The following is a 72,089-nucleotide window of genomic DNA, read 5'->3' as shown; positions in this document are numbered from 1 at the left end:
TAGAATCAAAATTTTGTTAAGTGTTAGCCGTTAGGTATTAAGTTATTTGTGAAGTCTAATACCGTTAGTTTTCAAATTATTTATTAGATTTTTACATTTGAATTAAATGAAATAAATAAATCTTGCATAATAAGTTGCACGAAATCAAACCCGACTTTAAGGGATAACTCAGTCTAGATATTCTTGTGTTTGTCGCAAGGATATTTTTCTTTTAAATAAAAAATATAGATGCATATTTGAATATTTGAAAATTGTTATAATTATAAAAATTGATAACTGTAAAGTTGTATTCAACGACCACCAAATTTCAAACCTTACTTCTATCAAAGAAAAGTAAACTATCTAATTGCAATTATCACATTCAATCAAAAGAAACTTGTGGAATGTTGTATTCTTTAACTTTTTATTTATTTACTAGAATTTAGTATTCTCCAAAATCATAATAATCCAAGAAAATATATGATTAGTTTCTATATGTGTTTAAGTGTAGTTTAATGAAGTAGCCATAAAATCAATCTTCATTAGTTATCTATGCACATTATGCACAAATGCTTGTGATTTAATACAAATGTATACATAGTGAAGGTGATTAGTCATATATATTTTATGCTTTCTTCGTACATTATCGGAGCCACATATAACAAAAAATATATAGGTATTGACTTTAAAATTTGAATTTAAATAAGGGAAAGAATATTTAAGAAAAAATTGATATTTAATTATTTATTCAAGTTTTGAATACTTATTTTTCCTAAACAAAACATGACTGCTATCCTTATTATCTAGTTGTTATAATTCACAATATTGTTCCTTATTGTTCGGCGATTATAATTCGCAATATTGTTGCTCGAATCACAGTTAAAGCGTCCAAATTTTCTTTCGACATATCAAGTTGCAAAGACCTTAAAAAAAGGCCTTCGTGGTTTCATAGTACAACCGAATCAGATCACTTGTTTAATTCATATATAAAACGAGAATGAGGATAACATTTTCTTCTAGTTGTCAGTGTTTTCACTAGGAGCGAGCAAAAAAACCGGAAAATCAAAACCAGACTGAAAAATCAAAAAATCAAATCGAAACAAACCGAAATTGATGAAAATCGACAAAAATTGTAATCGAACTGAACCCATGGAACGATTTGGTAACGATTATATTATATGCTTATAACCAAATCGAAAAAACCGAACCAATTATAAAATATAATATTTTATATAATACTATATTAAAATAATAGTATGATATAATTATGTAGCATAAATAAGTAACCGTGTAAATTACCTTATGCAACTCGATAAGTCAGTAATTTTATTAAACATAACTAGCTCTATAGCCCGTGCATTGCACGGACATGCACTAAATTGTTCGAATTGATGTTATTTTAGGTAATGTACATTGTTGAACTGTATATTTATATACGTTGTTAAATTGTTCAAATTTTTTTATACTTGACCTAAATAACTTTCCCCCTCCTTCTTTCAATATTAACAAATTCATATCTCTGGACATGTTAGGCCATTGCACTTAAAATATATAACTTTACCAAGATTATTTATGTTTGTCGATAACATTCTTCGATGTTGTGGCATGTAATGACGCAGCTTAACACCAATGTAAATCAACATGATTATATATTTTATCAAATACTATAAGCCAAAATATATATTATTTTTTAAACATCTAATTTGTAAATTTTTAATATTAAGAAAATGTAAGCACTAGCATTTGAGAAAAAAATATTGGTACATTTATCGGTCGAGGATTTTGAGTAAAATAAATATATATTGGAGGTCCATTAATTAGACAGAATGCAATATTTAGCTAGTGCAATGCATGTGCATACTCTAAATAGGTATAAATTATTAATTTGTTTGTGTATTTATATGTCAGAAATATGATCAAAACTATTTTTTGTGTTAAAAATATTATTGATGAGTTTTATAACATTTGATGTTACTACAAGTTTGTATTGTACCTAAATACCTGAGAGTTCCTTATTTTATAATCTTTACTTGAATTTAAATTTTTTATTCATTCTAATAAATTCTCGGAGTGAGCGAGTATCGAACCAAGGATCTGGGATGATAAAAGATAAACTCTTAATCACTTGGGTTATCCAACCATGCTCTTGAATTTGAGCTTATTTTAACCATATAACTGTTATAATACTTAAAGTATGACATGGTTCCATACAATTAATTTAATAAGAGGTATGGATATTTATAATGCGCATGCATTTTTAATACATGTTTTTTATCTATATCTTTTTAAATATCTAATTCATAAATTGTTATAATAGATCTGAATATTAGTATTATTGTGATATATGGTATAAGTTTACAAATTATGTGATAAAATATTGTTGATAACGTGTGACGAAAATCAATGAAACTTGTGACAAACAAAAATATTTTTATAATAATAAACTAAAATAATTTAAATGGATTGACATTTATTTATAAAATAAGAGAAAACAACCAATATACCAAATTCTGGGTATACCTTGACCCAATATACATGTCGTCAGTTTGTTGGCTCTGAATACCCACTTGATGCGCTAACAACGATATCATATTTATTTTATGTTAATATACATAGAAATATGTGTTGGGTACAATTCTAACTACACAGCAACAATGGGCAGTTATATATATAATAATAAGAACATGGCAAATAATCAACTAACGAAATAAAACACGAAGGCAATAACAAACTATAAATACTGTAATTGACAAAGACAGAAAAGAAAACTTATCTCTTATCGCTTTCCAAATTCTGATAAGAAGAAGAACACAACAGCTGAGTCGCCAAACCCTTCAAGAGGACTTGACTGTTCTTGAAGAGATTATTGCCCCCCACTTAAGCTGTGATGGAATGCAGCAATATCGCTTCTAGGATAAAACAACAATAGATCAATTTGGCCACATAACCAACAATGATCAACGGCGACTCGCACCACAGTTTGCCCAAAAAACCTATGCAACTCATATATGTTTGCGAGGTAGGCACCGAGACTTGTCATTTTAATCTCATGTATACCTCTCAATATATAGGCATCTCAAGTTGCTCTTCTTCTATTTTACTCGATGTGGTACACCAAGTAACAAAACATAAAAAGTAAACAAAATGGGTTTTCCTTATTATTTATATTATATCCTGATTAATTAATATTAATATTACAAAATATATTCAGAGTATGATTAAAATAATCCTTACTCAATATATTTTATATTAATAATTAAATAATCAATATAAATAATTAAACTTGTAATAGAAAAGAAAAATATAAGAGTTCCCACTAGCACTAGGCCACACAAGCATTCCACTTATGCTAGTAGTTGTAAACAACACTAACACAAGATGCTATATAAACTCAATATCTTTCTTTTACAATACCAATGTGGGACAAAAACCCCATAACCCATTGCAAACAAGCAACTTTGTCTCAATATATTCATGGATTCCACTAAGAAAATATCTTAGATCCAAATATGAAAGTTTAAGTCATCATGTCAAGAAACAACCTCCAAGTGTTAGTTTCCGGAAATTATATCAAGAACATATATAAAATATGCCTCAAACTTTCCATTTTCTAACAATATGTACTCATCTCTTACCTCAACATCATCACATTCTTCTTTTATCGTCATATCCACCTCTAACGACCTCTCTCCGGACAGTTTCTCCTCTCTTCTCTTTCTTTTCCATTTTTACACTTAGACATCATAATTTTCCATTACAAGTTATTTGATGAACCAAGTCAATTCAAATCTCAATTAGCATCATTAGTTCTCCACCATCTTCAGTTGGTGTTATTTTTTTACCCTACTCTCGTACTCGTAGCTTTGTTTGACTTGGAAATTCAAATGGTAAATATACATAAATTATTGGAATGGATGTAAGATTCGCTGTCATATTTTGTGTACATGGTTTACCCCTCGTGCTCTTGAAGTAAACACTCTACGTTTCACGTGTACGTTGTTAAGTCTAATGTATCAAAATTATAGGAAATCCTATTTAGCATATGAATGTGATAAGTTGTTGATATTCACATATGAGAATTGATTCGATATCTGGACTTGCGTGAAACAAATATACGCTGATATGTGCGACGTATTTAGTTGAGACAATATTTGTTTACCGTATTTGCTCGGGACTTTGGTCAGCTCCATCCGGGATTTTGGTCATCTTCATCTGGGATTCAGCAATTTCTACAATTATTTTGTATACATACTATTTAAACATAAATCTAATTCAAGTTAACTCTTTTTGAATGTTTTGGTGAAATTTAAATCAAGAATATTAAATTTATTTTTACTTATCATATATAATTGTCACAGCCCGCACTTCCGGACTATTAATTCTAAATCCAAAACTATTACAAAATACAATTTACTAATTCCATATCTCTATTACAAATGTGACTTACAAAAGCGCAGTTAACAGATTTCCAAAAGTCAATCCAATTCAATCTTAAGTCCTCTAAACTCCAATGTTATCCAACTCGAAATCTTAAACGAAACCTGAAATATTAAAAGAATGGCTACGAAGCCCAGCAAGTACAAATTGACTAACTAGTTAACTGGAAAATAATGCGTGTTTTAATAAAACGATTTTTCTCAAAACAATAATAATTTTGTAAAATAATTTCTAAAGTAGGATCCAACCCAAAGTTTTATATTTTAAAATTCAGAATTTAATACAAAACAGAGCATATTTTATAACAGATCAGAACAGAATAAAACAGAACGAAACGATATTCTTATTAAATACCACAGTCTTGATCTACGACCACACTTTGCCAGTAGCCGACATCTTATTCTTATTCTTATAATTATTTACCACACTTTTCCAGTGGTCGGCATCTAAATTTCAATAATTACGCGCCCTTAATAGGTATTTAAAGTTGGACACTAGTGCGCCTACTAAGGGTATCTAAGGCTAGTTCCGGAACTATAGTGTAAATTATGAACGGGTTCGAAAAGACTGAGTTTCAAAAGATTCTTGTATCTTATGTCTTATACAGTTTGAAACAAAATTCTTATATCTTATACGCAAAACTTTTCCGAAAATAAAAGTAAGTCAAAAAGTAGTTACCTCAAAGCGTGATCAGATCTGAATTTAGCCTTTTTGACCCTCTAAACGACGTTTTCTTGAAAAACACGAAACACGAAAGTTGTAAAAGACGAAAAGAGAGTTCCAAAAAGTCCAGAATCAATATATTCCATCTTGCGATGAATTTTTTATAAATTTTACAAGACTGTTGATTTATGCTGAGAAGAGCCCTACGAATTTTATGAATAAAAATGAAGAGTATTTATAACGAAACAAAACCTTATATTTTAAACTATAAGTTATCTATATTAGAATCTGCTAGTATTTTAACCTACAAGTTACCCATATTAAAAGCCATACGGGCTGCTAGTATTTATTTAGGAAAATTTAGATTAAGAGGGAGATTGTTGGGATTTTAATTTAAATTATATGTTGAAGTTATTATTTTATTTATTTGAATAAGTCAACATGCTTTATTTATTAGTAGCAGTAGGATTAGTACATGGATTAGTACGTGGAAGTAGTAGATATTTAGGTTTATTAGTGGAGAAATAGTAGGAAGTGGTTGATGGTTTAATGTTATCACCTATTATTTTAGTTTTATTTAAACCACTACTTGTAATCTTTTAATTGATGAGAAGTATATACAAGTTTATTTTCTCCAGTTAACACCAAATATGTGCATATAAATTCTAGTTTTGACTCTACAAATATGTGCATATAAATTAAGATTAAAAAATTAAAAAGAAATTGACAACAACAAAACTTATATTGAAACCATGTTACATGTTATATTATCTTACTCGGCCATGTTTAAGTGGTGATGATTATCAGAGGCTTAAAACAATAACACAAGCTTAATTTTGAAATTTAATTCATGTAAAGTTGTGAGTCTTCGATGTTTCTCTTATTATCATCGTTTTATTATGTTTATTTTTTTAAAACCTTCCCTAAGTTTGCACGCAGCATGTGCCTATTTTTTAACAAAAACAACATTTTAACAATATATTCTCAAAATACTAATATATCTCTCTCATTTGTTTATGTTAAGGAAAAATGATTCACTACAACAAAAATAACTAAATTCCACTAACTAAAAGCCACCGACATTAAATTTCACCAATTTCGGTGGAATTTAAAATCAACTAGAATTTTCGTTGATGAATGAATAAAATCCACCGCGTGCGGTGGAATTTAAGTTCGGTCGCTTTTAATCAGTGGAATTTATAGTCGGTCGCTTTTAATCGGTGGAATTTAATCTTAACTGTGCTTTTATTTTTATTAAACAATAATTTACAAATATTTGAAACAACAAAAACAACCGAATTCGGTGACTTTCATGTTAACAATAATTTAATTTACCTATGTTTACCTTTATACATACATATAATATTCTTGTAAGTATTCATATTCATATATACATGCTTTTATCCTTATAATTGTTCATCTTTATTCATTTAATCCTAGATTTATATATACTGTATCGCTATCTTATTATTGTATGCATATGTATAATGTATGTATTGTACATTCGCAAGGGTTGATTAGATGCAAATGGTGTGGCAGCCTATTTACAGGTTTTAGAGAACAAAGAAGCATTTTAATTTTCATGCTAACTTGAAGATATTTAAAGATGCTGGATAGAAAAATGAAGAAGCATGTAATTAGACTAAGACACTTTTGTCTTATTAGTTTGTCTTTTTATAATGTAACTTGGTGATATATAAAACAAGAGTAGTAAGTAGAAAAACAATCAAGCAAGTAAGCAATCAACAAGAGAAATAGATAAATCTGTTTCTGTGAAGAACTTTTCTGTTCTTTGTAGTTCTACTTGTAAGCAGCTATGTACAACATTTGTATCACACAGTTCTCGATCTTATATATATATCTCTGGTGGAAAAGTTCAATCCACTCGAAAGTTTTAAATACTTGTGTTTAATTTTTTTGTGTTTGATTATGTCAATATTTTTATTTCACACTTTTGCTTAATCAAACATTGTTATATATTTGAGGTAGAATAGTTCTTGAAATCCAAAAGAAATCAGAATTACATTCAACCCCCTGCCCTTCTGTAATTCGTTGTTAGATTGTTTGGGAATAACAAATAGGACTGCTCACGAACCGAGCTATACGCGAATAAGATCGAGCTCGGCTCGTTAAGAGCTCGTTTGGCTCGGCTCGTTAATGAACTTGACCTCGAACAGACAAATGTGTTCGTTAAGCAAAATGATTTCGATCCGAGTTTTGGGTTGCTCGGCTCGAGTTCGGCTCGAACTCGCTCGTTAAAACTCGAAAAAATTATAAGATGTTCTAAAAAAAATTCCTATAGGTATGATTTTTTAAGTCATGTATTGGTGTCTCGGCTTATTTAAAAATATTTCTCATTGATCCAACCGTATGGATGTCATAAAACATATAGTTTATTGCTATAAACAAAGTTTCATGTTAGAATAATTTTATCCGGTTTGCTATTTTAATAGTCAAGCATTAGTTTGGCTAGTGTTAGTAACTAGTGTTTAGTCCTGTATTGGTGTTTCAAAATTTTTAAAATATTTTCTATCGATCCAACCCTTTGGATGTCATAAAATATATATTTTATTCATATAACCAAAGTTTCAGATCAAAATAATTTTATAGCTATTGTAACACTCAAGTATTAGTTTGACTAGTACTACTAACTAGTATTCACTACTATATTGGTGTCTCAACTTATTTTAAAATGTTTATCATCGATCCAACCATATGGATATCAAAATAAATATATTTTAGTAATATAACCAAAGTTTCAGATCAAGATAACTTTATTCGGTTTGTTATTTTAACAATCAAGCATTAGTTTGACTACCACCGCTAACTAGTTTTTAGTCATGAATTGGTGTTTCGATTTTTTTAAAAATATCTTTAATCTATCCAACCATATGGATGTCAAGATATATATATTTTAGTTATATAACCAAAGTTTCAAAAAAAATTATTTGATAAGTTATTTTTACAGTCAAATAGCGGTTGACCTGAATTTTTTCTGTTCGACTCGGCCCGTTTATGTTCGCGAACAAGCTCGTATTCGGCTCGTTATTTAACGAGTTCGAGTTCGAACACGATTTTTATTAGATAAGAAAGCTCGGCTCAGCTCGTTTCGTGAAACAAAAATAAAATAAAATTCAGTTATGTTTAATAAAACCTCGACTATATTCGATTCGTGAACAGGAGTAATTAAAAGTGCTAATATTTGAAATTCGGAAAGCACACTTGTCATTATCACAGTAGTTTAATGAAGAATTGGACGGTAAACAGAAATCATATCCTTGATTCTCTATGTCATAACAAAATAACTCTCAAACATAATAAATAACAATTGATAAAAAGACAAGCATATTCTTTGATTGTTAACAAAATCTAGCATACTCCAAAATTTTACATGTTAAAAAACAAAAAATATGTGATAATTCTTATCTCCACTTAAATGTAACATCGTTTACAATATTAAACTAAATACTCATTAATAATTTATGCCCAAATGCATGTGATTTATGTCGGATGTATATATTATGAGTTTTGATTTACTTATGCAAGCAATGGGATTAATACAGAGCAGCTCTTTAAAGGAAATAAAAAATTTCTTACAAGGAAAACACTCTAACTAGATATAACCATTCCTCTTAATATTGAAATTTTAATGTTTTATTTTTCCAAAAAACCCAAAAAATGAAAACTCATCTCTCAAAGTTTTATATGATACCCTAGAAAAAAAAGTGAGACGGTTTTTTTTAATTATGTATCATGCCAAATTCACTAATAATTAAACTTTTTAATTATCAATAAATATAAAATTATATAATACCATAAGTTATTTTGTGATCATTATTATAAAAATCATGTTTTTGTGATATTTCCCCAAGTCTGCTTATCTTTTTTCTAGTTTGGATATTTTGTTGTGTATACGTTTTTGAAGTAAATAAAAATTTGACTGTCTTTATTAATAATACTCAAAAAAAATCAAATACAAAATTCAAGACGAGATAAGAAAAAAAGGACTTTAGAACTAATTACTAAATGTTTATGTGCTAAACCTATAAATAAATTTTGATATTTCCCCTAAACACTTAGCATCCCTGCCAGCACAACATTTTTATCTTCTTTTGCCAAAAATCTGAAAATGTTTCAACACCGAGTTTTCTCTCCTAGATACGAAAATTTGACAATCTAATTTTTTCTTAGTAATAAGATATTAGTAAACATGTGTATTTCTCGTTGGCGCCACGATCAAAAGATTACACAAGCCTCGATATCTTTGTCATTCGAGACTATAAACTTACATAATTTTCGCTTTCTTTCATATCAGCTCTACCACATCTCCAATGGTACCATTTTCGGACAACTTTTGACCTTTTGTCACTTATAGTGGCACTGTAGGAAGGTCTTTACACAGTGAGACTAAAATTTAAAGGTACGAGAGGAAGAATTGACAAAAAATATCAATATCAACATTAAATATATTAAATATTAAATAAATGAGGAACATAACCGGTTACTAATATCAATATCAACAACAAATATTAAATCAAATAAATGGGAGTGAGAGTACTGGAACCAAGTCTCTGCCTAAACCAAACTCCAATATCATATTAAATAATCAGCTCATCTAAAATTTTAAAATAATAAATAAAGGCCGCGGACCTTATACTCTTCAAATAATAACAATATCTTTAATGATCCATATAAAAAATGTCAATTGTTACCATTATTGTGACCCTTGTAATACAAAATATTCCTTAATCTCTTCTATATATAATAGAAGAACAAAGATATAATTTCATGAGATTAAAAAATCTCATTAAAAAGACTAAATTACCCCTGTTTTTAATATTTATATAAAAGATATGGTTTATGGGAATCAAACTCAAGTTATTTAATTTAACTATACAACCTCTTACCACTACACCATATTGTCACATGTGTTTTTTATCATACAGAATTGTGCTAAATGAATATTTTATTTAACTTTAAAGATACTTACTTGAATTTCGCAAAAAAAAAGATAGTTAGTTAAATATTTGTACAGTTAATTTTAAAGAATTGAATTCCAAATATAAAATTAGGCGTAGTACATAAATGGATTATTATCTTATTTATTAGTCATTTTTTAGTTTGAAAATATATCTCATATATTTTTAACATATCTTTTATTATAAAAATATTGAAAATAAAATCGCTTATTTATAAATAATCTATATTGGTATTACATATTTAGATAAGTTCGAATTATAATGAATCAATGCATTTTAGAAACTAGCTCATTGTTCAAAAAATACTCGAAATTTGACTACATGACCCGGCCGAAACATCGTCACATTCTACGTTTAGTAAATTTAAATTAAAAGTTCGGCGAGAATATCTTATCAATAATGTGAAATTTTTTAATAACTTATGTTAATATAAATTAATGTGTTTGAGATCTTTATAGGATCAAGTCAAGTAATTATTTATATTAAAATTACTAATTTCACTGGTAACGCATTATTATTTTTGGGATTTGTCCCAATTTTAAGAATATTTGAAATTTGAAATGAGATCTTACTAGATTTGTTAAAACTACGATGATATATTAAATCGATTTATTTTTCATTTTTCACTTTAAAAAAAACTAACTTTTTAAAAAGAATTCTTTTAGATCAGCAATATTCATTGATCAAGATAATATTGTACAAATATTTTGAATTATTGAAATAAAAGTTATATCAATACTATATTGTAGCATTTGATTCAATGCATTTTATATTATTTAAGGAAAAAACATATATTGTTCAATAATTTGAAAGAGTTAATCAGTTCAACTGATATTTATAAAACTTTATCGAACTGAAAATTTTTAATTTTAGAAGAATAGTATAAAATGTTATCAAATTATTATATGAAGAAATATTAGAGTTGTAATGAAAGAAACTTAAAAACGGTTTAAATAACGATATAAATATAATTTTTCTTTCAAATTCTTGAAAAAAAACATGAATATCAATAATAAGTTTTAAAAATATATAATTCATTTGTATGTTACAATAATGATTGATACCCGGTTGCGTAAAAAATTGATATGGATTGTTTGTCAATAATAATGTGAATACCATATATAAATTATAGCAATTTATTTATTACATAATTTTAATTTCTGAATAATTATAAATGCATGTTATTTAAGTAATCAATTATCTCACTAGATGTTAATAATGATTATACATGTACATAAATCAGATATTTAGCATATAAATAATTGAAACCATCATAATTTACTAAGAGATGTAACATACAATAATTTACATGCTAACACACACATACATATAACTTAATCTTACTTTGTTAACATTAGTGTAAATAAAAAACTAACATTTTCCCATACATACATACGTTGAATTTCAAAAACTAATATTTTTCATTAAAATCAACTTTAATATTAGCAATAATATAAATTTTATATTATTGTATATTATAATCGCAAGTCATTCTGACTTCTGTTATGTATTTTTTATCTTTTTAAATTGAGTAAATTAATTGTAAGTTAATAGTGAACTTAGTAACAATATAGAGCATTACATATAGTTTAATTAAATAAATTCAAGATTTTGGTCAACTATGTATTCAACATATATGTTAATCTGTAGTTTTTTATTTGAATATATACTAACGGCATTCTACAGGTTAAGTTTAATCGTTTCGTTTTAAACGTACACTTACTGCTCTGTTTATATTTATTCATTAAATATAAAATAACGGGTAAGAAAAATATAATATAATAATAGTTGAGGGAATATTCACTCCTAAAAATGAGGAAGCATTCAAAGCTCCTAATGTTATAGAGGGGGACATGGAGTTTGTTGAAAAGAAATTTTATCTCAATTTCTTCAAAATTTGACTCAAGAGTTTGTATAAGGATATTGTTGGAGTTGCTCTACAAACATTATAATTGCATGATGCATAAAAAACTCTAGAAAATGACCTGTGTCTCGCATAAGTTATTATGCTAGTTTATTATATATTGCCCAAATTTCCTTAAAATTTTATATGTTCGTAAATCACTTGGTTTCACCCCATAACGAAGACGAGAATGAATACCATTTTCGAATCGTCAATCATTTCTCGCATATCCTCTTGAGTGATTATCCCAACAATTCAATATATTCACATGGGACTAAACCAGTTACATAATTTTTAGATATTTCCCAAATATCCTTAAAATTTTATATGTTCGTAGATCACTTGGTTTCACTCCCGTAACGAAGACGAGAATGAATACCATTTTCGAATCGTCAATCATTTCTCGCATATCCTCTTGAGTGATTAACCCAATAATTTAATATATTCATGTGGGACTGAACCACGTTACATAATTTTTAAATTTAAAAATAATTTACCGAGCATATCCTGTTTATTGATTTTACTTTCTAAATTTTAGAAACATGTAATGATCAAACTAAATATATGGATAAAAGTTGTTTTTTAATTTGAAAATAACTTTGAATTGATCTCATTATAATTTATAATGATCGAAATAAATATATGGTCAAAAATATATTACTATATACTGAACATCTATTACAAAGAGCGACTCATATCCTTCCATAATCATCCAATAATAGAAGAATATTAATTACTTTGGAAGGAGGCCCACAAAAAACATTTGATTAATTTAATTTAAATATAGCATTCTCCAAAATCTTATAATATGTTTTACAAACAAAATTTGATCAGTCATCATATCCAACTTAAATGTAATTTTACAATTTCAAACTTATACTCACAACTTATTTATGGACAAATACATGTGATTTTAACACAAATGTATATATTGTGAGTTGTAATTTACTTCAACGCATCAACAGGGTTAATACATGAACATAATTACTACAGAATTCCAACATTTTTCATAAACAAACCTCATGTTAATACAAAACAGCTGTCATAAAGGCACCATAATAAAGAAACTAAGGGCATCCAAATTATTCAACGAAGTGTTGATGCAGTGATTGAGTTTTTAGAGACTTCGTTACCGGAGATTAGAAATTTGACTGATGCATGGTCGTGTGTAATTAATTAGTAAAAAAAATCAGTCTAACAGGAGTACATATAAATATTTGCACTTACTATGGAAAATGTGTTATTATTTACTTTTTTGTTTTTGCTAAAGTATTATTACTTGAACCTTGCTTGTTTGCATAAATATAGAAGAAAATGAATATTCAAGCAAGAAACCGGAGGATTAAATAGTAGAGACTGTAGAACAACTTATAAATCCTGTACTTGAGTATAGAACTGAAACATAGTACAGGGGAGTTAAAGAAAATTATTATGTACCAACAAGTCACAGCTCACTTGAGTATATAAGTACAGACTACTGGGCACTACAGAGTCAGGCCCAACCCATCAAAAACCATCTACCCGTTTTAAAAGCAGTGTGTATATTTTATTAAGTCAAATTAATTACTTTATATTATAAAAATTTAGTAAATATTCAGGTGCATTTCCTTCTATGTTACAATGATCTCAAACAAGATTTGCTAATCTTTTATATCATATGTTCAATTGGACAAATGATTGAACAGACGATTGTTGCAGCATATCTTACTGCGCTTATTATCAGCAATATAAAGTAACACTTATTTTTCTTATATACATAAACTTGAGGCAAAAGTTTTAGAATTATCATCTCACCGCCAAGGAGGTTCTAACAACCTACAGAAATCAGCCATCTTTATAATGCACGCCATGTACATTCATATCAGTAACTGTGTGGTCTGCTATCTTGATGTAGTAACATTGCTCAAACATAATATTTCAGAGAAGTGTTCAAATGAAAAAGTCTAATCTTGTATTTGTTCAATAGCTTGATCTTTAAATTCGGAACTATACTGTAGTAGAAGTACATATTTAAAACGTAGCCGTTTCTGAAATAACTAGAAATAACACTTGCCTCTCGAAGATTTCTAGCAAACAACTTTTCACATTCTATATGATGTGCACAACAATGTCATCGGAACTTCAAGAACTGTATAGCGAGTTCCTCTTAGGCCGTGCACACTGCAGAAGGCGTTCACATAGGGGAGAAGTCCCAATGCACCAGCCTTGCCTTATTCAAACATATATATAATAAATTAGGAGATTTCCGGGGGTTGAACTCATGACAGCTGATACAGATAGACACTTAAGCATCCCGTCAAGCACAACCTTCTATCCTCTTTTGTCCAAGAAGTGAAGATGGTTCAACAACGAGTTTCTCTCTCGCAGATGTGAAGATTAAGACAGTTAATTTCTCATGTACTGTAATGCAGTGAGATATTGTTCTAGAAAGCTGAAACATGGGTATTTTCTTCATTGGCGCCTGAACCTGAAGATTTTAGACAGGCCTCAATATCTTTGCCATTTGAGTCTGTAAACTTGAGGTAGTTTTCGGTTTCTTTCATATCTGTGCTACCATTTCTTCGATGGTACCATTTTCGGACAGAGTTTGGCCTTTTGTCACTTATGGCAATGGCAATGTCATTCGGGAAAAGGTCTTTACGCACAAAAGCATGGAAAATTGTTGTCACGAGGAGGGCTGTCAGTGTGAATGTTGCAACGACACAAAGTATGATCGACAGTGACTTGGTTATAACATTTGACACTTCAAGTGAGTACCTAAGGGTTGCAATGGCAGCACCAGTCATTGGGAAAGTGTAGGCCCACCAAGCCAGTGAAAACCTATAAATAACGATGGAAATAAAGCTCAAAACCTCAGACAGCTATATTTTGAAGGAATCATAAATACCAAATACAGAATCCATATTGTGGAAAATACCTGAATCCTCGGCAGAAATTAACTCGAACAGCCTGCAGAAACAAAAAGAGGGATGGACTTTTAGCCAATAAATATTTGAACTGAACAAGTGAAACAGGACCGCAATCAACTTGATGAGTTTCCATATTTTTTTGAGCATCATTCTAGGATTAGTATCACAACTTTTTGTGCAAACAACACTAAAAGTAAATTTATTCATTACTAAACTGAATGTCATTCATACTAAACCTAAATATGATAGGAAACGTTTAGAAGCAACAGTCTGTGTTACTGAGAATTGAATTAATGAAATGTAGGTATATAAATAAAGATTTGTGGCTTATTTATGCAAAAGAACTAACCAGTGAGAAATAAAGGAACAGAGCGATAAAATAAGCAATCATTGACCCAAAATCGAATGATCCTTGTATTCTTGCCCATGCCATTGAAGCAACGCTAGGTGCAGCAACAAAAAGAAAGAACACGGGATGGAGTTCCTTTGGGAAGCCTCTGGTACAGTGTAACAAACAGGACTGTGTAGTGAGCCAGTCCAACCGCAAAAAAGAAAATCGGTCCTTCTTTTAACCCCAGTGTTGCACCCAATAGTGCCCCCACAAAATTCCCAACAACAGAAAGATGGTTTGATGGATTTGCTACCTTTGAAAGTCTTCTCTGTCCTCCTGACATCCACTGTCCGTATATCTTCAGCTCAAGGATTAAGATAGGCGTCATGAGGACATACCATAAAGCCTGATGCAGGTCTTTTGTCAAAGAAGGTGGAACTCCTAGAGCTAAGAACAACAAGGCTATCCACGGAGCAAAGAAGAAGTTGACACGTATTGGATGATAGTACTCACGACGAACAGCCTCAAAGTAGAATACAATCTTCAGAATGTAGGTGAAAGCCACCACGCTAAAGAACAACGGATAAGAACCATAGAATAATGTTTACTTTCGTGCTGATATGGAGAAATCCCATTGTGGTACTTGTGGCTAAATTTTTCCACATTATGGCTTGGCTGCTGACACCAAGGCATAAACCGAATGAAGAGATAGGGTAACGAAGAAGAAATGGCCACAGTTTATCGTCTGGAAGCAGTATTTCCTCTGAAGGCTGTAAGTTTGATGACAGTACATATAATATGAACATATTAGTATTTCAACAAAAAACCAGAACTAGATGAATATAATTTTTCCGGTGTGCAAAGGCACACTATTTGACAAATATATCTATAATTGTGTAAGTGACGCTTGAATGCACACAAATTAGTAAAAGGTAACAATTCCATACAAATGAAACTTTACTTTTTGATCCGTGTATAAAGGTTTTTAGTTTGACAAGTAGAAGCTAAATCTTGACATGCAAATTGTCACAAATACATTGAGAACATGAAGAACTTGTAAAAAAAAAGGTCATCAGAACATACCCTAAGAGTATCCAACTCCGGTCCTTCCAAGGCATCAAAATATCGGTGCACAGGTACATTCTCCATTTCAGTAGTTTTTTTAAGTGGTGTTCCTGTCTCATTTACCTTTCCACGCAAATTTGATAATTGTCTATCTAACTTTCCAGAAAAAGTTTTAAAAGAATTGTATCTTTTATCTGTAAGAGTCTTTCTCGTGGGGTTTCTGAGGGGGAGGTCAGGAGCTTTTCCACTTATAACTGCATCATTTAACTCAGAGCCTTTTGGTATCGGCTGTGAACGAAAGATTGGCTGTTTGATCTTTGGAATATCAGTAGAAAGTGGAGAATGTGAAACACCGCTGCTGGAAATTAATTCACAATCATCCCTAAAGAGAACTCTTTTCTTCCCCTCCAAGTGGTCTTCTATAGGAGAAGGCGGCATGCTGATGGAAATGGATCGTGTTCTCTGGTGGGACTCAAAATCACAGTTTTGGATCTCCGCTGCATCTATCTTGGTTTCCTAGTGCATTAAACATAAATAAATTATTTAAAATACAACGATCCTTTACTGGTTAAAAGTTAATAATAACTGTATTACATTATCCACATCCTTGCTATAGCCAATCTAAAAGATAGAAGAGTAATAATCTAACAGCTACAACGACATTACTAAGTAGTGAGATTGCTGGTAAATGACATGTACACTACAAGAAGTAACAAATAAACATAGGTTTAGTGAAATATTTACTGGGAAAGACTTTCCAAAGCAATATAGTTTTGGACTATAAACTCCAGAGTTAATTAAATGTTCAATAGCACATACGTCCGTGGTACTGCAGAGCTTAAATAACAGCTATCTTGGTATACATGTTTACATAGATAGTATATGACTAAAAACATAACAAAAAGTTGAATTTTAAAGACATTAACGAAGTTTCTTCCAAAGAGTCCAACATTATGAATTCATAATATCAGTTTTATACTTTTATCACTTCAAATCCTTTAAATTTGACAAAAAAGCCCTGTCCTCTTACCTACTTAATTTTGATCAACTTAAACTCACTAGTGTTCAAAGATCACATGCAAGACCCCAATCAAACAAGTTTGTTGTCGAAGCAGTTAAGGATTTAAGATAAGATTGATATAGAGATCAGGACACATACAGAAAACTGAAAGAAAAAAGACTGCAACACCAAAATATTCTTTTCCCAGGTCTATTTATGTTTTAGCAATGTGATGTTTGCTATTGCAGAAGCCTAATATGACAGACCTTAGAGAGCACAAAATTACGAAACATTAAAGTAATTAAGTTCCAATAAAATTTGAACTACCATTACAAAAGAAACAGAACAGGATCAGCAGCTAAACAGGAGCAAAGTGATTGTTGCTTGTCGGTCTTCTCGTTGGTTATAACTTGTAACTATGAAATGCATCATTCTATTGAATCATGAAGATTGAGAGATTTATAACCATCTTGCATCACTATCAGTGCAGAATAGAAAGTTTTATAAAACATGTAGAGACTAAAAGCTGATATATCTATGAAAAAAAATATGTAGCAAGCAAACATTTTTGGGAGTAAAAATGTTTTATTTGGAACAGCAACACAAATATGACAATCCAGATTAATATCTAAATCTAAGTATGCCAATAAATCAAAAAGCATGTGATTCACAGTATCAATTAAGAACAACAAAAATCTCGAAGAATTACATATTGACTTACCACGAGAGAAGGAAAGACTGTGTCCAAGTCAGTGTCTTTGTCCAAACTATCAAAGCATTCCAATTCATGAGTAGACAAATATTCAATGAGTGGTGGAAGTGGATCAGGGGAATCCTTCGTTTCCAAACTCAGGTTCCTGTTCTCTTCCATGCTGAAACGTATATACCTGCAGTTCAACATGTTCTCATACTTAATACTTGCAAATTACAGCAACTAGTAAAAACTTGTTGATACTTAGATTGAATGGAAATGAGAATTCCAATACGCGCATCAAGTCTTCTGTTCTTGTTCAGCTAGGATGTACTGCACAAAGTGTCCAAAATCGCAGAATGTGAGGCAATGATCTGTAGTCCCGACGGATGATCAAATATAGTCCCGACGGATGCCGACTTGACATCCACCGGGTGAGTAGCTTATGTAAAAATAAAATCTGTAGCACATTTATGCAAACAACTTTGTGTAGATTTTGTAGGAGCATATAAGTCATGTTGGCTACTAGTGGATATGCATAATAGGTTGATTAATTGTAAATATAAGATGTCTTGTAATTCTGTATAAGTGAAATGGAGTCAAGTGACAAATAGCTACCCGACGGATGATCAACAAAGCTACCCGACGGATGATCAACAAAGCTACCCGACGGATGAAGAGCATGTACCCGACGCATGATCAAATTCATATATCTGTTGACAGTGACAACACAGTCATATACGTTGGGTGTTTGCAAAAGAAATGTGGTAGCCTGTTAAGCAGGAATTTGAGAACAAAGAAGCGTTACCATTTCCATGCAATTGTGAAGATATTCAAAGAAGGCGGAATAGAGTAGTGAAGTAGCATGGAGTTAGACTAGATATGTTTTTTTTTATTATCTTGTCTTATTATCATGTAAACTTGGTGATATATAAACCAAGTGTAGCTAGTAGAACATTCAACTAAGCAAACACATTTCAAAAGAGAGATAAATAAAGTTGTACTTATCAAGAATTTCTCTGTAGTTTGTTTGTTCTACTTGTAAGCAGCTGTGAGCTATTTAAGCTTCACAGGGTTCTCATTCGATATATATATATATATATATATATCTGGTGGATATTTTCAAATCCACCAAAAAGTTTTAAAAGCCTTTGTTTTTATTACTTTGTGTTTTGATTTATATAACTACTTCATTCCGTAATCTGCAAATCAAACACTTATATATTTATCGAGTTATAACTGATTTTAAAATCTTGAAAAAGTAGCCAAAATTACATTCAACCCCCCTTCTGTAATTCTTATTGTATTGTTAGGGAATAACAGACTTTCAATTTAGTGACCATTTTGATATTTAACTCAAATGGAAAGGCATACGGACAATTCTCAATGGATCCAGCCTTATCTTCTTTATATAACAAGAAATCAGGAGATTGTGATTCCCAGGGATTGAGTCCATGGCATAGCTGATATAAAGTTACACTGACGATCCAATCAAGCACAACCTTTTAAGTTCCTCTTTCGTCCAAAATGTGAAAATTGTTGTCACGAGCAGGGCTGTCACTGCTGCGATGACACAGAGTATGATAGACACTGTCACACTAATTAGGGGTGAGCAACGGGTCAGAATCGAACCGAACCAAACCCGAATCGAAAGAACCGAGAACCGAAATAGGAATATTTTAAGAACCGAACTGGACCCGTTTATATGTAAGAACCGAACCGAAACCGAACCGTAAAATTCGGTTCGGTTCGGTTCTTAACCGAAAGAACCGAATTTATATTTTCATTTCATATTTATGTATTTTGCATATTATTTTGTATTCTAACTTTTTAAATTTTGACTAGTTTTGATTACGTATTAACGGTAACTTAGTAAAAGAAGATTTTTATTAGTGGCAGATCATTTTGAATTCAATTACTTTCTAATATTTAAGAAGAAAAATATTTATAAAAATATTCAAAACTCCATAAATATTTAAAGAAACGAGTAATACAATAAAAATCATATTTTTCTTAAAATTTATTAAAATATTATAAATAAGAAAACATAATATGTAATATATATACATATATTTATATATATTTTTGTATTTATTCATTTATATACGATTCGGTTCGGTTCTTACGGCTCTAGAATGTTAAGAACCGAACCGAACCAAGAACCAAAATTTCTAGAAAAATAAGAACCGAACCGGACCCCAATTAGGTAAGAACCGAACCGGAACCGCAATTTTTGATCGGTTCGATTCGGTTCTCGGTTCCGAACCAGGAAGTGCTCACTCTTAACAATAACTTAGTTATAACATTTGAGACTTCAAAGTGAATACAGCAATTAAATTTTAAGAAATAAACTAGCATAATAGCTCGTGGACGCACACGTCATTCTCTAGTAGTCATTAAAATATATATCGATTATCATTTTGAATGTGAGATGTTAAATAAAAAAATTATTTTGTAATGAAATTCCTGCGTTCTTAATCATGCAAGCTAAATGTGAAAGAAGTAGGATGACACCGGAAACTTAAAGTTGCAATTATCCATAACAACATACAATTACATTTATATATCTTTTACGAAAAGAAAAATAAATTTTAAAATGCAAAGTTCTAAAGTATGGATGTAGATAACATTATATCTTTTTATATTAAAAGGAAAACCATCTTTGTGGGCAATTCAGGATCCTTATAGTTTTTCAACTTCGTACCATAATCATTATTGTCGTCAATTTTCGTAAGTGGTAAACACTACAAGACACATGTGACATTGTATTTATCAAAGTGTTGGATAACAAAATATATTTATGATTTTAACTTGGAATGCACAGAGTTTCAGAATGATATTCTTGATATAATATTAAGTATTTTAATGATTTTTTCAGTGTGTTAAATATTAAACTAGTCACTGAAATGGAGCACATATATCATTTTGTTCACCGATTTCAATAAGTTATCATTTACAGTCACTTAAGGTGGTCTAATTATTAGTTTTTTCACCTTTTAAATTTTAAATTAAGTGTAAATATATTTAAAAATTAAAAAAATAAGAAAAAAATATGGCCATTAATATTATATACAAAGTTTTGTTCTTAGATTTTATCATGAAAAAAGACAAAAAAAGTTACTTTTATTTTTTAATAAAATTTATTACGAGTTTTATTAAAAAATAAAATGTATACTACTTAATAATTTATTTGAAGTGTAGTAAAATATCATTCGAAACATCTTATACCCAATGTTTTGACTTTTTATTGATGAAATATTTTTTAGTGTTTCGGCTTTTTTCTTTGCAGTCTTTGATGATTCTGATTATGATAGATATTTTGAGTAGATGCAATCTTTGAGTTAAAAATTTATCGATACTAATTGTAGTTTGTGTAGGTACAATATTTATAGGTGTACAGTAATTGAAACTTGTTGTATGTGGAATCGACAATGTCTTAGTCCAATTTTATTCCTATGGTATTAAAGTGTATGTACAATATTGTAATATTCATGGCGACGACGTGTAGTTAACTATATATATATATATGTCGCATGTGATATGTATTTGAGAATATCCTTATAATTTAACAACTTATAATATTCTCGTATGTTGGATGGTAAAAAGCGATCATATCCTTAATTTTCTATTCCATAACAAAACAACTCTCAAACATAATAAATAACAATTGATCAATTGTTTCAGGTACAAATTTACCAAACCTATATATTAATAGACTATGATATTCTTTGATCGTTAACAAAATTTAGCATCCTCCAAAATTTTATAGGTTAAAAAACAAAAAATATGTGATCCCTTTTTATCTCCACTTAAATATAACGAAAATATGTGATGAATTCTTATCTCCACTTAAATGTAACATCATTTACAATATTAAACTAAATACTCATTATTAATTTATGCACGAATGCATGTAATTTACGCCAAATGTATATGTTATGAGTTTTATTTACTTATGCAAGCAATGGGGTTAATACAGAGCGGCTATTTAAAGGAAACAAAAAATTACTTGCAAAAAACACTCCGACTTGATATAATCCATTCATCTTAATATTAATATTTTAATGTTTTAATTTTGCCAAAAACCCAAAATAATGAAAACTCGTCTCTCAAAGTTTTCTATGATACCTTAGAAAAAAAGTTGAGACAGTTTTTCAAATTATGTATCATGCCAAATTCATAATTAAACTTTTTAAATTTCAATAAATTTAGAATTATATAAAATCATAAGTAATTTTGTGATCGTTATTAAAAAAATCATGTTTTTGTGATATTTCCCCAGGTCTGCTTATCTTTTTTTCTTGTTTGGATATTTAATTGTTTATACGTTTTTGAAGTAAATAAAAATTTGACATCCATTATTGATAATACTCAAAAAAAAATTAAATACAAAATTCAAGACGAGATAAGAACAAAAGGACCTTAGAACCAATTAGTAAATGTTTACGTTCTAAACTTATAAATAAATTTTGATATTTTCCCGAAACACTTCGCATCCCTTCAAGCACAACATTTTTCTTCTTTTGTCCTTGATCTGAAAATTATTAGACACCGAGTTATCTCTAGTAACTACGAAGATTTGACAACCTAATTTTCTCGTAGTAATAAGATATTGTTCTAGAAGGCGAAAACATGTGTATTTTCTTTGTTGGCGCCACGACCAAAAGATTTTACACAAGCCTCAATATCTTTGTTATTCGGGCCTGTAAACTTAATTTTCGCTTTCTTTTATATCACTGCTACCACATCTTCAATGGTACCATTTTAGAATTTCCCATATCCTAACAATTCAGTATAGTCACATCGGACCGACCCACGTTACATAATTTTTAGATTTAAAAATAGTTTACTGAGCATCATGTTTATTGATTTTACTTTTTTTAATTTTAGAAACCTTTAATGATCAAACTAAATATATGGATAAAAGTTGTTTTTTAATTTAAAAATAACTTTGAATTAATCTCATTATAATTTATAATGATTGAAATAAATTCATCGTCAAAAATATATTACTATATACTGAACATCAATTATGAAAGGTGAGTGATATCGATAAAACAATACTCCTCCCTCCAACGATAGGAGGATATTAATTAATTTGGAAGGGATACGTGGAGGCCCCCCCAATATTAATTTAATTTAAATATCACTTTCTCCAAAATCTTATAATATGTTTTAAAAAAAATATTTGATCAGCAGTCATCTCCAACTTAAATGTAATTTTATAATTTTAAACTTGATACTCACAACTTAGTTATGCGCAAATACACGTGATTTTTACATAAATGTATTTACTGTGAGTAGTAATTAACTTCGGCATATCAACGGGGTTAATATATGAACAAAATAACTACAAAATTCCAACATTTTTCATAAACAAATCTCATGTTAATACAGAACAACTCTGTTATAATAAAGAAACAAGGGGCATCAAAATTAGTGGGACGGTCAACGAAGTGTTGGTGGACCGGTTGACCTCTTATGCCTCCTTACGAGATATCAAGGGTTCGACTAATGTGTGTGCGTGTGTAATCAGGAAAAAAAATTAGTGAAACTAGAGTACATTTAAATATTTGCACTTACTATGGACAATGTGTTATTACTTGAAAGCTTTTTGTTTTTGCTAAAGTATGATTAGTTGAACCTTTCTTGTTCGCATAAATATATAGTAAAATGAATATTCAAGCAAGAAACTGAAGGATCAGAGACTGTAGAACAACTTATAAATCCTGTACTCGAGTATAGAACTGGAACATAGTTCAACCAGTTAGAGAAAATTATGTACCAACAAGTCACAACTCACTCAAGTATATAAGTACAGACTACTGGACACTGCTGTTGGGATCCGAAGGCATAAAACTGCAGCGGATAAACGTAAATAAAACAAAAATTTAGAAACTCAAAAACAGGATCCATGTATAATTATGGGCAGATTATGGAGATAACGAATCATACCTTTCAAGAGATTAACTTTCACGAACTCAACGGAGATCCTAGCTATCACGCTTTGTGTCTACCGCTCGGAGAAACACCTCTATGGTATCCACACGAGCACCTTCAAGAACGTCTCACGAACTTGACTACGGAATGGATGTACTAGCCTCCTTCTTGACGATCTGAATTACCTCTGCCTCTCTTTGCTGCTAGGGTTTTCTTAAAAATGTACAAGCCTCTTTAACCTCTCATTATGTATTTATAATGACTGATTAAAAAGGCCCATAATAGCAAAGCCCAACCCTAGTAGGTATTGGATTAAATAATAAAAATGAATTTCTATTATTTAATTAATAACTAAGTTATACTTAATTATTATGGGCAAAAACATTCCTTTTAATTCGAATTTATATTATCTCAATTAAGTCTTACTTAATTATAATAAAATTCAAATAATCATCAATTAATTTAAATCCATAATTTAAATTAACTATTCCATTAAGTGCTTTATTTGTGCGACCCTATAGGCTATTATTTAATTGGCAATAATTTTATTCTCTAATAAAATTATAAACAATGAGCGGTATCTAGTAATACATCATTGTTACCCAATTAAACAATAATTAAATCGTGATTAGATAAAACCTTTTGTGATTAATGTTTTTCGTGTAATATAATCCTTTTAACCATACATATTATAGATTAAACTCGAGGCATGTATTTAGTCATCCTCTTCAACATTTAATCCGAGTTTACTTGATCCATGAGTAGATTATCGAGATAAATCATTATTTGAGCATGGCCATGCTTTTATAATCTCACTCAATCAAGAGGCCAATAATATCTCTCCTAATTATAGGAGGGTTAAATCCTTTATCTATCATTCATATTTCTCATACGACTCATGATATACCCGATGTCCACTTTTATCATCACTCGATCAAAAGTAACTTTTAATGTAGTCAAAGTATATTAATCCTCGTATAGAAATATAATGATTTCAAGTCAAAGGATCGTTACACCATTATCACTGTGAGTCTTTCTTATGACTTTATTAAACATGAAGAATCTCACTGTGGGTCTGTCCAGTACCATGTACTCTCACATGTACCTATGTATTGACTTTAGTATCCCCATACTTATAACCAATGAGATGTGATTATCTTGTCAAATAACATACTAGTCTATCTATGTATTATTATTGTCCTATATAATACTACTCGACTAGGGACCTTTAAGAATATGATATATTATATAATCTCAAGTTCAAGTCATGTACTTAAACTATACAATTTGTATCATGATTCTAAGAACATTTATTATGCTAACAAAATATCGCAGTAATTAAGGTCATAATAAATACATTTATTGAATGATCAACTGACATAAAGAAAAAAGAATAATGTATTGCCTCTGGGGCACCTACACTAACAATCTCCCACTTGCACTAGAGCCAATCACCCATATATCTAATACCCATGGAACTAGTGTGACCATCGTGCTTCTGCTGCGACAAGCCTTTGGTCAGTGGGTCTGCAATGTTATCATTTGTGTGCACTTTACATATATGTATATCACCCCTTTCATTAATCTCTCGAATAAGGTGAAATCTCCTGAGTATATGTTTAGCCCGGGAGTGTGATCTAGGTTCTTTAGCCTGTGCAATGGCTCCATTATTATCGCAGTATAGATCAATGGGATCTGCGATCGATGGAACCACTCCCAAATCAGAAATGAACTTTCGAATCCAAACGGCCTCCTTAGCTGCTTCACAAGCTATAATGTACTCAGCCTCCATTGTAGAATCAGCTATTGTTTCTTGCTTTGAACTCTTCCAGCTTACAGCACCTCCGTTTAGACAAAACACAAAACCAAACTGTGATACAGTATCATCTCTGTCTGTTTGGAAACTTGTATCGGTGTAACCTTTTACAACGAGTTTCTCTTCTCCTCCATACACCAAGAATGAATCTTTAGTTCTTTTCAAGTACTTAAGAATATTCTTAACTGCCGTCCAGTGACCTTCACCCGGATTAGACTGGTATCTGCTCGTCATGCTCAAAGCATACGAGACATCTGGGCGAGTACATACCACTGCATACATGATAGATTCAATTGCTGAAGCATATGGAACTTTATTCATGTGGTCCTTCTCATCCAATGATTTCGGACACTGGTCCTTAGAGATCGTTATCCCTTGAGACACGGGACATATCCCCTTTTTGCATTTTGCATTTCAAAACGATGCAAAACCTTATCAATGTATGTGTTCAGACTTAGACCGATCATCCTTCTAGATCTTTCTCTATAGATCCTCATTCCTAGAATGTTGGATGCCTCTCCTAAGTCTTTAATGGAGAAATTGCTCCCTAACTAAGTCTTAACAGCCTTTAGAGAAGGTATGTCATTCCCCATTAGTAGTATATCATCAACATATAGTACTATGAATGCCACATAGCTCCCACTAACCTTCTTGTAAACACACGGTTCATCTTCGTTTTGAACAAAGCCATACTCTGTGACTATTTCATCAAAATGGATATTCCATCTCCTAGAGGATTGCTTCAATCCATAAATGGATCGACGCAATTTACATACCTTGCCAGCATTCCTTGGATCGACAAAACTCTCAGGTTGTGTCATGTACACATCCTCTTCAACGCTTCCATTAAGGAAGGCTGTTTTGACATCCATTTGCCAGATTTCATAATCATGGAATGCTGCAATGGCAAGTAAAATCCTTATAGACTTGACCATAGCCACTGGTGAGAAAGTTTCATCATAGTCAATACCATGAATTTATTTGAAACCTTTTGCAATCAGCCTAGCTTTATAGGTCTGAACATTTCCATCCATGCCCTTTTTCTTCTTAAAAACCCATTTGCACCCTATGGGTTTTACCCCTTCAGGTGGATCAACCAAAGTCCATTCTTGGTTTTCATACATGGAATCTATCTCGGATTTCATGGCTTCAAGCCATCTCTTAGAGTCTGGACTGTTCATAGCATCTTGGTATGTGAGAGTCTCATCTTCATCTATGAGCATCAAATCACCACACTGAGTCATGAGAAATCCATATCTCTCTGGCTCATGGCGAAATCTACCAGATCTACGAACAACCTGTGTTTGTTGAGCATTATCATTATTCTGCTCTTGTTCCACTTCAGGGTCAATGCTATTTTGCGGTTCTCGATCTTCATCGAGATCTATAGTTCTCCCACTGTTTCTTTTGGAAACAAAATCTCTTTCCATGAAGACAGCATCTCGAGCAATAAACACTTTCTGCTTAGAAGGACTATAAAAATAATACGCCTTTGTTTCATTAGGGTATCCTACAAAAATGCACTCTTCGGATTTAGGTCCAAGCTTGTCAGATTCTTGACGTTTCACAAACGCCTTACATCCCCAAACTTTCATAAAGTTCATGCCTGACCGTTTCTCTTTCCATATCTCATATGGAGTCTTTTGAACCTTCTTAGTAGGAACACGGTTAAGTGTGAAAGCCGCTGTTTCTAGAGCGTAACCCCAGAAACTAATTGGAAGATCTGCATGACTCATCATCGATCGCACCATGTCCAACAAGGTGCGATTTCTCCTCTCTGAAACTCCATTCCATTGAGGTGTTCCTGGCGGAGTGAGTTGTGATACAATACCACACTCTTTCAAATACTCTCTAAATTCGGTGCTTAAGTATTCACCCCCACGATCGGATCGTAAGATCTTAATACTTGCATCTCCGCCAATTTGCTTCTCTACTTCAACCTTGTATTCTTTAAATTTTTTAAAAGAATCGGATTTGTTCTTCATAAGATATACATATCCATATCTACTGAAATCATCAGTAAATGTTATGAAGTAGTAGTAGCCTCCTCTAGCCATTACACGCATTGGGCCACATACATCACTATGTATTAGCTCCAGACGTTTAGTGGCCCTTTGACCCTTACCAGTGAAAGGGGCTTTAGTCATCTTACCAAGCAAACAAGATTCACATTCTTGGTATGATTCAAAATCAAACTTATCCAAGTATCCATCCTTATGTAATTGGGATATGCGTTTCTCATTTATGTGGCCTAGACGATAATGCCAGAGGTATGTTTGATTTGAGTCATTCATTTTAAGTCGTTTGTTTTCTATATTATAGACAGGGTTATCTAAATCAAGAACATATAAACCATTAAATAAACGCGCAACACCATAGGTTAAATCATTCAAAGCAAAAGAGCAACTGTTGTTCTTTATTGTAAACGAAAAACCTTTCTTGTCCAAACAAGAAACATAAATAATGTTTCTGCGAATCACAGGCACGTAAAAACAGTCTTCTAGTTCTAAAACAAGCCCAGAGGGCATAGATAAATAATAAGTCCCTACAGCTAAAGCAACAACTTTTGCTCCATTGCCTACTCTTAGGTCCAATTCTCCCTTAGCCAAAGTTCTACTTCTCTGCAGGCCCTGCACATTTATACAAATGTGAGAAGCACATTCAGTATTAAATACCCAGATGTAGAAATAGACAAATTGACTTCTATAACATAAATACCTGATCCAGAAATCTGAACTGCTTTCTTTTTCTTCAGATCCTCCAAGTAAATTGGACAGTTTCTCTTCCAGTGACCATCTTTCTTACAGTAGTGATATTCACCCTTGGATACACCACCTTTAGGCTTTAAAGCCTGTTTGGGACCTGACTTTGGCTTGGGTGTAGAATCAGATCCAATCTTCTTCTTACCCTTCCATTTTCCCTTCCCTTTGGCCTTACCTTTATTTCCCACCATCAGTATGGGAGCAGGTTCAGCTGTCTTCATGTTGGTCTCATATGTTCTCAACATATGCAACAATTCAGTAGATGTTTTGTCAAATTCATTCATATTGTAATTCACAACAAACTGAGTGAATTTGTTGTTCAAAGAATTCATGATTAGGTCAATACCAGTTTCCGGACCAATCGGGAAACCCAAAGTTTCAAGGTACTCAATGTAACCAATCATCTTCAGAACATGTGGGCCAACTGGTTCACTCGCCCCTTGTTTGCAATTAAAAAGTGACTTACTCGTGTTGAACCTTTCTTGACGAGTTTGGCTTGCAAACATGCTTTGTAAGTGCTCATTGATAGTATATGCATCCATATGCACATGCTGTCTTTGAAGCACAGCACTCATAGTTGCCAACATAAGACATGCAACATCATTTGCATCATTCTCATCCCTTGTGCGTGCTGCTCGTTCATCAGTCGTAGCACCCTCAGGAAGGGGGCCTGGAGGAGGAATATCAATGACATGAAGCTTGCGCTCCTGCCTGAGGACAATCCTCAAATTCCTCTGTCAGTCTAGGAAGTTGTTTCCTCCTGTCAGCTTGTCCTTCTCAAGGACTAAACGTACGGATAATGTGTTTGTGTTGTTTGCCATTACTCAGTATCTACAATAATAAAAGCGCAAAATAAACATTAGATTGTCTGAGTTAAAATTTTATGTTCATATGATTATGATATATTCGTAATATATCTCCCACTATTTTTTTTTATTAAATTAATAGCCCTAACTATTAATTCGGAAAGTATATCCCATAAATCTTTCTAGTGAGCCAAGATCCATATTTCGTCATGTTCTAAGTCAACCACTGGTATCCTTAAAACATGATTATTTAGGTAGACAACAGTTGTCAATTATATCATATATAATTCTTGGATAATTTGGTGAACAACAATTGATCTTATCTATCTAATAGATTTTTAACCAAACTCTATGCTTCTAAGTTCATAATAGTTGAATATAACCGTTTATATTCACCTTATTATGATGACTCAGTTAAGTTAGACCCAATGATACAACGTCCGAATATAACCGTTTATATTCGTCGCATTTCACCATGATAGATAGGAGTCCCCTGCCACTGACAGCCCTTCCCCTTATCGATCTAGGATTTAATGAGTGTTCATTCATTGGAAAGCATCTGATTAAAACTTAATATTTTTACTTAGGGATTTTTAATTTAGAACGATCATGATCCCATCATAAAGAGATTCCCAATTTTTCCTTGAATAAAATACTTCAAATCAATACTCGTCAATGGTTTGATTTCCAGGTAGTGGAGGAGTCACATCGGTCTCGCTTAAAACCCACAGCCTTACAAGTTCTATGAACCCGTTGTTGACAAAATCACCCCATGTCAGAAATAAAGAAAATTCGTATTTTATTTCATGTTTCATAAACACGAGAATCTCATGATCGTTTGTTAATTTTAAATCTTGAGTCGTTACAGATTTTATCTTGTTTAAAGGTATGGCATGGGTGATGTATCTAATACATACATGCATCATTAATCTAATTAAAACATGCATTTTCTACTCCACACATACTATTTATACATCATATGAAAAGTACGTAAAGTAAACGTGCAATAGTTATGGCCCAATCCTATGTGATCTTTTCAGGCTAATGAAAAGATCAAGGTCAATCTATGGTGTAAAAATAACTATTACATATGTCTTCTCTATTGCTTCCATTGTCTCCTTGGCCTCCATAGGATGCCTCCTCTTTCCCTTGTCCTTCTTGGATGTTACATTAAGAATTATACTAATGAACTTACAAAAGAACTCGAGTTATATTCGAGATCAAACAACTACAAATAGAAAACGACATGCAAGTCGTATTTATTACAAACCAAAAGAATAAACCATTACAACTAAGGTCTTAAGGCCATAACTATGCACCATGCTCAAGTAACCATTAAAGAACATGATAGATCATATAAAGATGACATACTATTTATCAATTATCATGATCCAATCAAGAATAATAAATAAGTAAAGCATATGTCATAAGCACAAATTAAAAACGAAACCCTAAGCACGCGGATCGAGCCCCCCGATGGCGGAAATTTTTGCAAAATCAAGTATCAGAATACTAGAAAAACATGTATCAGAATACTATTCCAGAAGCATGTATCAGTATACACACGATCCATATCCCAGTTACCAAAAACGTGTATCAGTATACATATTTTAAGAGATCGCATACATATGAGTTATGGCAGATCTTAAACATACTACTATCATCATATAGATCATTAACAGATTCATCATATCATTCATATAACATAACTGTTATCATGGCAGACTCATATAACATAACTGTTATCATGGCAGACTCATCACACATGCATACTTGTAAAAATACAGTAAACACGTAACCAAATCAGCCCCTTATACACGTAGCTCTGATGCCATTTATTGGGATCCGAAGGCATAAAAATGCAGCGGATAAACGTAAATAAAACAAAAATTTTGAAACCCAAAAACAGGATCCATGTATAATTATGGGCAGATTATGGAGATAACGAATCATACCTTTCAAGAGATTAACTTTCACGAACTCAACGGAGATCCTAGCTATCACGCTTTGTGTCTACCTCTCGGAGAAACACCTCTATGGTATCCACACGAGCACCTTCAAGAACGTCTCACGAACTTGACTACGGAATGGATGTACAAGCCTCCTTCTTGACGATCTGAATTACCTCTGCCTCTCTTTGTTGCTAGGGTTTTCTTAAAAACGTACAAGCCTCTTTAACCTCTCATTATGTATTTATAATGACTGATTAAAAAGGCCCATAATAGCAAAGCCCAACCCTAGTAGGTATTGGATTAAATAATAAAAATGAATTTCCATTATTTAATTAATAACTAAGTCATACTTAATTATTATGGGCAAAAACATTCCTTTTAATTCGAATTTATATTATCTCAATTAAGTCTTACTTAATTATAATAAAATTCAAATAATCATCAATTAATTTAAATCCATAATTGAAATTAACTATTCCATTAAGTGCTCTATTTGTGCGACCCTATAGGCTATTATTTAATTGGCAATAATTTTATTCTCTAATAAAATTATAAATAATGAGCGGTATCTAGTAATACATCATTGTTACCCAATTAAACAATAATTAAATCGTGATTAGATAAAACCTTTCGTGATTAATGTTTTTCGTGTAATATAATCCCTTTAACCATACATATTATAGATTAAACTCGAGGCATATATTTAGTCATCCTCTTCAACATTTAATCCGGGTTTACTTGATCCATGAGTAGATTATCGAGATAAATTATTATTTGAGCATGGCCATGCTTTTATAATCTCACTCAATCAAGAGGCCAATAATATCTCTCCTAATTATAGGAGGGTTAAATCCTTTATCTATCATTCATATTTCTCATACGACTCATGATATACCCGATGTCCACTTTTATCATCACCCGATCAAAAGTAACTTTTAATGTAGTTAAAGTATATTAATCCTCGTATAGAAATATAATAATTTCAAGTCAAAGGATCGTTACACCATTATCACTATGAGTCTTTCTTATGACTTTATTAAACATGAAGAATCTCACTATGGGTCTGTCGAGTACCATGTACTCTCACATGTACCTATGTATTGACTTTAGTATCCCCATACTTATAACCAATGAGATGTGGTTATCTTGTCAAACAACCTACTAGTCTATCTATGTATTATTATTGTCCTATATAATAATACTCGACTAGGGACCTTTAAGAATATGATATATTATATAATCTCAAGTTCAAGTCATGTATTTAAACTATACAATTTGTATCATGATTCTAAGGACATTTATTATGCTAACAAAATATCGCAGTAATTAAGGTCATAATAAATATATTTATTGAATGATCAACTGACATAAAGAAAAAAGAATAATGTATTGCCTCTAGGGCACCTACACTAACAACTGCACGGTCAGGCCTAACCCATCAAAAATCATCTACTCATTTTAAAGTGATGTGTAAATTTTATTAGGTCAAATTAATTACTTTATACTATAAAAAAATAATAGATATCCAGGTGCATTTCCTTCTATGTTATCATATTCTCAAACAAGATTTGCTAATCTTTTAGCAAACAAATTTTATTATATGTCATATCATATGTTTAATTGGATAAATGATTGAACAGATGATTGTTATCGCGCTTATTATCCGTAATACAAAGTAACGCTTATTTTTCTTATATACATAAACTTGAGGTGAAAGTTTTAGACCAGGGAGGTCCTATAACAACCTACAATGCCAGGGATCAGCAATATTTAAACTATACGCTATGTACATTCATATTTGTAACTGCTGCTATCTTGATATAGTAACATTGCTCAAACATAATATTTCAGCCAACTGTCTTGTTTTATTCAATAGTTTGATCTTTAAATTCGGAACTATCATGTAGTAGAAGTACATATATAAAACGTAGCGGTTTCTGAAATAACTAGACATAATACCTGTCTCTCGAAGATTTCTAGCAAACAACTTTTCACATTATATATGATGTGCACAACAATACAATACAATTTTCTAGCAAACAACTTTTCCATCATTTCTAAGCTTCTATTTTCTCGTCTCATCTCCCTATCCTCTTTGAGTTATTAATCCAACAAAACAATTAAGTATATTCACATGGAGCTGAACACGTTACATAAATTTTAGATTTAAAAATAATTTACTTAGCATAGACTGTTTGTTGATTTTGTTATTTTTTATTTTAGAAACTTGTAATGACCGAACTAAATGTATGGACAAAAGTTGTTTTTTTTAATATTAAAATAACTTCGAATCACATTATAATTTATAATGATCGAAATAAATATATGCTCAAAATATATTACTATATAATATACATGAAAAAATGACGGGTCTAAGAACCAATATCCATCCCTAGTTCCCCCAATAACGACACAAGAATATCAATTTTTATTAACTAACCGTAGTGTACCAGATATACCTGGAGCCCGACCAAAAAATGATAATTAATTTATTTTAAATATAACATTCTCCAAAATCTTATAGTATGTTTTACAAAAAAATATTTGATCAGTTGTCATCTCCAACTTGAATGTAATTTTGTTTACAAAGTTAAACTTGATACTCACAACTTATTTATTCGTAAATGCATGCGATTTTTACACAAATTTATATATTGTTAGTTGTAAATTACTTGGGCATATCTACTGGATTAATATATATGAACCTTTTTTTGTCAGGTTAATCTATGAACTTAATAACTACAAATTTTAAAAACAGACCATATGTAACTATGGGCATCAAAATTAGTGGAGCTGCAGTACATATTTATATATATATGCACTTACTATGGACAATTTGTGATTACTAGAAACTTTTTTGTTTTTGCTAAAGTATGATTAGTTGAACCTTGCTTGTTTGCATTAATATATAGGAAAATGAATATTCAAGCAAGATTAGAGACTGTGGAACAACTTATAAATCGTGTACTTGAGTACAGAACTGAAAGCCCACTTAGAGAAAGTTATGTACCAACAAGTCACAAGTCACTCAAGTTAATAATTACAGACTACTGGGCACTACAGGGTCAGGCCCAACCCATCAAAAATCATCTACTCATTTTAAAGCAATGTGTATATTTTATTTGGTCGATTAGTTACTTTATATTATAAAAAATTAGTAAATATTCAGGTGCATTTCCTTCTATCTTACAATGATCTCAAACAAGATTCGCTAATCTTTTAGCACACAAATTTTATTATATGTCATATCATATGTTAAATAAGACAAATGATTGAACAGATGATTGTTACAGCATATCTTATCGCGCTTATTATCAGCAATATAAAATAACGCTTATTTTTCTTATAAACATAAACTTGAGCCAAAAGTTTTAGAATTATCGTCTCACCACCAAGGAGGTCCTAATAACCTACAATACATATGTAAAGTTCTATGGAGTCCACCTTTTAATTGGAGTCCTCGGAGTCCATATATGTTCTGCAAGTAAAATATAGCTTACAATATTGCAAAACATTTTATTTTTCGACAAACATCACTATTCTATTAAAAATCTTGTAGATTGCATACATTTTACAAGCAGGACATTGCAAAAATATATTATTCTACAAAATATGTTTAATTTGCAGAACATAAATGTTCATGTTGCAGAACATATTGGAGAACATACATATTGTACTGTAAATATATGAGATTTGAATGATTTTGTTGAAGTTATGCTATTTGTGTAACATGTTATGCAAAATAACACGTTTTACAATATATTTTATTTGCAGAACGTAGATGGACTCCGAGGACTCCGACAAAAAGGTGGACTCCATAGAACTCAGCCCGTAAAATGTATGCAATCTACAAGATTTTTGATAGAATAGTGATGTTTGTCGAAAAATAATATGTTTTGCAATATTTTAAGCTATATTTTACTTGCAGAACATATATGGACTCCGAGGACTCCAATTAAAGGTGGACTCCATAAAACTTTACTCATATATATATATATCTGGTGGATACTTTCAAATCCACCAAAATTTTTTAAAGCCTTTGTTTTTATTACTTTGTGTTTTGATTTATATAACTACTTCATTCCGTAATCTGCAAATCAAAAACTTATATATTTATCGAGTTAGAACTGTTTTTAAAATCTGTAAAAAGTAGCCAGAATTACATTCAACCCCCCTTCTGTAATTGTTGTTGTATTGTTAGGGAATAACAGACTTTCAATTTAGTGACCATTTTGATATTTAACTCAAATGGAAAGGCATACGGACAATTCTCAATGGATCCAGCCTTATCTTCTTTATATAACAAGAAATCAGGAGATTGTGATTCCCAGGGATTGAGTCCATGGCATAGCTGATATAAAGTTACACTGACGATCCAATCAAGCACAACCTTTTAAGTTCCTCTTTCGTCCAAAATGTGAAAATTGTTGTCACGAGCAGGGCTGTCACTGCTGCGATGACACAGAGTATGATAGACACTGTCACACTAATTAGGGGTGAGCAACGGGTCAGAACCCAACCGAGCCAAACCCGAATCGAAAGAACCGAGAACCGAAATAGGAATATTTTGAGAACCGAACTAGACCCGTTTATATGTAAGAACCGAACCGAAACCGAATCGTAAAATTCGGTTCGGTTCGGTTCTGAACCGAAATAACCGAATTTATATTTTCATTTCATATTTATTTATTTTGCATATTATTTTATATTCTAACTTTTTAAATTTTGACTAGTTTTGATTACGTTTTAACGGTAACTTAGTAAAAGAAGATTTTTATTAGTGGCAGATCATTTTGAATTCAATTACTTTCTAATATTTAAGAAGAAAAATATTCATAAAAATATTCAAAACTCCATAAATATTTAAAGAAACGAGTAATACAATAAAAATCATATTTTTCTTAAAATTTATTAAAATATTATAAATAAGAAAACATAATATGTAATATATATACATATATTTGTATATATTTTTGTATTTATTCATTTATATACGGTTCGGTTCGGTTCTTACGGCTCTAGAATGTTAAGAACCGAACAGAACCAAGAACCGAAATTTCTAGAAAAACAAGAACCGAACCGGACCCCAATTAGGTAAGAACCGAACCGGAACCGCAATTTTTGATCGGTTCGATTCGGTTCTCGGTTCCGAACCAGGAAGTGCTCACTCTTAACAATAACTTAGTTATAACATTTGAGACTTCAAAGTGAATACAGCGATTAAAGTTTAAGAAATAAACTAGCATAATAGCTCGTGGACGCAGGCGTCATTCTCTAGTAGTCATTAAAATACATATCGATTGTCATTTTGAATGTGAGATGTTAAATAAAAAAATTATTTTGTAATGAAATTCGTGCGTTCTTAATCATGCAAGCTAAATGTGAATGAAGTAGGATGACACCGGAAACTTCAAGTTGCAATTATCCATAACAACATACAATTACATCTATATATCTTTTACGAAAAGAAAAATAAATTTTAAAATGCAAAGTTCTAAAGTATGGATGTAGATAACATTATATCTTTTTATATTAAAAGGAAAACCATCTTTGTGGGCAATTCAGGATCCTTATAGTTTTTCAGCTTCGTACCATAATCATTATTGTCGTCAATTTTCGTAAGTGGTAAACACTACAAGACACAGGTGACATTGTATTTATCAAAGTGTTAGATAACGAAATATATTTGTGATTTTAACTTGGAATGCACAAAGTTTCGGAATGATATTCTTGATATAATATCAAGTATTTTAATGATTTTTTCAGTGTGTTAAATATTAAACTAGTCACTGAAATGGAGCACATATATCATTTTGTTCACCGATCTCAATAAGTTATCATTTACAGTCATTTAAGGTGGTCTAATTATTAGTTTTGTCACCTTTTAAATTTTAAATTAAGTGTAAATATATTTAAAAATTAAAAAATAAGAAAAAAATATGGCCATTAATATTATATACAAAGTTTTGTTCTTAGATTTTATCATGAAAAAAGACAAAAAAAAGTTACTTTTATTTTTTAATAAACTTTAGTACGAGTTTTATTAAAAAAATAAAATGTATACTACTTAATACTTTATTTGAAGTGTAGTAAAATATCATTTGAAACATCTTATACCCAATGTTTTGACTTTTTATTGATGAAATATTTTTTAGTGTTTCGGCTTTTTTCTTTGCAGTCTTTGATGATTCTGATTATGATAGATATTTTGAGTAGATGCAATCTTTGAGTTAAAAATTTATCGATACTAATTGTAGTTTGTGTAGTTACAATATTTATAGGTGTACAGTAATTGAAACTTGTTGTATGTGGAATCGACAATGTCTCAGTCCAATTTTATATCTATCGTATTAAAGTGTCTGTACAATATTATAATATTCATGGCGACGACGTGTAGTTAATAATATATATATATATATATATGTCGCATGAGATATGTATTTGAGAATATCCTTATAATTTAACAACTTATAATGTTCTCGTATGTTGGATGGTAAAAAGCGATCATATCCTTAATTTTCTATTCCATAACAAAACAACTCTCAAACATAATAAATAACAATTGATCAATTGCTTCAGGTACAAATTTACCAAACCTATATATTAATAGACTATGATATTCTTTGATCGTTAACAAAATTTAGCATCCTCCAAAATTTTATAGGTTAAAAAACAAAAAAATATGTGATCCCTTTTTATCTCCACTTAAATATAACAAAAATATGTGATGAATTCTTATCTCCACTTAAATGTAACATCATTTACAATATTAAACTAAATACTCATTATTAATTTATGCACGAATGCATGTAATTTACGCTAAATGTATATGTTATGAGTTTTATTTACTTATGCAAGCAATGGGGTTAATACAGAGCGGCTATTTAAAGGAAACAAAAAATTACTTGCAAAAAACACTCCGACTTGATATAATCCATTCATCTTAATATTAATATTTTAATGTTTTAATTTTGCCAAAAAACCGAAATAATGAAAACTCGTCTCTCAAAGTTTTCTATGATACCTTAGAAAAAAAGTTGAGACAGTTTTTAAAATTATGTATCATGCCAAATTCATAATTAAACTTTTTAAATTTCAATAAATTTAGAATTATATAAAATCATAAGTTATTTTGTGATCGTTATTACAAAAATCATGTTTTTGTGATATTTCCCCAGGTCTGCTTATCTTTTTTCTAGTTTGGATATTTAATTGTTTATACGTTTTTGAAGTAAATAAAAATTTGACTGCCATTATTGATAATACTCAAAAAAAATTTAAATACAAAATTCAAGACGAGATAAGAACAAAAGGACCTTAGAACCAATTAGTAAATGTTTACGTTCTAAACTTATAAATAAATTTTGATATATTCCCGAAACACTTCGCATCCCTTCAAGCACAACATTTTTCTTCTTTTGTCCTTGATCTGAAAATGATTAGACACCGAGTTTTCTCTAGTAACTACGAAGATTTGATAACCTAATTTTCTCGTAGTAATAAGATATTGTTCTAGAAGGCGGAAACATGTGTATTGGCGCCACGACCAAAAGATTTTACACAAGCCTCGATATCTTTGTTATCCGGGCCTGTAAACTTAATTTTCGCTTTCTTTCATATCACTGCTACCACATCTTTAATGGTACCATTTTCGAATTTCCCATATCCTAACAATTCAGTATATTCACATGGGACCGAACCACGTTACATAATTTTTAGATTTAAAAATAGTTTACTGAGCATCATGTTTATTGATTTTACTTTTCTTAATTTTAGAAACCTTTAATGATCAAACTAAATATATGGATAAAAGTTGTTTTTTAATTTAAAAATAACTTTGAATTAATCTCATTATAATTTATAATGATTGAAATAAATTCATGGTCAAAAATATATTACTATATACTGGATATCAATTATGAAAGATGAGTGATATCGATAAAACAATACTCCTCCCTCCAACGATAGGAGGGTATTAATTAATTTGGAAGAGATATGTGGAGGCCCCCCAATATTAATTTAATTTAAATATCACTTTCTCCAAAATCTTATAATATGTTTAAAAAAAAATATTTGATCAGTAGTCATCTCCAACTTAAATTTAATTTTATAATTTTAAACTTGATACTCACAACTTAGTTATGCGCAAATACATGTGATTTTTACACAAATATATTTACTGTGAGTAGTAATTAACTTCGGCATATCAACGGGGTTAATATATGAACATAATAACTACAAAATTCCAACATTTTTCATAAACAAATCTCATGTTAATACAGAACAGCTCTGGTATAAAAGCACCATAATAAAGAAACTAGGGGCATTAAAATTAGTGGGACGGTCAACGAAGTGTTGGCGGACCGATTGACCTCTTATGCCTCCTTACGAGATATCGGGAGTTCGACTAATGTGTGTGCGTGTGTAATCAGGAAAAAAAATTAGTGAAACTAGAGTACATTTAAATATTTGCACTTACTATGGACAATGTGTTATTACTTGAAACCTTTTTGTTTTTGCTAAAGTATGATTTGTTGAACCTTTCTTGTTTGCATAAATATATAGCAAAATGAATATTCAAGCAAGAAACTGAAGGATCAGAGACTGTAGAACAACTTATAAATCCTGTACTCGAGTATAGAACTGGAACATAGTTCAGCCCAATTAGAGAAAATTATCTACCAACAAGTCACAACTCACTCAAGTATATAAGTACAGACTACTGGACACTGCAGGGTCAGGCCTAACCCATCAAAAATCATCTACTCATTTTAAAGTGATGTGTAAATTTTATTAGGTCAAATTAATTACTTTACAATATAAAAAAATAGTAGATATCCAGGTGCATTTCCTTCTATGTTATCATAATCTCAAACAAGATTTGCTAATCTTTTAGCACACAAATTTTATTATATGTCATATCATATGTTTAATTGGACAAATGATTGAACAGATGATTGTTACAGCATATCTTATCGCGCTTATTATCCGCAATACAAAGTAACGCTTATTTTTCTTATATACATAAACTTGAGGCGAAAGTTTTAGACCAAGGAGATCCTATAACAACCTACAATGCGAGGGATCAACAATATTTAAACTATACGCTATATACATTCATATTTGTAACTGCTGCTATCTTGATGTAGTAACATTGCTCAAACATAATATTTCAGCCAACTGTCTTGTTTTATTCAATAGTTTGATCTTTAAATTCGGAACTATCATGTAGTAGAAGTACATATATAAAACGTAGCGGTTTCTGAAATAACTAGACATAATACTTGTCTCTCGAAGATTTCTAGCAAACAACTTTTCACATTATATATGATGTGCACAACAATACAATACAATTTTCTAGCAAACAACTTTTCCATCATTTCTAAGCTTCTATTTTCTGGTCTCATCTCCCTATCCTCTTTGAGTTATTAATCCAACAATACAATTAATATATTCACATGGACCGGAACACGTTACATAAATTTTAGATTTAAAAATAATTTACTTAGCATAGACTGTTTGTTGATTTTGTTATTTTTTATTTTAGAAACTTGTAATGACCGAACTAAATGTATGGACAAAAGTTGTTTTTTTTAATATTAAAATAACTTCGAATCACATTATAATTTATAATGATCGAAATAAATATATGCTCAAAATATATTAGTATATAATATACATGAAAAAATGACGGGTCCAAGAACCAATATTCATCCCTAGTTCCCCAATAACGACACAAGAATATCAATTTTTATTAACTAACCGTAGTGTGCCAGATATACCTGGAGCCCGACCAAAAAATGATAATTAATTTATTTTAAATATAACATTCTCCAAAATCTTATAGTATGTTTTACAAAAAAATATTTGATCAGTTGTCATCTCCAACTTGAATGTAATTTTGTTTACAAAGTTAAACTTGATACTCACAACTTATTTATTTGTAAATGCATGCGATTTTTACACAAATTTATTATTGTTAGTTGTAAATTACTTGGGCATATCTACTGGATTAATATATATGAACCTTTTTTTGTCAGGTTAATCTATGAACTTAGTAACTACAAATTTTAAAAACAGACCATATGTAACTATGGGCATCAAAATTAGTGGAGCTACAGTACATATTTATATATATATGCACTTACTATGGACAATTTGTTATTACTAAAAACTTTTTTGTTTTTCTAAAGTATGATTAGTTGAACCTTGCTTGTTTGCATTAATATATAGGAAAATGAATATTCAAGCAAGATTAGAGACTGTGGAACAACTTATAAATCATGTACTTGAGTACAGAACTGAAAGCCCAGTTAGAGAAAGTTATGTACCAACAAGTCACAACTCACTAAAGTTAATAATTACAGACTACTGGGCACTACAGGGTCAGGCCCAACCCATCAAAAATCATCTACTCATTTTAAAGGAATGTGTATATTTTATTTGGTCGATTAGTTACTTTATATTATAAAAAATTAGTAAATATTCAGGTGCATTTCCTTCTATGTTACAATGATCTCAAACAAGATTAGCTAATCTTTTAGCACACAAATTTTATTATATGTCATATCATATGTTAAATAAGACAAACGATTGAACAGACGATTGTTGCAGCATATCTTATCGCGCTTATTATCAGCAAAATAAAATAACGTTTATTTTTCTTATAAACATAAACTTGAGCCAAAAGTTTTGGAATTATCATCTCACCACCAAGGAGGTCCTAATAACCTACAATACATATATATTTATAATATAATATCTTGATGTAGTAACATTGCTCAAACATAATATTTCAGAGAAGTGTTCAAATGAACAAGTCTAATCTTGTTTTTGTTCAATAGCTTGATCTTTAAATTCGGAACTATACTGTAGTAGAAGTACATATTTAAAACGTAGCGGTTTCTGAAATAACTAGAAATAACACTTGCCTCTCGAAGATTTCTAGCAAACAACTTTTCACATTCTATATGATGTTCACAACAATGTCATCGGAACTTAAAGAACTGTATACCGAGTTCCTCTTAGGCCGTGCACACTGCAGAAGGCGTTCACATAGGGGAGAAGTCCCAATGCACCAGCCTTGCCTTATTCAAACATATATATAATAAATTAGGAGACTTCCGGGGGTTGAACTCTTGTCAGCTGATACAAACAGACACTTAAGCATCCCGTCAAGCACAACCTTTTATCATCTTTTGTCCAAGAAGTGAAGATGGTTCAACAACGAGTTTCTCTCTCGCAGATGTGAAGATTAAGACAGTTAATTTCTCATGTACGGTAATGCAGTGAGATATTGTTCTAGAAAGCTGAAACATGGGTATTTTCTTCATTGGCGCCTGAACCTGAAGATTTTAGACAGGCCTCAATATCTTTGCCATTTGAGTCTGTAAACTTGAGGTAGTTTTCGGTTTCTTTCATATCTGTGCTACCATTTCTTCGATGGTACCATTTTCGTACAGAGTTTGGCCTTTTGTCACTTATGGCAATGGCAATGTCATTCGGGAAAAGGTCTTTAGGCACAAAAGCATGGAAAATTGTTGTCACGAGCAGGGCTGTCACTGTGAATGTTACAACGACACAAAGTATGATCGACAGTGACTTGGTTATAACATTTGAGACTTCAAGTGAGTACCTAAGGGTTGCAGTGGCAGCACCGGTCATTGGGAAAGTGTAGGCCCACCAAGCCAATGAAAACCTATAAATGACGAGGATATAAACCTCAAAACCTCAGACAGTTATATTTTGAAGGAATCTTAAATACCAAATACAGAATTTATATTGGGGAAAATACCTGAATCCTCGGAAGAAATTAACTCGAACAGCCTGCAGAACAAAAAAAGGGATGGACTATTAGCCAACAAATATTTGAACTGAACAAGTGAAATAGGGGGAGCATAACACTTCTTTACCCTTGGCATCATCATAAAAGGGGGAGAATGTTAATCCGTGATTTCTGATGATGCATTGAAGAAGTCTACAACAATTCAGATTGTTAGTTAGTTAGATAAGTATTAGAGTTTTGTTTAAATGTTAACTTAGTTAACTGGATAACCTTTGACTTATCTTTTCAAAACAAACTCTATCTTAGATAAACCTAACATATTTCAAATTCCTTATCTCTCTCAGGTTTATCTCTTTCAAGAAACAAACTAACGGATTACTTGTTTTATACATTCAAATATTTCAAACCTAATCTTATCTTTTATTATTTTTAAAAGAGTTTGAAATACATTATATCCGTTACATGTTTTCTATATAAACCGACTTGATATTTTTCAGAAACATACAACTCTCTGCACTTTCCATCTTATATCTTTCTGAGAAAAACATCCTCTTAATTACATTCATTGATTATCCAGTTAATTAAGAGTTTATAGTCGAGTTATAATCTTTCACATTATTATCTTTGTATTTGAAAGAAAGGTGTATTGTATCACTTGTCCCGGGTTGTGGGAATATTGATTACAAGATCAAGGCCAAGTAGTTGTGTGCTAGGGAAAGGGTTCTTTCATTCAGGGCCAAGATTGTAATCAAGGAAAGTTTGTAAGTACTTTATTTAAGTGGATATAATACATTCTCTATGCTAGTTGGCATGGGGACTTGGATGTAGGCCATAGACTAGGTATAAGGGCCGAACCAAGTGAAAAGATTTGGTGTTCTCGCATTAACATATTTCTAGCATTGCATGTTTATATTTCTGTAACTTACATTTTGCTGAATATATAGTATCTGTCTCATTCAGTTACAGCCTGTCTCATTTGCTAAGACAAAAGAGACTGTCTCATTTATGAACAGTTGCACTTTAACTAATTCTGTTGAGCCTACGAATTTCATTTGGTATCAGAGCGGGTGCATTTAATTCTCTTTTTAGTGTTTATTTTGCTAGCGATCCATGGCTCAACCAGATAGGTATTCAAATAATTATCCACCACTGCTTCATGGTGCTGAAAACTACAATGATTGGAAGTTTCATATGAAGATCTTTCTCCAGCGTGATGCATTCGAATGGGATGCTGTGGAAAATGGTTTTACAATTCCCATGAAAGAAGGGAAGCCAAAATCTCTCAAGGATCTTTCTCCTGAAGAAGTGAATGCAATGAACTCCAATGCTAAAGCGATGAACTCACTTCTCAATGGCATGGTAGCTACAGAATTAAGAAAAGTTTCAGCATGTACTACTGCCAAGCAGATTTGGGATACGATCAAAGTCAGCCACGAAGGCACGTCTAAGGTACGTGAAGTAAAATTAAGTATGTTAATGAGTGACTATGAAGGTTTCAGGTTGGAAAGAGATGAAAGCGTTCGAGATGCTCAAGGGAGGTTTCTGACATTAATGAACTCCATCTCACTTCTGGAAAGGATCATTCCTCAATCTGAGATTAATAGGAAAATCCTCAGAGCAATGCCAAAGAAATTTGCTCCAAAGGTTACAATTCTTCAGGATTCGAAACTACTTTCGACTATGGATACTCTAACACTGTTCAGTGAATTGGAAGAATTCGAGAACCAACTACGCATATATGATGAAGAAGATGAAGCTCCTCACAAGAAAACTCTGGCTCTTAATGCAGATGCAGGTGATTCTTCTGAAGATTCTGATGAGGAGATTGCACTTCTCACTAAGAAGTTCCACAAATTTCTGGCCAAAAAGAATACATCTAAACGACCCATGAAGTCTTCATTTCTAAAGAAAGAATTCAGACCTAGTTCAAATAAGGAAGGCAAAAATAATCAAAACAAGGATGAATGCTTTGAGTGTAGAAAGAAATGTCACTTCAAGAAGGACTGCTACAAGCTCAAAGCCAAAAAGAAAGCTTTACTCACATGGAGTGATGATGATTCTGAAGTGGAAATTGACTCAGACGATGAATTAGCTCAACTATGCTTTGCTGGACTTGAATCTGACTCTAGTGACAATGATGAGGTACATACTGTTCAAGTTAATAGAAATTCATATATATCTCAGGATGTACTAACCTTGCAGGCTCTAAATAAAAAATTAAAAGAAAAGAATGCTTATCTTAAACAAGCATTGAGTGAGGTTCTTAATGAGGTTGATGATTCCATCAAAGATGAATCCTTAGTAGAAGAAAATAAGCTACTATCTGAGAAGGTCTCTAAGCTGAAAGAAGAAGTCAACTACCTCAAAAATGAGATCGAGATGAAAGATGCATGTCTTGATGCATTAAAGAAGGAAACTTTTTCTGCTGAAGCAAATGCATCTTGTGATTCTATAGTTCCTGAACTCAAGCAAAAGGTTGCCCAGCTGGAAACTGATCTAGCCAAATGTTTTCATGGAGAAGGAACCGTGAATGCTTTACTTGCCCAACATAAATCTTCTCTTGACAAAGAAGGTTTGGGGTATGGATCAGCCAACAAGAAGAAGGTTTTTCAAAGTGGCTACAAAAGAACTCCTATGAAATACAAGATGCCTTATGAAAAATGTCAAGACTGTGGCAAATCTGGTCACACCAATTCTGCATCTCGGTTATGTGGTATTAAGGGCCACGATACTAACTCAGCAACTAGATTTAAATCTGTACATAAATCTGTTAATATTGTTCAAATGTGGATTAAGAAATCTGACAGGCATTTGTATAAGATATATGATACTAACATTCAAGGACCCAAAGTCACATGGGAACCTAAGAGATAAAGGATCTTTTGCAGGTCTGTTTTAAAGTCCATGTTCCTCGAAATAAGTGGATTATTGATAGCGGTTGCTCTCATCACATGACTGGAGATAAATCAAAGTTTCTCTCATTAATCGCGAAAGAGGGAGGCTTAGTTACTCTTGGAGATTCCACTACCGTACGTATTGTAGGTAAAGGTACCATAGGTAACGACAAGTTTGCTATTAACAATGTTCGTTTAGTTGACGGTCTTAAATATAATCTTATTAGCGTAAGTCAGTTAACTGATGCTGGTCATAGTGTTAAGTTTGATAACGATGTTTGCTATATCGGTAATAAAGCTAACGAGTTTGCTTTAGTAGCCAAAAGAAAGGGAAACATCTTTGTGTTAGATTTTGATGAGCAACAAGAAGAAATCAGTCTAGCTACCATTCAAGAACAACATAATCTTTGGCATAGGCGTCTTGGTCATGTTCACATGGATCTACTTCGAAAGATATCTTCACATGAGTTAGTTCGAGGTTTACCAAAGCTGAAATACAAGAAGTTAGAACCATGTTCAGCTTGCCAGCTTGGAAAATAGGTGAAAACTTCCTTTACTGCGAAGAATAAAGTATCAACTTCTGTTCCTCTACAGTTGTTACATCTAGATCTTTTTGGTCCAGAAAGATATGTAAGTTTGAGAGGTAAGAATTATGCTTTTGTTATAGTAGATGATTACTCTCGTTTTACTTGGGTGTTATTCTTGCGTACTAAAGATGAAGCTTTTAGTGAATTCAAAGATCTTATTACTAACCTTGAGACTAAGTATTCCTTAAAGCTCAAGACTATTCGTAGTGATCATGGAGGAGAATTCGAGAAAGATTTCGTGACTTTCTGCAAATCTAGAGGCATTACTCATGAATTCTCTGCCCCACGTACACCTCAACAAAACGGAGTTGTTGAACGCAAAAACAGAACTCTACAGGAAACTGCTCGTACTCTTCTTCATGAACGTAATCTGCCGCGTAAATTCTAGATAGAAGCGGTAAACACTTCCTGTTATGTATTAAATAGAGTGCTTATTCATCCTATTTTGCTTAAAACTCCTTATGAATTGCTTAAGAATTAAACACCTAACATCAGTTATTTTCGAGTATTTGGTTCAAAATGTTTTATCTTAGATACACAGAACACTAGAGGAAAATTTGATGCTAAGTCTACGGAAGGAATTTTCTTGGGATATTCTACTACAAGCAAGGCCTATAGAGTTTATAATTCTATCAAGCTCAAAGTTGAAGAATCTATCAATATTACATTTAATGAATCTGCCTTGAAGATATCTCAAATTGAAGAAGATGTTGCGGATCTATCGTCTCATTCTCAAATGAGACAGTCTCATTCTGAAAAGAGTCAGTCTCATTTTGATAAATCAAGCAGTCAAGACTCTCCAGGTCCATCTCAGTCTTCTGATAATTCTTTGGGATCTACTCAAGCGTCAGATGAATCTTCTGGCTCTCCAAAGACTCCCGATAGTGTTTCAAATGTGAATTCTGTTACTCCTCTGGATAAATCTTCACAAGCAGAAATGAGGCAGTCTCTTTTGGATGAGACAACTCCGATTCATTTCCAGGCAGACAATTCTAATCAGGAATAGATGAGTAATATTCAACTTCCTAAATCTTCTAGGACTGTGAAGAATCATCCACCAGATAATCTTCTTACTGATTTAGATCAAGGGATTTCTACGCGAAGCAGGCTTCATAACTTATGTGCATTCTGTGCTTTTGTTGCTGAATTTGAACCGAAAAATGCTCAAGAAGTTGTTGCAAATGAATGTTGGTCGGTTGCCATGCAAGAAGAATTGAACCAGTTTGAACGTTGTCAAGTCTGGGAACTTGTCTCTCCTCCTTCTAATACAAAAGTCATCGGTACTCGTTGGGTTTTCAAGAACAAGAAGGATGAAGATGGTAACATTATTCGGAATAAAGCTCGCTTGGTGGCTCAGGGATACAACCAACAGGAAGGAATTGATTTCGACGAGACATACGCCCCTGTAGCACGTCTCGAAGCTATTCGGATTCTAATGGCATTTGCAGCTCACAAAGGATTTAAGCTTTACCAAATGGATGTTAAAAGCGCATTTTTAAATGGTCATCTTAAGGAAGAAGTTTATTTGAAGCAGCCTCCAGGTTTCATTCATGAAAAATATCCACACTATGTCTACAAGCTCAAAAAGTCTGTTTATGGATTGAGATAGTCCCCTCGATGTTGGTATGAGCGTCTCAGTCAGTTTTTGCTAAAGAATGGCTTCACTCGTGGTACACTCGATCTAACTCTTTTTATTTTTCATAAACACCATCATTTTCTATTAGTACAGGTTTATGTAGATGATATTGTGTTTGGATCAACTGACGAATCTTTGTGTAAGTGGTTTTCTAACTGCATGCATAAAGAATTTGATATGAGTTTAATGGGTGAATTACAATATTTTCTAGGCTTGCAAATTAACCAATCTGCTGCAGGTATTTTCATACATCAAAGTAAGTATGTGAATGATTTGCTTAAGAGATTTGCATTAGAAAATATTTCTGCTAAAGCTACTCCGATGAGTACATCTGTCAAGCTCACTAAAGATGAACAAGGTACACCTGTAGACATTACTAAATATCGAGGTATGATCGGCTCGTTATTATATTTAACTGCTTCTCGTCCTGATATTATGTATAGTGTTTGTCTTTGTGCTCATTTTCAATCTCAACCGAAAGAATCTCATCTGAATGCAGTTAAACGGATTTTTAAGTATCTTAAGGGAACTAGAGATCTTGGAATATTTTATCCTAGTTCTACTTCTTTTAACTTAATTGGTTTTTCAGATGCTGACTATGCAGGGTCACAGGTTGATAGAAAAAGTACAAGTGGTGCGTGTGAATATTTAGGTGATTGTTTGGTTGCATGGCACAGTAAAAAGCAAACCTCTGTAGCTCTTTCTACTGCTGAAGGAGAATACATTGCAGCTGGTAGTTGTTGTGCTCAAATTTTGTGGATGCAACAAACATTTCAGGATTTTGGTATTTCTTATACAAATATTCCAATTTATTGTGATAATACCTCTGCTATTAATATTTCTAAAAATCCTGTTATGCATTCTCGTACTAAACATATTGATGTTCGTCACCATTTTCTGCGGGATAATGTCTCAAAAGGTAATATTGAGTTAATTTATATCTCAACTGATAAGCAAAGAGCAGATATTTTCACCAAACCTTTAGGTGAAGACCGTTTTTGTCTTATGAGACGTGAACTTGGTATGTGCACTATTTCTCATTAATTCATTTTTACATCCCTGCATGCATTCTATTTAGCTTATTTATGTCAATTATTTGCATAATTCATCTTTATGACTGAAATTGTACAATCGAGTGTTTAATTAATTGATTAATTTAATGCTGATTTATCTATGGAATTTATTGATGAATTTTTGTGAATTAATTGCGGTGTTTGGTTTAATTAGTTTGCGTGTTTCAGTCTTAATTATATATTTTATATGTAATTATTTGATGGGACTCTTGAACTTTGGAACTGAACCGAGTTGCATGCATTTTACTTCAAGTCTTTAACTTTGATTTGACTACTCCATCTGTTTCTTCTCAATCTCTGTGTGTGTCCTCGTTTTTCGAGATACACTCCACCTTTCTACTTCTATCTCACTTCTAACTCTTCATATTCTTCTCTTATCTTATTTAATCTCAACTTCTTCTTTTTTTCCTCTTTCCAAACGTTTCTCTTCTTCTTCAACAAAGTCGACCCCTCTTACTCGATCCAAATCTAAACCCGCTAAAACCCCTAACCCATCATCTTCTTCTCTTAAACACCAAAGAACTAATCCTGATACCTCTACTCGAATGTCACCCAAAAAATCTTCTCAGCCTAAAATCGTGTCAAAACCCATTCTTAAAGAACGAATTTGTGATCTTGCTCTACTTCAGCGAGTGGGTATTGTTGATTTATTCTCCGCTCTCGGTTGTGAACCTCTTTTATCCCCACCAGATGTTATTTACCCTTCTTTGGTTCGGGAATTTTATTCTAATTTCTCAATGATGAAGGAGGATATGGTTTATTCTGAGGTTCAAGGTGTTCCGATTGTGTTCAATGCTAATCTGTTGTCTCGAGTTTGTGGTATCTCGTGCTCTGGTGTCTGTCCGTATACTACGCATACAGCATTCATGGAGTTTCCAGGATTACAGTATGAAGAACAACTGAAAGTGATTCTTGGTGAAAACTTTATCGGTACCTCTCTTAAGCCAATGGTACATTATCTTACTCCACTTGCTTTATTGCTTTTTAAATTGTTTCATACAAATCTTTTGCCTCGGAAGAGCGGTCGTGACCGTGTAACTTATCAAGATGTTGTTTTAATTTCGGTTTTCATGACTAAAACTCCTTGTGATATTGCTTCGTTGATTATCAAATACATGAGTCATTGTGCTTCTCATGAGTCTATGAACTTGTCCTTTCCTGCTTTGTTGACAAAGATCTTTAGACATTTTTCTATTATTTCTGATGATGATAGCACTGAGCCAGTGTCTACTTTGTTTGATCTGTCTGTCCTATCTGCTAATAATATTGAGATTATTGAGTCTGGTGTTCTTATTTTTGGTGAGGGTCATAAGTCGTTTGGTTCATTTCCTGAGTCTCCTCACTATATGTCTGATCCTGATCAAGAGGACTCTGTTTTATTGAAATCGTTGTTGTCAAAAGTTTCTGAAAACAACCATCTCTTGGAGTCTCTTAAAACTCAGTTTGCTTCTATCGAGTCCTTGGCATCCCTGACTTCACAAGTCAGTATGATGCGTGCCTCCTATGAGATGTTTAATAAATCTGTTACTGCTTCTCTTGAATCAATAAATGCTAAGTTGGAGATTTTACATGTCCATGATAAGAAGGTGAGTAGGGCTATAGATTTTGAATTTGGTGTGCTTCATGAGGGGATGGTTACCACTGCCAAGGCGTGGGAGGAAGAATTTGTCAAGATCTTCTATAAACTTGGTACAGAAACCAAGTACATATCTCAGCAGGTCTCTACCCGTAGCATGCCATGGCACCAGAAAAAGGACTGGCTTGGTGATATGACTCTGGCCGAGATTACTTCCCCTTTGCCCCTGCCTGCAGTTCCTCTACCTGAAGCTTTTGGGATGACTCGTGCTGAATATCGTTCGTATATTCTGGAATGGCTTCACAAGAGGGATGGGAAAGCTCCCGATGAAGGCAAGTTAGACAAACTGTTCTCTGAGTATGGTGCTTCTCCAGTTTACCACAACAAGGGAAAGCGAAAGACTCGAGAATCTGCTCCTGTCGATGTTGATGATTCTGACTAGTTTCTTTACCCGCCTTTTATGATGTTGAGGGGGAGAATTTTTTAATGTGTTTGTGTTTGTTTGTTTAAGTTTGTGTTTGTTTGTTTAAGACGATTGCTTTTATTTATCTGTTAATTGGATGATTTTGGTTGGATAGCACTGGTTAATGTGTTGGATTAAATATCTAAGGTTTTATAACTTTAAGTACTGTTGAGTGCTTGGTTTTTAATCTTGGTTTTTAATCTTATTTGCTGTCCCATTTGTTTACCTGTCTCATTTGATAAGTCTTATGTTTCATTTGCATATTCTCATGATTATCAACTGATTGTTGCATATATACACTGTTACTATCTAACATATTGCAACAAGAGATTAAAGTGTTTTTGATAGGGGGAGCATAACACTTCTTTACCCTTGGCATCATCATAAAAGGGGGAGAATGTTAATCCGTGATTTCTGATGATGCATTGAAGAAGTCTACAACAATTCAGATTGTTAGTTAGTTAGATAAGTATTAGAGTTTTGTTTAAATGTTAACTTAGTTAACTGGATAACCTTTGACTTATCTTTTCAAGACAAACTCTATCTTAGATAAACCTAACATATTTCAAATTCCTTATCTCTCTCAGGTTTATCTCTTTCAAGAAACAAACTAACGGATTACTTGTTTTATACATTCAAATATTTCAAACCTAATCTTATCTTTTATTATCTTTAAAAGAGTTTGAAATACATTATATCCGTTACATGTTTTCTATATAAACCGACTTGATGTTTTTCAGAAACATACAACTCTCTGCACTTTCCATCTTATATCTTTCTGAGAAAAACATCCTCTTAATTACATTCATTGATTATCCAGTTAATTAAGAGTTTATAGTCGAGTTGTAATCTTTCACATTATTATCTTTGTATTTGAAAGAAAGGTGTATTGTATCACTTGTCCTAGGTTGTGGGAATATTGATTAAAAGATCAAGGCCAAGTAGTTGTGTGCTAGGTAGTTGTGTGCTAGGGAAAGGGTTCTTTCATTCAGGGCCAAGATTGTAATCAAGGAAAGTTTGTAAGTACTTTATTTAAGTGGATATAATACATTCTCTATGCTAGTTGGCATGGGGACTTGGATGCAGGCCATAGACTAGGTATAGGGGCCGAACCAAGTGAAAAGATTTGGTGTTCTTGCATTAACATATTTCCAGCATTGCATGTTTATATTTCTGCAACTTACATTCTGCTGAATATATAGTATCTGTCTCATTCAGTTACAGCCTGTCTCATTTGCTAAGACAAAAGAGACTGTCTCATTTGTGAACAGTTGCACTTTAACTAATTCTGTTGAGCCTACGAATTTCATGTTGCCCAGAATTTTTATACAACAGTTTTTCAAAAACCAAAAAATCAGGTGTTGGCTGATATATATTACTACAAGCAAAACAATACTGTTGTCTAGTAAAATAACTCAGACAAATCTTTTCATAAACCTCATGTTGTGTGAATGACAAACTTATAGCATTACCACAACGCTATAAAATCCATTGTCTAGTTCTTAGAGGCAGACAACACTTTCTAACATCATGTTGTGCAAGTGAATAAGTTTGCACAACGGTTTTTAAATGATATGTCTGAAAGATATTGAGACAACGTCTCAATTAACAGTTGTAAAAATGAAACAAGGGTTTTTTCTGTTGGTAATTTAAGATGGTGTCAAACAACGTACAAGTATAAGTGTTGTCTGAATTAAAAACGACATACAAGTGTTTTTCTATGTTGTAGATTATACTTTCAGACAATGGGCTAATCAATAAAACCGTTGTCTTACTCTGGTGATTTTTTTTAAAAACATTACCAGAAACAAAGCAAACGTGCCAAACCAAAGGCAACAAGGAAAACCACCCAAACCAGATGCAACAAGCAAATCAACCAACAATCAAGAACTGAAAATAAATAACCAGACCAAGCCAAAGTTATTATGCATGTTCATACAAAGTATAGTAATTGAAAGTACAAATAAAAATACTTCAAGAAAGTTGAATTAGTTCATCAACATCCCGCATGTAACTATCCATGTCATCACCACTATCATCTATCTCGGGAAAATTGGGCATGAAACAGTCATTCTCGAGTTCCACTTCGACGGATTCCTCATCTGCATCATCATTATCTTCATGGTACTTTTTCTCGGGCAATTTCAACACCACCGACCATAATTTTTCAGAGGGATCGTCGATATAACAAACTTGTTTAACATGTTTTGCTAAAACAAACGGATCATTCAAAAAACCCAACCTATTCAAATTAACCGATGTATATCCCAAGTCATCGACCTTAATCCCTTTGTTTATATCTACCCAATTGCAAAGAAAAACAGGGACCCTAAAGTGATTATAGTCCAACTCCCATATACTTTTTATAACTCCGTAATATATATGTGATATGTGCGCAATATTTTGATCCTTACCCTGCACAACCATTGTGTCTACTTCTACACACACACCACTGCATTGAACTTGACGCATATCATCACGATCCTTGGTACTAAAGGTAACACCATCCATTCTGTAGCCACTGAATGTAGGAACATCCTTGTTGTGCTCATCTGCAATCCACCTTATCTCGGCCGATATCTCTTTTTCATCGGCCAAATTTGAAGCAATCTGAAAAAAAGGAATTCAAACATGTAAAATAATTCAGGTGAGGTAGTAAGTTGTAAAATAGTGGGAAAAAAATACATCAAACGACGCACGTAATACCTTTTCCTTAAACCATTTTGGGAATGTCTCATTTTGCTTGTTTTTAAGCCACATTTCATCATTTTCATATTCCGGATATTTTGTCATTAAAAAGGCCATGTGTTCACTGTATTTAAAGATAAGACAATATAAGTTGGTTGAACTAATGACAGAAAATATATATGCAATTTTTCAAGTAAAGAGAGAGAAAGTGTAAGAAGTTACTCAATATATGGCCTAACATCAGTGGTATTTTGTAGAACACATAAATGTGGTACGTGCAAATCAGTACAGCTCGGGGTTATAATCGTTGCACCGGATAATGGCTTGAAAATAGAATCCTTGGTATGCCTACCTTTTTTGGTACCCCAATTGTCACTTTTTCATTATCCACCAAACATTCAACTGCCTCTTCTGCAATATAGGCCTCAGCGATGCAACCTTCTGCACGAGCTCGATTCCTTATATATCCCTTGAATGTCTTCATGTATCTCTCAAAAGGATACATCCACCTAAGGAAAATTGGTCCACAAAGCTCGACTTCTCTTACAAGATGAACCGAGATATAAAACATTAAATCAAACAACGAGGGAGGAAAGTATTTTTCAAGCTGACAAAGAGTTTCTACCAGTTGCGATTGCATTTTCTCCAGCTTATCAACCTCAATAACTTTACTATAGATCGCTTTGAAAAATAGACAAAACTTGATAATAGTTTTCCTGACCTGTTTTTGTAGTGACGAGCGAATCACAATTGGGAGCAAGTGATGCAAAATCGTATGGCAGTCGTGAGATTTCATTCCGGTAAGACGAAGATTTTCCATTGAAACCAGGTTCTGAATATTAGAACAAAAACCATCAGGCAACTTCATGCCAAGGAAGGATGAGCAAACAACCTTTTTTTCAGAATGGGTTAGATTCCAAGATGCCAATGGTAACTTCTCCTTTATCCCCGGAGTTTTTGGCCTTAGTTCTGTTCTAATCCCCATTTCAGCCATGTCGATGCGCACAGATTCCTTGTCTTTCGTCTTTTTTGGTATATTAAGCATCGTACCGAGTAAAGATTCACATATATTTTTCTCGATGTGCATCACATCGAGAACATGTCGAACCGGCAAAAATTTCCAATACTCAAGTTCAAAAAATATAGAAACCTTCTTCCATAAAGGTGGAGCATCACCTTTCTTCAATCGTGATTGGCGTTGTGTTTTACCATAGACATGTCCCTTTAAATGTTGCACTCTTTCAAGTACCTCCTCTCCGGTTAATGGAACTGGAGCTATTTCTTTTTCTACGGTGTTATCAAAATCTTGTTTCTTCCGACGATAAGGATGATGAGGGGGCAACCACCTTCGATGCCTCATGACTACGCACTTACGATAATTGACAAGCCTTGTAGCTTTTGTTTGATCAACACAGATAGGACAACCATTATACCCTTTGATTATATTTCCTGAAAAGGATTGAATCCATCAGAAGATAGAGCTAACCGTAAGTTTCTAGGATCTGAAGAAAAGTCTGGCCACCTTGCATCGACTTCCTTCCATGTTTGTGCATCAGCAGGGTGTCTAATTTACCATCCTTTAACCTTTCTCTGTCATGCCAAGTCAAGTCCTTAGATGTTTGAGGTGAGTTGAACAAATTCCTCAGATGTGGTATTAATGGAAAATACCATAAAACCTTGGCAGGAATCCCTTCCAATTCATCTCCTTTTTTGTTTAACTTCCATCGAGAGGCCTGATAAATGCGGCACTTCATCTCATCTTCATCTCTCTCTCCACGGTATAGTAAACAATCATTCAGACATACGTGTATTTTTTCATACTCCATTCCCAAGGCACACAAGCTCTTTTTAGCTTCACTGAATGAAGAAGGAAATGTGTTGCCTTGTGGAAGCATAGACCCGACCAAAAGTAGCATTTCAGAGAAGCAAGTATCAGATATTTCATATTTTGCTTTCAAGTTATAAAACTTTACCAAAGCCTTCATCTTAGTGTATCCTTCACATCCTGGATAAAGAGGTTCATATTCAGATTGAATATGGTTAAACATTTCCGAGGAGCCCAGGGATACATCATCATTTCTACCGACTGGGATTTGATCTACCGATTCTGAACTACCCGTCCCTTTAGTGGTAGGCTCACCTCCTTCTGTATTGCACTCTCCGTGCCAAATCTAACACTTGTATGCTTGATCGATACCATTGAGAAAAAGATGGTCCCTTACTTTTCGAGCATGCCAATGTTTACTATGTGCGCATTTTATACATGGACAACAAATTTTATTTTCACTAAATCCGTTCTCAAATGCACACAACAACAAATCCTCGACTCCTTTTTTGAATTTTTTTGTTCTTCTACCTGCCTTTAACCAAGACTTGTCCATCTGTTTTAATTCAAAATATGACACATAATTAGAAGTTACAACTAATGAGCTTAACACATAATTGTACTACTAATTGTACTACTAATTACTACTAATTACTAACTGCAAATACAAATTAAATAAAAATTAACACTAAAACATTGCCCAAATATAATTAAGAACCCTAAAAATTTAATGAAATTAAACATAATGGAGATGAAGTAATTACCTTAACACAGACCCAATCAAAAAGATGAAGTTATGGTTTCAATCGAGTTTTTTTGAAGTTATTTTGATGAAGAGGATGAAGAGCTTGAGTGAAGAAATTGAGTGAAGAAATTGTGTGAAGAAGATGAAGAAATCGAGTCAAGAAATCGAGTGAAGAAGATGAAGAAATCGATTCAAGAAATCGAGTGAAGAAGATGAAGAAATCGAGTCAAAGGCTAGAAAATTAATGGCTTAGGACAAAGATCTGAGAGGTTTGAATGGCTTAAGACAAAGATCTGGGGCTATTAATGAGTACCACACATTTTGTGCTTTTTTTAACAAACAAATCCGACAACGGTAAAGCAGCCAAACCCCTTGTATCACAGTAATAACGACAATACAAATATTTAAAAAACCGTTGTATAACAGATACATTGTTCAATCGTCTGAAAACAAGTTATATAACGACTTTTTAAAAGAAACCGTTGTAAGGTCTATTATAATTAAAATAGAAACTTTAGTATGAGACTAAACACAAGTTACAAGTACCGGTCAAAACACCGGTTAACTGTTAAAATAACAAACCAAACACATTTATTTTTTTATCAAATTTTTCTCATATCACTAAAACATATAGCTCTTAACATCCGTACGGTTGGATCATTCATAAACTTTAAAAAAATAGAAACTTTAGTACTAGACTAAACACAAGTTACAAGTACCGGTCAAAACACCGGTTAACTGTTAAAATAGCAAACCAAACACATTTATTTTTTTATCAAAATTTTCTCATATCACTAAAATATATAGTTATTAACATCCGTATGGTTGGATCATTCATAAACTTTTTAAAAAAATAGAAACTTTAGTACGAGACTAAACAAAAGTTACAAGTACGGGTCAAAACACAAGTTGACTGTTAAAATAACAAACCAAACACATTTATTTTTTTCTCAATTTTTTTCATATAAGTAAAATATATAGATCTTAACATCCGTATGGTTGGATCATTCATAAACTTTTTTTAAAAAATAGAAACTTTAGTACGAGACTAAACACAAGTTACAAGTACCGGTCAAAACACCTGTTGACTTTTAAAATAACAAACCAAACACATTTATTTTTTTATCAAATTTTTCTCATATCACTAAAACATATAGCTCTTAATATCCGTACGGTTGGATCATTCATAAACTTTTTAAAAAAATAGAAACATTAGTACGAGACTAAACACAAGTTACAAGTACCGGTCAAAACACCGGTTAACTGTTAAAATAACAAAAAAAACAAATTTATTTTTTTTCAAAATTTTCTCATATCACTAAAACATATAGTTCTTAACATCCGTACGGTTGGATCATTCATAAACTTTTTTAAAAAAATAGAAACTTTAGTACGAGACTAAATACAAGTTACAAGTACCGGTCAAAACACCGGTTGACTTTTAAAATAACAAACCAAATACATTTATTTTTTTATCAAATTTTTCTCATATCCCTAAAACATATAGTTCTTAACATCCGTACGGTTGGATCATTCATAAACTTTTTTTAAAAAATAGAAACTTTAGTACGAGACTAAACAAAAGTTACAAGTACGGGTCAAAACACAAGTTGACTGTTAAAATAACAAACCTAACACATTTATTTTTTTCTCAATTTTTTTCATATAAGTAAAATATATAGATCTTAACATCCGTATGGTTGGATCATTCATAAACTTTTTTTAAAAAATAGAAACTTTAGTACGAGACTAAACACAAGTTACAAGTACCGGTCAAAACACCTGTTGACTTTTAAAATAACAAACCAAACACATTTATTTTTTTATCAAATTTTTCTCATATCACTAAAACATATAGCTCTTAACATCCGTACGGTTGGATCATTCATAAACTTTTTAAAAAAATAGAAACTTTAGTACGAGACTAAACACAAGTTACAAGTACCGGTCAAAACACCGGTTAACTGTTAAAATAACAAAACAGACAAATTTATTTTTTTTTCAAAATTATCTCATATCACTAAAACATATAGTTCTTAACATCCGTACGGTTGGATCATTCATAAACTTTTTTAAAAAACTAGAAACTTTATTACGAGACTAAACACAAGTTACAAGTACCGGTCAAAACACCGGTTGACTTTTAAAATAGCAAACCAAACACATTTATTTTTTATCAAATTTTTCTCATATCCCTAAAACATATAGTTCTTAACATCCGTACGGTTGAATCATTCATAAACTTTTTTTAAAAAATAGAAATTTTAGTACGAGACTAAACACAAGTTACAAGTACCGGTCAAAACACCAGTTAACTGTTAAAATAACAAAACAAACACATTTATTTTTTTATCAAATTTTTCTCATATCACTAAAACATATAGTTCTTAACATCCGTATGGTTGGATCATTCATAAACTTTTTTAAAAAATGAAAACTTTAGTACGAGACTAAACACAAGTTACAAGTACCGGTCAAAACACCGGTTGACTTTTAAAATAACAAACCAAACACATTTACTTTTTTATCAAATTTTTCTCATATCACTAAAACATATAGCTCTTAACATCCGTACGGTTGGATCATTCATAAAATTTTTAAAAAAATAGAAACTTTAGTACGAGACTAAACACAAGTTACAAGTACCGGTCAAAACACCGGTTAACTGTTAAAATAACAAAACAGACAAATTTATTTTTTTTTCAAAATTATCTCATATCACTAAAACATATAGTTCTTAACATCCGTACGGTTGGATCATTCATAAACTTTTTTAAAAAACTAGAAACTTTATTACGAGACTAAACACAAGTTACAAGTACCGGTCAAAACACCGGTTGACTTTTAAAATAGCAAACCAAACACATTTATTTTTTTATCAAATTTTTCTCATATCCCTAAAACATATAGTTCTTAACATCCGTACGGTTGGATCATTCATAAACTTTTTTTAAAAAATAGAAACTTTAGTACGAGACTAAACACAAGTTACAAGTACCGGTCAAAACACCAGTTAACTGTTAAAATAACAAAACAAACACATTTATTTTTTTATCAAATTTTTCTCATATCACTAAAACATATAGTTCTTAACATCCGTATGGTTGGATCATTCATAAACTTTTTTAAAAAAATGAAAACTTTAGTACGAGACTAAACACAAGTTACAAGTACCGGTCAAAACACCGGTTGACTTTTAAAATAACAAATCAAACACATTTACTTTTTTATCAAATTTTTCTCATATCACTAAAACATATAGCTCTTAACATCCGTATGGTTGGATCATTCATAAACTTTTTTAAAAAATAGAAACTTTAGTACGAGACTAAACAAAAGTTACAAGTACGGGTCAAAACACAGGTTGACTGTTAAAATAACAAACCAAACACATTTATTTTTTTCTCAATTTTTTTTCATATAAGTAAAATATATAGATCTTAACATCCGTATGGTTGGATCATTCATAAACTTTTTTTAAAAAATAGAAACTTTAGTACGAGACTAAACACAAGTTACAAGTACCGGTCAAAACACCTGTTGACTTTTAAAATAACAAACCAAACACATTTATTTTTTTATCAAATTTTTCTCATATCACTAAAACATATAGCTCTTAATATCCGTACGGTTGGATCATTCATAAACTTTTTAAAAAAATAGAAACATTAGTACGAGACTAAACACAAGTTACAAGTACCGGTCAAAACACCGGTTAACTGTTAAAATAACAAAACAAACAAATTTATTTTTTTTCAAAATTTTCTCATATCACTAAAACATATAGTTCTTAACATCCGTACGGTTGGATCATTCATAAACTTTTTTAAAAAAATAGAAACTTTAGTACGAGACTAAATACAAGTTACAAGTACCGGTCAAAACACCGGTTGACTTTTAAAATAACAAACCAAATACATTTATTTTTTTATCAAATTTTTCTCATATCCCTAAAACATATAGTTCTTAACATCCGTACGGTTGGATCATTCATAAACTTTTTTAAAAAATAGAAACTTTAGTACGAGACTAAACAAAAGTTACAAGTACGGGTCAAAACACAAGTTGACTGTTAAAATAACAAACCTAACACATTTATTTTTTTCTCAATTTTTTTCATATAAGTAAAATATATAGATCTTAACATCCGTATGGTTGGATCATTCATAAACTTTTTTTAAAAAATAGAAACTTTAGTACGAGACTAAACACAAGTTACAAGTACCGGTCAAAACACCTGTTGACTTTTAAAATAACAAACCAAACACATTTATTTTTTTATCAAATTTTTCTCATATCACTAAAACATATAGCTCTTAACATCCGTACGGTTGGATCATTCATAAACTTTTTAAAAAAATAGAAATTTTAGTACGAGACTAAACACAAGTTACAAGTACCGGTCAAAACACCAGTTAACTGTTAAAATAACAAAACAAACACATTTATTTTTTTATCAAATTTTTCTCATATCACTAAAACATATAGTTCTTAACATCCGTATGGTTGGATCATTCATAAACTTTTTTAAAAAAATGAAAACTTTAGTACGAGACTAAACACAAGTTACAAGTACCGGTCAAAACACCGGTTGACTTTTAAAATAACAAACCAAACACATTTACTTTTTTATCAAATTTTTCTCATATCACTAAAACATATAGCTCTTAACATCCGTACGGTTGGATCATTCATAAAATTTTTAAAAAAATAGAAACTTTAGTACGAGACTAAACACAAGTTACAAGTACCGGTCAAAACACCGGTTAACTGTTAAAATAACAAAACAGACAAATTTATTTTTTTTTCAAAATTATCTCATATCACTAAAACATATAGTTCTTAACATCCGTACGGTTGGATCATTCATAAACTTTTTTAAAAAACTAGAAACTTTATTACGAGACTAAACACAAGTTACAAGTACCGGTCAAAACACCGGTTGACTTTTAAAATAGCAAACCAAACACATTTATTTTTTTATCAAATTTTTCTCATATCCCTAAAACATATAGTTCTTAACATCCGTACGGTTGGATCATTCATAAACTTTTTTTAAAAAATAGAAATTTTAGTACGAGACTAAACACAAGTTACAAGTACCGGTCAAAACACCAGTTAACTGTTAAAATAACAAAACAAACACATTTATTTTTTTATCAAATTTTTCTCATATCACTAAAACATATAGTTCTTAACATCCGTATGGTTGGATCATTCATAAACTTTTTTAAAAAAATGAAAACTTTAGTACGAGACTAAACACAAGTTACAAGTACCGGTCAAAACACCGGTTGACTTTTAAAATAACAAACCAAACACATTTACTTTTTTATCAAATTTTTCTCATATCACTAAAACATATAGCTCTTAACATCCGTACGGTTGGATCATTCATAAAATTTTTAAAAAAATAGAAACTTTAGTACGAGACTAAACACAAGTTACAAGTACCGGTCAAAACACCGGTTAACTGTTAAAATAACAAAACAGACAAATTTATTTTTTTTTCAAAATTATCTCATATCACTAAAACATATAGTTCTTAACATCCGTACGGTTGGATCATTCATAAACTTTTTTAAAAAACTAAAAACTTTATTACGAGACTAAACACAAGTTACAAGTACCGGTCAAAACACCGGTTGACTTTTAAAATAGCAAACCAAACACATTTATTTTTTTATCAAATTTTTCTCATATCCCTAAAACATATAGTTCTTAACATCCGTACGGTTGGATCATTCATAAACTTTTTTAAAAAATAGAAACTTTAGTACGAGACTAAACACAAGTTACAAGTACCGGTCAAAACACCAGTTAACTGTTAAAATAACAAAACAAACACATTTATTTTTTTATCAAATTTTTCTCATATCACTAAAACATATAGTTCTTAACATCCGTATGGTTGGATCATTCATAAACTTTTTTAAAAAAATGAAAACTTTAGTACGAGACTAAACACAAGTTACAAGTACCGGTCAAAACACCGGTTGACTTTTAAAATAACAAATCAAACACATTTACTTTTTTATCAAATTTTTCTCATATCACTAAAACATATAGCTCTTAACATCCGTATGGTTGGATCATTCATAAACTTTTTTAAAAAATAGAAACTTTAGTACGAGACTAAACAAAAGTTACAAGTACGGGTCAAAACACAGGTTGACTGTTAAAATAACAAACCAAACACATTTATTTTTTTCTCAATTTTTTTTCATATAAGTAAAATATATAGATCTTAACATCCGTATGGTTGGATCATTCATAAACTTTTTTAAAAAATAGAAACTTTAGTACGAGACTAAACACAAGTTACAAGTACCGGTCAAAACACCCGTTGACTTTTAAAATAACAAACCAAATACATTTATTTTTTTATCAAATTTTTCTCATATCACTAAAACATATAGTTCTTAACATCCGTACGGTTGGATCATTCATAAACTTTTTTAAAAAACTAGAAACTTTAGTACGAGACTAAACACAAGTTACAAGTACCGGTCAAAACACCGGTTGACTTTTAAAATAACAAACCAAACACATTTATTTTTTTATCAAATTTTTCTCATATCACTAAAACATATAGCTCTTAACATCCGTACGGTTGGATCATTCAAAAACTTTTTTAAAAAATAGAAACTTTAGTACGAGACTAAACACAAGTTACAAGTACCGGTCAAAACACCTGTTGACTTTTAAAATAACAAACCAAACACATTTATTTTTTTATCAAATTTTTCTCATATCACTAAAACATATAGCTCTTAACATCCGTACGGTTGGATCATTCATAAACTTTTTAAAAAAATAGAAACTTTAGTACGAGACTAAACACAAGTTACAAGTACCGGTCAAAACACCGGTTAACTGTTAAAATAACAAAACAGACAAATTTATTTTTTTTTCAAAATTATCTCATATCACTAAAACATATAGTTCTTAACATCCGTACGGTTGGATCATTCATAAACTTTTTTAAAAAACTAGAAACTTTATTACGAGACTAAACACAAGTTACAAGTACCGGTCAAAACACCGGTTGACTTTTAAAATAGCAAACCAAACACATTTATTTTTTTATCAAATTTTTCTCATATCCCTAAAACATATAGTTCTTAACATCCGTACGGTTGGATCATTCATAAACTTTTTTTAAAAAATAGAAACTTTAGTACGAGACTAAACACAAGTTACAAGTACCGGTCAAAACACCAGTTAACTGTTAAAATAACAAAACAAACACATTTATTTTTTTATCAAATTTTTCTCATATCACTAAAACATATAGTTCTTAACATCCGTATGGTTGGATCATTCATAAACTTTTTTAAAAAAATGAAAACTTTAGTACGAGACTAAACACAAGTTACAAGTACCGGTCAAAACACCGGTTGACTTTTAAAATAACAAACCAAACACATTTACTTTTTTATCAAATTTTTCTCATATCACTAAAACATATAGCTCTTAACATCCGTATGGTTGGATCATTCATAAACTTTTTTAAAAAATAGAAACTTTAGTACGAGACTAAACAAAAGTTACAAGTACGGGTCAAAACACAGGTTGACTGTTAAAATAACAAACCAAACACATTTATTTTTTTCTCAATTTTTTTTCATATAAGTAAAATATATAGATCTTAACATCCGTATGGTTGGATCATTCATAAACTTTTTTTAAAAAATAGAAACTTTAGTACGAGACTAAACACAAGTTACAAGTACCGGTCAAAACACCCGTTGACTTTTAAAATAACAAACCAAATACATTTATTTTTTTATCAAATTTTTCTCATATCACTAAAACATATAGTTCTTAACATCCGTACGGTTGGATCATTCATAAACTTTTTTAAAAAACTAGAAACTTTAGTACGAGACTAAACACAAGTTACAAGTACCGGTCAAAACACCGGTTGACTTTTAAAATAACAAACCAAACACATTTATTTTTTTATCAAATTTTTCTCATATCACTAAAACATATAGCTCTTAACATCCGTACGGTTGGATCATTCATAAACTTTTTTAAAAAATAGAAACTTTAGTACGAGACTAAACACAAGTTACAAGTACCGGTCAAAACACCGGTTAACTGTTAAAATAACAAAACAAACACATTTATTTTTTTATCAAATTTTTCTCATATCACTAAAACATATAGTTCTTAACATCCGTATGGTTGGATCATTCATAAACTTTTTTAAAAAAATGAAAACTTTAGTACGAGACTAAACATAAGTTACAAGTACCGGTCAAAACACCGGTTGACTTTTAAAATAACAAACCAAACACATTTATTTTTTATCAAATTTTTCTCATATCACTAAAACATATAGCTCTTAACATCCGTATGGTTGGATCATTCATAAACTTTTTTAAAAAATAGAAACTTTAGTACGAGACTAAACAAAAGTTACAAGTACGGGTCAAAACACAGGTTGACTGTTAAAATAACAAACCAAACACATTTATTTTTTTCTCAATTTTTTTTCATATAAGTAAAATATATAGATCTTAACATCCGTATGGTTGGATCATTCATAAACTTTTTTTAAAAAATAGAAACTTTAGTACGAGACTAAACACAAGTTACAAGTACCGGTCAAAACACCCGTTGACTTTTAAAATAACAAACCAAACACATTTATTTTTTTATCAAATTTTTCTCATATCACTAAAACATATAGCTCTTAACATCCGTACGGTTGGATCATTCATAAACTTTTTAAAAAAATAGAAACTTTAGTACGAGACTAAACACAAGTTACAAGTACCGGTCAAAACACCGGTTAACTGTTAAAATAACAAAACAAACACATTTATTTTTTTATCAAATTTTTCTCATATCACTAAAACATATAGCTCTTAACATCCGTACGGTTGGATCATTCATAAACTTTTTTAAAAAATAGAAACTTTAGTACGAGACTAAACACAAGTTACAAGTACCGGTCAAAACACCGGTTAACTGTTAAAATAACAAAACAAACACATTTATTTTTTTTTCAAAATTTTCTCATATCACTAAAACATATAGTTCTTAACATCCGTACGGTTGGATTATTCATAAACTTTTTTAAAAAAATAGAAACTTTAGTACGAGACTAAACACAAGTTACAAGTACCGGTCAAAACACCGGTTGACTTTTAAAATAACAAACCAAACACATTTATTTTTTTATCAAATTTTTCTCATATCCCTAAAACATATAGTTCTTAACATCCGTACGGTTGGATCATTCATAAACTTTTTTTAAAAAATAGAAACTTTAGTACGAGACTAAAAACAAGTTACAAGTACCGGTCAAAACACCGGTTAACTGTTAAAATAACAAACCAAACACATTTATTTTTTTATCAAATTTTTCTCATATCACTAAAACATATAGCTCTTAACATCCGTACGGTTGGATCATTCATAAACTTTAAAAAAATAGAAACTTTAGTACGAGACTAAACACAAGTTACAAGTACCGGTCAAAACACCGGTTAACTGTTAAAATAGCAAACCAAACACATTTATTTTTTTATCAAAATTTTCTCATATCACTAAAATATATAGTTATTAACATCCGTATGGTTGGATCATTCATAAACTTTTTAAAAAAATAGAAACTTTAGTACGAGACTAAACAAAAGTTACAAGTACGGGTCAAAACACAAGTTGACTGTTAAAATAACAAACCAAACACATTTATTTTTTTCTCAATTTTTTTCATATAAGTAAAATATATAGATCTTAACATCCGTATGGTTGGATCATTCATAAACTTTTTAAAAAAATAGAAACATTAGTACGAGACTAAACACAAGTTACAAGTACCGGTCAAAACACCGGTTAACTGTTAAAATAACAAAACAAACAAATTTATTTTTTTTTCAAAATTTTCTCATATCACTAAAACATATAGTTCTTAACATCCGTACGGTTGGATCATTCATAAACTTTTTTAAAAAACTAGAAACTTTAGTACGAGACTAAACACAAGTTACAAGTACCGGTCAAAACACCGGTTGACTTTTAAAATAACAAACCAAACACATTTATTTTTTTATCAAATTTTTCTCATATCACTAAAACATATAGCTCTTAACATCCGTACGGTTGGATCATTCAAAAACTTTTTTAAAAAATAGAAACTTTAGTACGAGACTAAACACAAGTTACAAGTACCGGTCACAACACCTGTTGACTTTTAAAATAACAAACCAAACACATTTATTTTTTTATCAAATTTTTCTCATATCACTAAAACATATAGCTCTTAACATCCGTACGGTTGGATCATTCATAAACTTTTTAAAAAAATAGAAACTTTAGTACGAGACTAAACACAAGTTACAAGTACCGGTCAAAACACCGGTTAACTGTTAAAATAACAAAACAGACAAATTTATTTTTTTTTCAAAATTATCTCATATCACTAAAACATATAGTTCTTAACATCCGTACGGTTGGATCATTCATAAACTTTTTTAAAAAACTAGAAACTTTATTACGAGACTAAACACAAGTTACAAGTACCGGTCAAAACACCGGTTGACTTTTAAAATAGCAAACCAAACACATTTATTTTTTTATCAAATTTTTCTCATATCCCTAAAACATATAGTTCTTAACATCCGTACGGTTGGATCATTCATAAACTTTTTTTAAAAAATAGAAACTTTAGTACGAGACTAAACACAAGTTACAAGTACCGGTCAAAACACCAGTTAACTGTTAAAATAACAAAACAAACACATTTATTTTTTTATCAAATTTTTCTCATATCACTAAAACATATAGTTCTTAACATCCGTATGGTTGGATCATTCATAAACTTTTTTAAAAAAATGAAAACTTTAGTACGAGACTAAACACAAGTTACAAGTACCGGTCAAAACACCGGTTGACTTTTAAAATAACAAACCAAACACATTTACTTTTTTATCAAATTTTTCTCATATCACTAAAACATATAGCTCTTAACATCCGTATGGTTGGATCATTCATAAACTTTTTTAAAAAATAGAAACTTTAGTACGAGACTAAACAAAAGTTACAAGTACGGGTCAAAACACAGGTTGACTGTTAAAATAACAAACCAAACACATTTATTTTTTTCTCAATTTTTTTTCATATAAGTAAAATATATAGATCTTAACATCCGTATGGTTGGATCATTCATAAACTTTTTTTAAAAAATAGAAACTTTAGTACGAGACTAAACACAAGTTACAAGTACCGGTCAAAACACCCGTTGACTTTTAAAATAACAAACCAAATACATTTATTTTTTTATCAAATTTTTCTCATATCACTAAAACATATAGTTCTTAACATCCGTACGGTTGGATCATTCATAAACTTTTTTAAAAAACTAGAAACTTTAGTACGAGACTAAACACAAGTTACAAGTACCGGTCAAAACACCGGTTGACTTTTAAAATAACAAACCAAACACATTTATTTTTTTATCAAATTTTTCTCATATCACTAAAACATATAGCTCTTAACATCCGTACGGTTGGATCATTCATAAACTTTTTTAAAAAATAGAAACTTTAGTACGAGACTAAACACAAGTTACAAGTACCGGTCAAAACACCGGTTAACTGTTAAAATAACAAAACAAACACATTTATTTTTTTATCAAATTTTTCTCATATCACTAAAACATATAGTTCTTAACATCCGTATGGTTGGATCATTCATAAACTTTTTTAAAAAAATGAAAACTTTAGTACGAGACTAAACACAAGTTACAAGTACCGGTCAAAACACCGGTTGACTTTTAAAATAACAAACCAAACACATTTATTTTTTTATCAAATTTTTCTCATATCACTAAAACATATAGCTCTTAACATCCGTATGGTTGGATCATTCATAAACTTTTTTAAAAAATAGAAACTTTAGTACGAGACTAAACAAAAGTTACAAGTACGGGTCAAAACACAGGTTGACTGTTAAAATAACAAACCAAACACATTTATTTTTTTCTCAATTTTTTTTCATATAAGTAAAATATATAGATCTTAACATCCGTATGGTTGGATCATTCATAAACTTTTTTTAAAAAATAGAAACTTTAGTACGAGACTAAACACAAGTTACAAGTACCGGTCAAAACACCCGTTGACTTTTAAAATAACAAACCAAACACATTTATTTTTTTATCAAATTTTTCTCATATCACTAAAACATATAGCTCTTAACATCCGTACGGTTGGATCATTCATAAACTTTTTTAAAAAAATAGAAACTTTAGTACGAGACTAAACACAAGTTACAAGTACCGGTCAAAACACCGGTTAACTGTTAAAATAACAAAACAAACACATTTATTTTTTTATCAAATTTTTCTCATATCACTAAAACATATAGCTCTTAACATCCGTACGGTTGGATCATTCATAAACTTTTTTAAAAAATAGAAACTTTAGTACGAGACTAAACACAAGTTACAAGTACCGGTCAAAACACCGGTTAACTGTTAAAATAACAAAACAAACACATTTATTTTTTTTTCAAAATTTTCTCATATCACTAAAACATATAGTTCTTAACATCCGTACGGTTGGATTATTCATAAACTTTTTTAAAAAAATAGAAACTTTAGTACGAGACTAAACACAAGTTACAAGTACCGGTCAAAACACCGGTTGACTTTTAAAATAACAAACCAAACACATTTATTTTTTTATCAAATTTTTCTCATATCCCTAAAACATATAGTTCTTAACATCCGTACGGTTGGATCATTCATAAACTTTTTTTAAAAAATAGAAACTTTAGTACGAGACTAAAAACAAGTTACAAGTACCGGTCAAAACACCGGTTAACTGTTAAAATAACAAACCAAACACATTTATTTTTTTATCAAATTTTTCTCATATCACTAAAACATATAGCTCTTAACATCCGTACGGTTGGATCATTCATAAACTTTAAAAAAATAGAAACTTTAGTACGAGACTAAACACAAGTTACAAGTATCGGTCAAAACACCGGTTAACTGTTAAAATAGCAAACCAAACACATTTATTTTTTTATCAAAATTTTCTCATATCACTAAAATATATAGTTATTAACATCCGTATGGTTGGATCATTCATAAACTTTTTAAAAAAATAGAAACTTTAGTACGAGACTAAACAAAAGTTACAAGTACGGGTCAAAACACAAGTTGACTGTTAAAATAACAAACCAAACACATTTATTTTTTTCTCAATTTTTTTCATATAAGTAAAATATATAGATCTTAACATCCGTATGGTTGGATCATTCATAAACTTTTTAAAAAAATAGAAACATTAGTACGAGACTAAACACAAGTTACAAGTACCGGTCAAAACACCGGTTAACTGTTAAAATAACAAAACAAACAAATTTATTTTTTTTTCAAAATTTTCTCATATCACTAAAACATATAGTTCTTAACATCCGTACGGTTGGATCATTCATAAACTTTTTTAAAAAAATAGAAACTTTAGTACGAGACTAAATACAAGTTACAAGTACCGGTCAAAACACCGGTTGACTTTTAAAATAACAAACCAAACACATTTATTTTTTTATCAAATTTTTCTCATATCCCTAAAACATATAGTTCTTAACATCCGTACGGTTGGATCATTCATAAACTTTTTTTAAAAAATAGAAACTTTAGTACGAGACTAAACAAAAGTTACAAGTACGGGTCAAAACACAAGTTGACTGTTAAAATAACAAACCTAACACATTTATTTTTTTCTCAATTTTTTTCATATAAGTAAAATATATAGATCTTAACATCCGTATGGTTGGATCATTCATAAACTTTTTTTAAAAAATAGAAACTTTAGTACGAGACTAAACACAAGTTACAAGTACCGGTCAAAACACCGGTTAACTGTTAAAATAACAAAACAGACAAATTTATTTTTTTTTCAAAATTATCTCATATCACTAAAACATATAGTTCTTAACATCCGTACGGTTGGATCATTCATAAACTTTTTTAAAAAACTAGAAACTTTATTACGAGACTAAACACAAGTTACAAGTACCGGTCAAAACACCGGTTGACTTTTAAAATAGCAAACCAAACACATTTATTTTTTTATCAAATTTTTCTCATATCCCTAAAACATATAGTTCTTAACATCCGTACGGTTGGATCATTCATAAACTTTTTTAAAAAATAGAAACTTTAGTACGAGACTAAACACAAGTTACAAGTACCGGTCAAAACACCAGTTAACTGTTAAAATAACAAAACAAACACATTTATTTTTTTATCAAATTTTTCTCATATCACTAAAACATATAGTTCTTAACATCCGTATGGTTGGATCATTCATAAACTTTTTAAAAAAATGAAAACTTTAGTACGAGACTAAACACAAGTTACAAGTACCGGTCAAAACACCGGTTGACTTTTAAAATAACAAATCAAACACATTTACTTTTTTATCAAATTTTTCTCATATCACTAAAACATATAGCTCTTAACATCCGTATGGTTGGATCATTCATAAACTTTTTTAAAAAATAGAAACTTTAGTACGAGACTAAACAAAAGTTACAAGTACGGGTCAAAACACAGGTTGACTGTTAAAATAACAAACCAAACACATTTATTTTTTCTCAATTTTTTTCATATAAGTAAAATATATAGATCTTAACATCCGTATGGTTGGATCATTCATAAACGTTTTTTAAAAAATAGAAACTTTAGTACGAGACTAAACACAAGTTACAAGTACCGGTCAAAACACCAGTTGACTTTTAAAATAACAAACCAAATACATTTATTTTTTTATCAAATTTTTCTCATATCACTAAAACATATAGTTCTTAACATCCGTACGGTTGGATCATTCATAAACTTTTTTAAAAAACTAGAAACTTTAGTACGAGACTAAACACAAGTTACAAGTACCGGTCAAAACACCGGTTGACTTTTAAAATAACAAACCAAACACATTTATTTTTTTATCAAATTTTTCTCATATCACTAAAACATATAGCTCTTAACATCCGTACGGTTGGATCATTCAAAAACTTTTTTAAAAAATAGAAACTTTAGTACGAGACTAAACACAAGTTACAAGTACCGGTCAAAACACCTGTTGACTTTTAAAATAACAAACCAAACACATTTATTTTTTTATCAAATTTTTCTCATATCACTAAAACATATAGCTCTTAACATCCGTACGGTTGGATCATTCATAAACTTTTTTAAAAAAATAGAAACTTTAGTACGAGACTAAACACAAGTTACAAGTACCGGTCAAAACACCGGTTAACTGTTAAAATAACAAAACAGACAAATTTATTTTTTTTTCAAAATTATCTCATATCACTAAAACATATAGTTCTTAACATCCGTACGGTTGGATCATTCATAAACTTTTTAAAAAACTAGAAACTTTATTACGAGACTAAACACAAGTTACAAGTACCGGTCAAAACACCGGTTGACTTTTAAAATAGCAAACCAAACACATTTATTTTTTTATCAAAATTTTCTCATATCCCTAAAACATATAGTTCTTAACATCCGTACGGTTGGATCATTCATAAACTTTTTTTAAAAA

At 31.2% G+C, this 72,089-nt stretch overlaps 2 protein-coding genes and 1 pseudogene across 2 annotated transcripts; all 3 read right to left on the bottom strand.

Moving 5' to 3' along the window:
* Nucleotides 1–13,967: 13,967 nt before the first annotated feature.
* Nucleotides 13,968–18,137, bottom strand: LOC141702012 (S-type anion channel SLAH2-like; annotated as a pseudogene).
* Nucleotides 18,138–42,534: 24,397 nt separating this feature from the next.
* On the bottom strand, nt 42,535–43,154 carry LOC141702011 (S-type anion channel SLAH3-like). Its single transcript, XM_074505723.1, has 3 exons — nt 43,146–43,154; nt 43,028–43,059; nt 42,535–42,931 (listed from the first exon to the last, which is right to left on the bottom strand). Exons 1-3 carry the CDS (start codon nt 43,152–43,154, stop codon nt 42,535–42,537), a joined length of 438 nt encoding a protein of 145 aa, XP_074361824.1.
* A 10,067-nt stretch (nt 43,155–53,221) lies between these two features.
* Nucleotides 53,222–55,983, bottom strand: LOC141702017 (uncharacterized). The gene is made up of 4 exons (XM_074505727.1): nt 55,509–55,983; nt 54,288–55,384; nt 53,662–53,857; nt 53,222–53,547 (listed from the first exon to the last, which is right to left on the bottom strand). Exons 1-4 carry the CDS (start codon nt 55,981–55,983, stop codon nt 53,222–53,224), a joined length of 2,094 nt encoding a protein of 697 aa, XP_074361828.1.
* Nucleotides 55,984–72,089: the final 16,106 nt, after the last annotated feature.

This window comes from Apium graveolens, unplaced genomic scaffold (assembly GCF_009905375.1).
Source record: "Apium graveolens cultivar Ventura unplaced genomic scaffold, ASM990537v1 ctg4522, whole genome shotgun sequence".
Classification (NCBI taxonomy): domain Eukaryota; kingdom Viridiplantae; phylum Streptophyta; class Magnoliopsida; order Apiales; family Apiaceae; genus Apium; species Apium graveolens.
Note: the sequence above shows the minus strand (reverse complement) of the source record. Positions and strands in the feature narration are given on the sequence as shown.

Coding starts and splice junctions, on each gene's coding strand:
- LOC141702011 (XM_074505723.1), bottom strand. Junction 42,932..43,027: donor AATTTCTTCCGAGGATTCAG/GTATTTTCCCCA, acceptor CGTCATTTATAG/GTTTTCATTGGCTTGGTGGG.
- LOC141702017 (XM_074505727.1), bottom strand. CDS start 55,983: ATGTTTAACCATATTCAATCTGAATATGAACCTCTTTATCCAGGATGT. Junction 53,858..54,287: donor CAATTGGGGTACCAAAAAAG/GTAGGCATACCA, acceptor CCTTTTTTTCAG/ATTGCTTCAAATTTGGCCGA. Junction 53,548..53,661: donor AGACACAATGGTTGTGCAGG/GTAAGGATCAAA, acceptor GCAATTGGGTAG/ATATAAACAAAGGGATTAAG.